This window comes from Schistocerca serialis, chromosome 9 (genome assembly GCF_023864345.2).
Source record: "Schistocerca serialis cubense isolate TAMUIC-IGC-003099 chromosome 9, iqSchSeri2.2, whole genome shotgun sequence".
NCBI classification, from domain to species: domain Eukaryota; kingdom Metazoa; phylum Arthropoda; class Insecta; order Orthoptera; family Acrididae; genus Schistocerca; species Schistocerca serialis.
Window position 1 is genome coordinate 310,863,954 of NC_064646.1, and position 72,089 is coordinate 310,936,042.

The 72,089-nt window shown below is 41.9% G+C and overlaps 2 protein-coding genes across 2 annotated transcripts; both read left to right on the top strand.

Annotated features, from left to right (window-relative positions):
- Window positions 1–27,448: 27,448 nt before the first annotated feature.
- Window positions 27,449–30,980, top strand: LOC126419570 (trypsin delta-like). Its single transcript, XM_050086758.1, has 2 exons — window positions 27,449–27,814; window positions 30,550–30,980. The coding sequence occupies exons 1-2, from the start codon at window positions 27,449–27,451 to the stop codon at window positions 30,946–30,948; spliced, it is 765 nt and encodes a 254-aa protein (XP_049942715.1). The 3' UTR covers window positions 30,949–30,980.
- A 10,415-nt stretch (window positions 30,981–41,395) lies between these two features.
- On the top strand, window positions 41,396–50,305 carry LOC126419571 (trypsin Blo t 3-like). The gene is made up of 3 exons (XM_050086759.1): window positions 41,396–41,431; window positions 49,747–49,853; window positions 50,095–50,305. Exons 1-3 carry the CDS (start codon window positions 41,396–41,398, stop codon window positions 50,303–50,305), a joined length of 354 nt encoding a protein of 117 aa, XP_049942716.1.
- Window positions 50,306–72,089: the final 21,784 nt, after the last annotated feature.

Consider the following 72,089-nt stretch of genomic DNA (forward strand, 5'->3'; position numbering starts at 1 on the left):
TCCTGACAAATCAATTTAATGTGGAGAGTTAATCAACTTTTAACTAGAGTGCTAATTCACTAAAGGCGGCTGATAGTTGACTAAAATATGGTTGCTAGACACTTCTTGTAGAAAACAATGAAAATAGCACTACCTGTCTCTGGACTGTATTGAAAACAAACACTAGCACTACTGGCACTATGGTTGCCTAAAGGGACTCTCTCTCACTGTATTCAAAACAAACACGAAATCTATGGAACACTATTACTAGCACTCGACAATTAAAGCTTCCTAAAAGCAAAAACACGCGGAAGAAGAAGTGACAAGTAAGAAAATATAGTTAATACGTAAATTAACGTAGCTCGCTGCACGGCAGACATGAAGCAGACGGCAGAAGAATGTAGAAAAACTGTTCAGATATAAAACAGATACAGCGCAAAAGCAATAATATAAATTGTGTCACTCATTAATAGCGTTGTGATATAATCGTGGAACTGTCAAACAAACTAACCACTGTGTCATCTGTTTTCTCTCAGAAAGTACTTTAAATTCAGAACGTCTTTTCAAGTAAAACATAATATTACAATCAGACTATCTTGAGTAGAAGTTATAACATCTGAGAGCATATCTACTGAAAATCCGACAAAGCTTTATTTGGAATTATGGTTAGAGAAACTTTCCTTTTTTATGAACTGAACATCATTTCGAATAGTAAATACATCCAGGCTAGGCAACAGTATACCTGTACACCGCTATAAGACTGCAAACATCCTACTAACAAATACTATTTGCCAACTGGTGTATATGTTTTATCGTCCATAGTTGGAATCATTTGCCAACGGTCTTGCTGCAGTTGTAACACCGATTCCTGTCCGATCACCGAAGGTAAGCACTGTCGTGCTGGATCACCATCCGGTCTGCCAAGTGCTATTGGCAAACGGGGTTCACTCAGCCCTTATCAGGCAAACTGAGGAACTGCTTGATTGAGAAGTAGTGGCTTCGGTCTCGTAAACTGACATAGGGCCAGGAGAGCGGTGTGCTGGCCACATGCCACTCCATATCCGCATCCCTGTGGGCTGAGGATGACACGGCGGTCGGTCATTACTGTTACATGGCCTATTCGACCGGAGTTTAGTTTTAGTTGGAATCATCAACTTCGTATTTCGATGGCGACTATTACGCAAATTGAAATTTGTACAGTTTCTTTCATTAATGTCTTAGTGAAAAAAAATTTGATAATATTTAACACGTAATGAAAATAATATATGCGAGTGGAATGAGGTAGAATCATACAGGCTAACTGCCACCACCAGATTCACGGCATATTCAACTACACAAACTGTGTGTTTGTTAACAAGTCTAATGAGACTGTACTGGAGGCATGTAATATGAAGCGATAATTATTAATAATTGAAGACCTCTTTACGATTATGTCTTTGGGTGTGAAGTAATTGAATTTATATGGCTTATTTATGTACTCTCCTCTTAGACATTTGCGGCACATATAGTGGACGTTTTAAAGGCACATTTGCAGGATGGGCGTTGACATATTGCAAAAACACAGATATAAGTTGAGAATATAAATAAAGATTTACTTATAATATTAAATTAGTATAAGCGGTTGTATCGATTGTGGAGTGACACTGCGGAAACATTAGACTGATTACGCAGTTCAGTTGTCTTCCCGAGAAGACGGCACCTTTTTTATTCTTGTAGCTGTCCAGATGGGATGCATATCTGCCATCACTGCAGATAATTATTTGGTACATCAAAAATGGTTCAAATGGCTCTGAGCACTATGGGACGTAACTTCTGAGGTCATCAGTCCCCTAGAACTTAGAACTACTTATACGTAACTAACCTAAGGATATCACACACATCCATGCCCGAGGCTGGATCCGAACCTGCGACCGTAGCGGTCACGCAGTCCGGACTGTAGCGCCTAGAACCGCTCGGCCACTCCGGGCGGCTACTCTGATCTCGTAATATTATTATTATCTACGATTATTTGTCTGGTGGCTGATATGCACAAACCAAACCGGAAAAGCCGGTAAACTAAAACTTGAAACATTTCCTAGTACGTCTGTGTCAGTAGAAAGAAAAGTCGAACGTAGTACATTTCTACCACACAGCGTCATCATCTCTATTCGTATCAAGCTCATAAAAGAGATAAAAATTTCGACACTCTTTAAAAAGTTACAATCGCGGGAACACACTCGCATCATAAACCACAAGTTAAAATTATCCCATTATCAAGAGCATCATATATGAAGAGGCAGAAGTAGTGTGAAAAATCTGGGGGGCCATGATACCCCACTAATATGACACGGAGGCCATCGTCCATATGTACGTCAGCAGTTTTAATGCTACGAGGGTAAGTCAATTATTATCCGCAAAGTAGTTATAAAATTTTATTTTAATCAAATAGGAAAATTACAAGAATATCATGTTTCGACATAGTCTCCTTGCATTAAAAGAAGGCTCTCGGTTGAGCTGCGAGCCAGGAATGCACCGCTTCTTTCACTGCTTCGCCCGAGGCAAATCGAGGCACCATAATGCCTGTTTGAGTGGGAGCGTTTCAGCAGTGTGGGCAGCAGTATGCGGACGGGCGTTGTCGTGCAACAACACAACACCTCTTGACAGCAACCCTCAGCGTTTGCTTCGAATTGCGGGCTTTAGCCTGGCAGTAAGCATCTCACTGTAACGTATACTGTTTATTGTTGTGCCCCTTTCCCCATAATATTCCCGTACTGGACCTTGTGCGTCCCAAAAAACGGTAAGCATCAGTTTTCCTGCGGCCGTTTGGGTCTTGAACTTTTCCTTGCACGGCGAATTTTGATGTTTCCATTCCATACTTTGCCGTTTACTCTCCGGCTCATAATGATGGATCCATGTTTCGTCACCAGTAATGATCCTGTCTAAGAAGTTGTCCCATTCGTTACCATAACGATACAAATGTTTTTTGCAGATGTCCAAGCGCGTTTGTTTATGCATCTGTGTGAGTTTTTTTTACGGACCCACCTTGCACAAACTTTATGAAACCCAAGACAGTTGTGGATGATTTCGTAGGCAGAACCGAGACTAATTTGCAGACGATGTGCCACTTCGTCAATAGTTAATAGTCCGTCTAAGAGAATCGTTTCACGTGAACGCTTCAATGGTTTCTTCATTTGTGGCGGTAAATGGTCGTCCGGCTCCTTCATCGTGCACAACACTTGTGCGACCATTTCGAAATTTTTCAATCCATTCGTAGACACTCGGTTGCGGCAAAACACTGTTCTCGTACTATACCGAAAGTCTTCGATGAATTTCGTCCTCTGATACGCCTTCCTAGCACAAAAAAGGATCACTGAATGTTGGTCTTCTTTGGTGCAAATAGACAGCGGAGCAGCCATGATTAACAGCACGGCAGCGATAACGAAACTAACCTCGCTGCTTGAAAATTGCAAAGATACAACAACAAATAAACAGAGCTTGCATTATCAGTGTAAAACGACAGTACTACCAAAATAAACAAAAATATTACTGAATTGCGGATAATAACTGACTTACCTACGTATATAAAGAGTGAGGACGGCCGCTCTTGTAGTCACAGCTTCCACAATGCAGCGCGCGGCCATCTTCCTCATGTTCCTGTTGAGCTCTGCTCTAGCTCTGCCCACTCCGGCCAGGCTGTGGAGCAGAGGACCGTCTGCCAACGTAGTCAACTAACCGTGACAACTGTCTTTCAGACTGCTACGGTCGCAGGTTCGAATCCTGCCTCGGGCATGGATGTGTGTGATGTCCTTAGGTTGGTTAGATTTAAGTAGTTCTATGTTCTAGGGGGCTGATGACCACAGATGTTAAGTCCCATTGTGCTCAGAGCCATTTGAACCATTTGTTACACAATTAGATATAAGAAAACAATATCCTCTGACAATTATTGGGGTTACTGCAATTTTTAAATGAAGTAATTTGGTGAAATACAGTACGAAATAATTGGTGAGAGGGAGATGTTTCCGTGGAACTACAACAGAGAAATTGTGGTAAGATTACCTAATTTGGCACTGGATGAAATAGGAAAGTGGTAGAGTGCTGGAGAGAATAGAAAGAATGTCGCATTAACGTCAGGCACCAATGGACGATGTGATCATTAGAAACACATTCGGGTCGAAGAAGAATCAAATACTATAAATGTGGCATGCCATGTCCCCGTAATATCCTTTCTTCCAGAAGTGCTAATCCTGCAGCATCGCAGGAAAGTTTCTTTAAAGTTTGGAAGGTAGGAGACGAGGTATTGGCGGATGTACGGCTGTGAGGACACAGTGTGGGTCGTGCTTGTGTAACTCAGGTGGTAGAACATTTGCCCGCGAAAGGCAAAGATCCAGAGTTCGAGTATCGATCCGGCTAACAGTTTCACTCTATCAGGAAGCTCACACTACGGTGCAGAATGAAAATTTCATTCTATGAAATATTGTACTTTAATATATTCTTCTACATTAAGTCCTACCAACATAGAGCACTCGTCGTATCATAAAACCAGTTTTGGATACCATCTCCGTATAAATCTGCCACCTGATTAGGAAACAGGGTCGTTTTGATACCTTCATAGTCGTTGTGGCGTTGATCACCCAGACGCTTCTTCAAATGGAGAAACAAGTAGCAGTCACTGGGTGCAAGATCAGGGCTATACGGAGGGTGATCAAGTTGTTCCCAACCAAATGATCCGATCATCTCTTGAACTCGAATTCCACGTGTGGACAGGTCTTGAAGCAAAACAATCCTTTTACACAGTATGTTGGAAATTTGTGGTAAGGTCTTATGGGACCAAACTGCTGTGGTCATCGCTCCCTAAGCCTACACACTACTTAATTTAAATTAAACTAACTTACGCTATGGACAACACACACATCCATGCCAGAGGGAGGACTCGAACTTCAGACGGGAAGAGCCGCAGGACCGTGAAATGGCGCCTCAGAACGAGCGGCTACCCCACGCGGCACCACCCCAGTTCTTTTGGGTGCCATGGAGCAGTTTATTTTAACGTCTCATAATAAACTGTAGAATTTATGGTCCATCATGAGGCACAAAATTCATAAGCAACACCCTCTTTCTGTTCTAAAAAAACAACAGTACACGTGATTTTTCGAGGTGAATTGTTCGCCTGAATTTCACTATCTTGGGTGACGTCGAATGCTGTTATTCCATGGATTGCTACTTTGACTCAGGTGCAACATAAGTCACGCTTCGTCGGTTTGGCTTAAAACCTCGTCACCTTCCTCACTCTACTGTTCAAATAACCGGCTAAATGTTAAATTTTTGGCATCTCAGAATACATCTTCGGTACCCAGCGGGTGCAGTACACTCAATAATTTAATTGTTCTAAAGCACACTTCTAGACACTTGAGAAAACTCATCACATAGTATCGAAATCGTAAGGACTACCCTCTCTCACTTTTCCAACACCTTTCTCCATTAAATCGTCGGTAATGACTGACGGTCGACTACTTAGTTTCTCATCACGTACGTTTGTACGACCATCTTTCAGATCTCAATAACTTCTGCAACATCCCATCGCTCATAAGATTTATTCGTACAGTTCGGTGATCTGACGGTGAATTTCAGGCGCTTTCGCACCTTTAGCATTAAGTAAAACAATCACAGCGCGTAGTTCACAGGCGGCGGGAACCTCAATCGGAGGGGGTATTTCAGACACCCACAAACAGACGTAAACATCCCGAATCACTCTGTAATGGCGTCTGTGACTTGCCTACAGAGTGGTGTACACGGCGTGCTTGCGCCTAATGCCGTCCGCAGCGCTGCAGCGGCGGAATTTCAAAAAGGTTCTTACTTTAAGAACAGAACTCGTACTTACATTCTGCTCCAACTGATTATTCGTCGATCCTCTGCAGGCCTTCCTACATTTTCCTACGGTCTTCTGGTTCAAAATGGTTCAAATGGCTCTAAGCACTATGGGACTTAACATCTGAAGTCATCAGTCACTTAGACTTAGAACTACTTAAACCTAACTAACCTAAGGACGTCACACACATCCATGCCCGAGGCAGGGTTCGAACCTGCGACCGTAGCAGCAGCGCGGGTCCGAACTGAAGAGTCTAGAAGCGCTCGGTCACAGCGACCGGACCAGTCATCTGGTGTTGCTACCATCTAAGAGGCAACTGCACCATTTGCAGAGAGCCACAAGGAACTTCCGACCTTATGCATTACATCATTTATGTATACTGCGAACAGTATGGCTTTATTGTATACCTTTAGCTAATTATAAGTTTTGTTCCGTTAACAACGACGTTTTGAGTTCTGTCTGGAAGATGGTGAGGAAAGTAGTCGCAGGTCTCTTCCGATATTTAGTAAGGGCGCATTTAGTTCACTGGACTGCAGAGTGGGGTTGTACCTAATGCCTACAGGAAGTCAAGCAACGCAGCATCAACCTGACACTGTTTCTACCGCATTTTTGTTCTCATGGGTGATAATAGCGATCTCAGTTTACTTTGATGTTTATCTGCTGAATCCACGCTGTTTTCACACAAGAGATTTTCATTCTTGAGCATAAAACATGTTCCACAATTGTGCACAATACCGACTTCAGTGATATCGAGCCACAATCGTGTCCATGTTCATGCCGAACCTTCCTTGTAAGAGGAATCACCTGAACTCCCTTGCAAAGCTAAATGCCGTTCGTTACACCACATATCTAGAATCAACTGTTCCTAGAAGGGGAGCGTGTTCTTTAGCACTGTCTCTACAGAATCCTACCAGTATCTCATCCCGTCCAGGTACTTCTCCCATATTGGGTAGCTGTAGTTAATTTTGTATTTCACAATCACTGGTCTCAGTATCTGTCATTTTGGCGTTGACACAAAGAAAGGTATTACGATCTTACGCCGTGAAACAACTTTATAACATCAGTTCATTTTGGCATTCTCTCCGTCATCTTCCATTTCGGTGTCATTATAGGCACCAAGCGACATAGTGGATGATTCACACCACTCACTGACTTTCCGTAAGACGGGAATTTCGTATTATTTTAATTAGGTCTGTCAGCATAATTATCTTTTCGAATTCATAGGAAGCGTTCTGAATTTCTCCCCTTCTATACATTTTATCTTGTTTGGCCTCTGGTTTCTCAACTAGTGTTTGACTTCAGTAGAGTGGTTAAAAAAGCCATTGCAATATGCGTGCTCATACTCTTATCGTGGGCACATTATTTCCTATATGGTTCATATGATGTATATATGATGTCCGAGGAGGAATGAGCAATATGCAGAAATATGACAGAAACAATCATTCGAAGTAAGTCGACTAAAAATGGACTTGAAAACGTATGACTTAAGCGCTATGAGCACTTCTTCTTCGATTCTGTGAAACAAATATCTTCTACGGCACTCACTTTGCTTTCCATATTTTTAGAAGTGGTATTGCGGATCAAAAGGAGAAATAAATATTCGGTGTACATGGACTCTAAAGTGTATACGTTAAGAGCTCTGAAACACATCTCATCTAGTAAACATTTTAAAGAACATAGTTATTATCATAGGAAATAGCGCTCTGTAATTATTATAAATAAACTGGAAGCATTCTTGATCGCATAAATTGTTTTAATGTCGTGACCAGTTTTGATCTTATTATAAGGTCACCTTCAGACCATAATTGGCTGCCGGAGGCGGTGGCGCATGGCAACCAGTACACCACCAGCCACAACCAAGAGGGTTGCCATGCGCCACCGCCTCCGGCAGCCATTTATGGTCTGAAGGTGACCTTACAATAAGATCAAAACTGGTCACCACATTAAAACAATTTATGCGATCAAGACTGCTTCCAGTTTATTTAAAACAGGTGCTTGTTTCGGTCCGTACTACCTCCTCCCAGAACATGGGAAGCGAAAAATCTTGCAGTACAACGGGTTTCGTTCACACTATAAGATAAAGACGTACTCATAGCTCTTAGTATATGCATTTTAGAGCACTTGTTTATAAGACTTTTATGCCGCAAATAACTGTTTCTGTTATATCCCTGAATAATGATTATTCTCCCTGGGACACATGGCAGATTCTGAAGAGGGACAATGTATTTCTGAAACCTTTACTAATTGTAGTTGTAAATGGTAGTTTTGTCTTGAATTTAAAGCAACGAACAACCGTTCATCCTCTGACGTCAAACTCCGTGTTCTAACTGAATGTTCAACGATATTTTCGTATATTTACATTAGCTCTCCACATCACAGGCTACACATGGCACAGCGTTCCATGTAGCACATGTGAACTGGTTACATCCGGTTTTCAGGTGTCTGGGTCTATACTTGGTACGAATGAACGAGCTGTGATCCTCGCCAGTGACAACTACGACCCCCCAGGTGGTACTGCCGTAACGGTGACTGGCTGAGGCGCCACGTAAACCAATGGACCGCCTGCCAGTAGTCTGCTCAGCGTGGACATCAGCATCGTGAACCGCAACACCTGCAAGAATCTGTTCTCAATCATCAACGCAGTGACCGCACATATGGTGTGCGCTGGCCAGGCCTGCAAGAGAGACTCCGATGGTCAAGGTGCGAGGTGCGAGGCCACACCCGGTGTCTTCGCCAACGTCGGCAACCTGCGTTCCTGGATCCGATCTGCATCTGACGTCTAAAGACTCTTGGCCCTCTGCCGTCCTTGGTTCCATCTAGTGGCATATGTAACGTGATTATACTGTTTGTCTGCAACACTCCGTCCTTTTAAATAAAGAGTCTGAGCAACGTAAACGTTTAATCGTTAATTTACTATTATATATTTATTAACTTTATTCCATAGCAAGTACTGAAGACTAGAAGTCATCTAAATAAACAAAACTATGACTGAAGTTCTCTGTTTCCACCAGGAGGAAATAAAAATTATGCTGGATAGAGAAATACTAGAACAGGTGCAAAATTTTAAGTATCTTGGAAAGAGGATAGACACCGACTGGAAGTGCAGCACAGAAATTAAAATAAGGATAGCAATGGCAAAAGAGGCGTTTTGTAAGAAAATGAGAATTTCCTGCAGCGGTCTGGACAGAGAACTCGGAAAGAGACTCATATAATGTCTTGTATGGAGTGTTCTTCTAAATGGCGCTGAAACATGGACTATGAGGAAAAAAGACAGAGAAAGGCTGGAGGCTTTTGAGATCTGGACATGGCGGAGGATGGAAAGAATAAGTTGGATGGACAGAGTAAAAAATGAAGAGGAACTGAGAAGAGTGGGAGAAAAAAGACAGGTACTAGATGTAATAAAGAGAAGAAAAAGAAATTGGATTGGGCATATATTATGAAAGAATGACGGACTGATAAAAACAGTTTTAGAAGGTTATGTAGAAGGGAAAAGGAAGCGAGGAAGGAAGAGATTCCAGATACTGGATGACATGATTGACGGTACAACATACACAGCCTTAAGAAGGAAGCAATGGATCGCAGAAAATGGAGAGGCAAAGGACCTGCTAATATAGCAGATAACTGATGATGATGACTGTTTCTGGTTGTAAGCCAGAGCTGTAATAATAAATGAATTGTCGTAGTGAAACATGGACTGTCGTAATGAGAAGGCATAGCTGCACTGTATAGCAATTAATTGTCGTAATGAAAAGAAAAGCCTTTCATACTGTAAAAGTTAGCAATCTGACTGCAAGAATTTTGAACAGTATAAACTGCCTGAATTATGAACTTTGACATGAAACGTACAGAAATTGGTTTGGCAAAATTGATCACAAAAACTGGCTCTGAATAACGTAAGTTGGCCCTGATTGAACAAATAAAAAAAGCATAATTTCTCCTTACCTCTTTTCTGCGCAACCTCTTTCACAAAACATTCATTGATAAACTGAGATTTTAAATTTCAAATGTAATCTTGCCATTGCTTCCCTACTCTAACACAGATTAACATATGTCAGCGTCCTCACTGTAACATACCTAAACATGGTCTGCTTCAGTCTAACACAACAAAACTTTTACTGCCTGACTCTATCAAAGATTAAGATTGACTCTTTCCACTGCGCCCTCCCGCACATCAGCGATGTTAGCTTAACTTCTGCGATACATCTTACAACATCGCCAACTAGCTCCACTGATGACGAAGAGATTGAAGAAATATATGATGAGATACATTATTCAGATAGTGAAGGGTGACGAAAATGTAGTAGTCATGGCGGACTGGAATTTGGTAGTAGGAAAAGGAAGAGAGGGAAAGGTAGTATGTGAATATGGGCTGGCGATAAGAAATGAAAGAGGAAACCGCATGGTAGAAATTTGCACAGAGCATAACTTAGTCATAGCTAACACTTGGTTCAATGCCTGTCGGTCCGACTGTGTACACAGTTCATGGAATACTGTGTACAAAGTCAGACCAACAGGCATTACATGCATTGTCCAAAAGAAGGATAGTGCATTGAGAATGGCTAGTTGCTAGCCGAAATCTAGATCTGCCAATAAATATTCCAAAGGACGACTGATAGCTGAAATATATTATTTACAAAACTACAGATTTGTCTCCTTAAATCAGGGTCCTATATTTATGCAGTGCAAATACACTGGTGCCCAAAATTAAAGCAATAAACGGAAATTTTGCAAGGTTGCTTTTATTTTGCTAGAGAACAACGTAAAAAGGTAATAGTAATGTAGAAACAATATGAAAAATATAGACTGTAAACAACTGCAACATGCATAACGGTAGACAAAAATGGTCTTCGTTTATTTCAACTTAATGGTTTTGCACACAAGTTCTGACAACTGGTTGATGTGCTCCGTATGGGGTGTTACCATCTTTGGCAGCAATACAGGCCTGAAAACGACTGGGCATGCAGTGAATGATGTCATAAATCTCATCTTGAGGCAATAACGCTTATTCTTGCTACGAAGCTGCCCGCAAGTCTTGGAGAATGGTTGATGGATGCTGACGTGATGCAACCCCTTTCCCTAGTGCATCCTAGAAATTCTCTATGGGATTCAAGTTGAGAGAGCGAGCAGGGCCACGGCATGAGTGCAACAGCTTCTGTTTTCAAGAAAACGTCACTTATCTGTGCTCTATGGGATTGAGCATTGTCGTCCATCAGTACAAAATCTGGGCGCACAGCACCTCACAACCACCTAACATGAGGACTCAGTATCGCGTCACAATATGAGACAGGAGTTCAACATTACCATTTCACCCGTACAATTTCATGGAGTTGTTCGAGTGGTCAACATAATTATTGACAACACCAGTAGCCATCCTATTCGATATCGGTCTCTTCACCACAACATTTGGGTCCCGAAATCGTGTTACACATTCCTTCCTGGTGTGAATGTACCGAGAATCACTCTCCACATCAAATCGAGACCATGCTGTGAAAAGAACCTTGGCCCATTATTCGACCGTCGAGGTGGTATGTTGACGATTCCACTCTACACCTTCCCTTCAGTAAAGACACGTTAGACGTAAACGAACAGCAGGTCTCTGACAATAAAGGCCACTCTGCCAAAGGCTTCTGTCATCGTTTGCCTCGATACAACACCTCCAGTGGGCAATGCCAAGTCAAAAAATGGTTGACATGGCTCTGAGCACTATGGGACTTAACATCTGAGGGCATCAGTCCCCTAGAATTCAGAACTGCTTAAACGTAACTAACTACGCCCGAGGCAGGATTCGATCCTGCGACAGTAGCGGTCGCGCGGTTCCGGACTGAAGCGCCTAGAACCGCTCGGTCACAACGGTCGGCGCTGCGAGGTCAGATGAGAGTTTCTGTCCAGTACAAAGGTGGTACCGTCGTACCCTTGCAGTCAAATAACGGTCTTCTCTTTCTGATGATCAGGTGGCCGGCTCTGCCTCGGTCGTCGGAACACAGTTCCGGTCTCTATAAACTGTCACCACAGCCGAGAAACACCACGATTCACATTAAGCCATCAGGACACATCAGTTTTCGACTGTCCTGCTTCCATTCTTCCCGCGAGGGATTAGCCGAGCGGTCTGAGGCGCTGCAGTCATGGACTGTGCGGCTGGTCCCGGCGGAAGTTCGAGTCCTCCCTCGGGCATGGGTGTGTGTGTTTGTCCTTAGGATAATTTAGGTTATGTAGTGTGTAAGCTTAGGGACTGATGGCCTTAGCAGTTAAGTCCTATAAAATTTCACACACATTTGAACACATTTTTCCATTCTTCCTATGGCCCTCCACCTTATGGGCTCTGGTAGGCGTCTTATCTGCCATACTGCGCCGTCTGTGACTGTGTTCACAGCGACTATGGATGTCGGACGACCCGTAAAACACTAGCACGTTTAACAGGTGCCCTGATGTCTTCGTTGGTGTGGTTGTCCACTGACCGAAATGCCATTTTCCATCCAGAACATGGTCGTACTGACAACTGTTGACAGTTTGTATGATTATATCGTGAATCAGACACATACAAAAATTCTATCTGGAATATAGAATAGTCCCTTCGCAACTGTAAATAAATGTTTGCACGAATCTTTTTCAAATTCGTCAAATATTAAAATAAATGCATTATCACGAAGCTTTAAGTAATTAATTTTCAATTTTGTGGTCACCACTATGGGAACTCGAACTCATTCTCTCGTTCACAATTAACATTGCTTAGTAATCGATGCTAAGTTTATAAAGCAAGCATGGCATGTAATAAGATACAGAAGATCGACAACTGTAAATACAGTAACTATTCAGAAAAGATGCCTTCATAGTCCGAGATGATTTCGTGCGCTTGTAGTGGCGAAGTGTATTGTGTTGTCACCGCAATATCGTTTTACAAACCAGCAATTTCATGCACTGAGTACCTTGACATTATTTAAATAACGAGAGCAAAGACATGAAATGACCGTCTTACAGAGGTAATATACACTGAAGACCCAAGGAAGCTGGTACACCTCCCTAATATCATGGAGGCCCCACGCGAGCACGCAGAGGTTCCGCAACATGAAATGGTGTGGACCCCACTAATGTCTGCAGTAGTGCTGGAAGAAACTGACACCATGAATCCTGCAAGGATACGTAAGAGTACGAGAGGATGGAGACCTTTCTGAACAGCACGTTGCAAGGCATTCCAGATATGCTCAATAATGTTCATATCTGGAGAGTTCGGTGGCCAGTGAAAGCTTTTAAATTCAGTAGAGTGTTCCCGGAGCCACTCTGTAGCAATTCTGGACTGGTGGAATGTCGCACTCATATACCATTGATGACTGCACGACACAAAGCTTTATCGCTCCCCTGGGCCCGTCAACACCGACACAGGACTGTTGATGACTTGAAACATGTTGTCTGGTCGGATGAGTCTCGTTTCAGGGCGCTGGTATTGCCCACGTCCGTCGGAATGCACAGTGGACATGAAGGGTTGCAGGTGATCAGCCAAGATGCTTACGTACGTGTCACCTGTTCGAGCAGTATCTGGATGTATCGGGTGTCCCATACCACTACAACTTCACACGCCGCAAACCACTGCCGGAGCCTCCACCAGCTTCAACAGTACCCTACTGACTTACAGGGTCCATAGATTCATGAGGTTTACTCCAACCCGTAAGCGTCCATCTGCTCGATACAATTTGAAACGAGACTCATCCGACCAGACAACATGTTTCAAGTCATCAACAGTCCAGTGTCGGTGTTGACGGGCCCAGGGGAGCGATAAAGCTTTGTGTCGTGCAGTCATCAATGGTATATGAGTCGGCCTTTGGCTCCGAAAGCCCATGTTGATGATATTTCGTTCAATGGTTGGCACGCTGACATGTTGATGGCCCGGCATTGAAATCTACAGCGGTTTTCAAAAGGTGTACACTTCTGTCACGTTGAAGTTGTCGTTCGTCCAGTTTTTGTAGGATCTTTTTCTGGTCCCAAAGATGTCGGAGATTTAATGTTTTACCAGATTCCTGATATTCACGGTACACTCGCGAAATGGTCGTAACGAAAGATCCCCACTTCATCGCTCCCTCATAGATGCTGTGTCCCATCGACCTTCCGACGACTATAGCACCACGTCGTTCAAACTCACTTAACTCTTGATAACCTGCCACTGCAGGAGCAGTAACCGATCTAACAATTGTGTCACTTACTGTCTTATACAGGCGTCGCCGAGTGCAGTGCCGCGTTCTGCCTGGTTACATATCGTAATCAAGTAAATTTCGGTCAAGTAGCCACGCAAACACTGCATCTTCGACTAATATTTCGGCTGTGTATCGTCTGGTTATCCTCAGAACGATTCGAGAGACTGACAACAAGGTGTCTATCGTGACCTTATAAGCTCCACTGCGGCTCTACTGCGTCCGCTGGTTACAGATGCTGGTCGGTGGCTAAGAGGCACCCCTACACACGCGCCACCTGTGGTGAAAGCGTTCAGACATTCGATTTGCTTATCGATGTATATTTGGCTGCGGTAACACCTTCACGACTTACCTGGTACTTAAGTACACCAAGGTCCGCAGCTCGTGGTCTCGCGGTAGTGTTCTCGCTTCCCGAGCACGGTGTCCCGAGTTCGATTCCCGGCGGGGTCAAGGATTTTTCCTGCCTCGAGATGACTGGGTGTTGTTGGGTCGTCTTCATCATCATCACGGTCGGAGGAAGGCAATGGCAAACCACCTCCACTAGGACCTTGCCTAGTACGGCGGTGCGGGTCATCCAGAGCGCTCCCCTACGCTCTGTCCAAGAGTATGGGACTTCATAATCATCATCATAAGCACACCAAGTGTGAGATTCCATCCCTTATGCAAATTAAAACCATCATCCGTACTTACTCAGTTGTAGGTTAATCAAATTCTTGTGACCTACTTGAAAACAGGTTCCCAAAATGAATAGGTGGATGCTAAAATCTTTATGTCACTGTAGCTCATGAAATGACCCGTATCTATACAAGGTTGTGGAAGAACACTGTATAGATACTGGTCATCTGATGGACTATAGTGACGTGATTATTTTAACATCGGCCTCTTCATTTTGGGATTCCATTTTCCAAGAAGTCATACATTTAGATTAACAGTTAACTTAATAAATAGAGACAATGGTTTTAACTTGCATAGGGCACGTAATCCGACTCTCGGTGTAATAGAAATGCAGAGAAGTGGCGCATGTGTAGGTGTACCTCCTTGGCACCGACCAGCATGTGTGACAGGCGTACGCAGTACCGCCGTGGTGGAGTATATAAGGCCATGCTTGGCAGATTGCCGTTAGCGTTGTGACTCACTCTGAGGATGGCCGGGCGATACGCGGCCGAAACAGTATTTTAAGGAGTAGTATTTGCTCGGACGTTCCCGAAATTTATCGACTTATTCTCTAAATAGTTTGTACATGTTGAGAGTTTTTATGATAACAGTTCGAGAAATCACTGAAAAATTGCAGGGACTGAAGCGCTTACAAGCGGTAGTCGTTGAAACTGAAACAAACCTACGTGAATTTTTATTACCGCTCTTCCAGCGGTAATTTTACACACACCAATCGTAAATCTAATTTTGAAAAGAATCTTGCTTATCCCAGTCTTGTCCATTAGTTCTTCTGCATGTGGAAGAGGAATAGAATCCACGACAGTTTACGGGCCTGCTGTTGCTTTATAGTCAGAACAAAAAACATTAACTACATCATGGCTTTTTCCGATGACCGGGTGGGGGCGGTGGTCATTGGTTCGCGCAGTGCACTCGCATTCGGGAGGGCGACGGTTCAAACACGCGTACCGCCATCCAGATTTAGGTATTCCATGATTTCCGTAAATTGCTTCAGGTAAATGCCGGGATTGTACCTTTGAAAGGGCATAGCCGATTTCCTTTCCCATTCTTTCCTAATCCTATCTTACGATCTGACTCTAATGTCCTCGTTGTCGACGGCACGTTAAACCACTGATCTCCTCTTTCTCTCCTCCACTTTTGCAATTCCTGAGCAACCTGCTCACGGACTGCAATGGCCGTCCACAAAAAAATCGTGGCTGGGTATTGTCCTTCACAGCTGCGTGTGCTTCAACGTCTCTAACCCCTCCTATCTCATGTTCATATGTTTCATTACTCTTACTACAGAGGTCACAAACAATAGTGTGAGATACAGAAACACACATTTGTAACGTACAGTACTGAATGCACAGGTTGAACAAATCGAACAACTCTAACTCAAAAAATTTTTCACTGTCTTTAAGAGCATAAAAAGAGACACACCGTTGTCATTCTCTGATAAGTTTTTGGCAGACTACACACGCCAAGGACATGAATTTCATGTAGATTGTAGGCAGTCAAAATACACTCCTGGAAATTGAAATAAGAACACCGTGAATTCATTGTCCCAGGAAGGGGAAACTTTATTGACACATTCCTGGGGTCAGATACATCACATGATCACACTGACAGAACCACAGGCACATAGACACAGGCAACAGAGCATGCACAATGTCGGCACTAGTACAGTGTATATCCACCTTTCGCAGCAATGCAGGCTGCTATTCTCCCATGGAGACGATCGTAGAGATGCTGGATGTAGTCCTGTGGAACGGCTTGCCATGCCATTTCCACCTGGCGCCTCAGTTGGACCAGCGTTCGTGCTGGACGTGCAGACCGCGTGAGACGACGCTTCATCCAGTCCCAAACATGCTCAATGGGGGACAGATCCGGAGATCTTGCTGGCCAGGGCAGTTGACTTACACCTTCTAGAGCACGTTGAGTGGCACGGGATACATGCGGACGTGCATTGTCCTGTTGGAACAGCAAGTTCCCTTGCCGGTCTAGGAATGGTAGAACGATGGGTTCGATGACGGTTTGGATGTATCGTGCACTATTCAGTGTCCCCTCGACGATCACCAGTGGTGTACGGCCAGTGTAGGAGATCGGTCCCCACACCATGATGCCAGGTGTTGGCCTTGTGTGCCTCGGTCGTATGCAGTCCTGATTGTGGCGCTCACCTGCACGGCGCCAAACACGCATACGACCATCATTGGCACCAAGGCAGAAGCGACTCTCATCGCTGAAGACGAAACGTCTCCATTCGTCCCTCCATTCACGCCTGTCGCGACACCACTGGAGGCGGGCTGCACGATGTTGGGGCGTGAGCGGAAGACGGCCTAACGGTGTGCGGGACCGTAGCCCAGCTTCATGGAGACGGTTGCGAATGGTCCTCGCCGATACCCCAGGAGCAACAGTGTCCCTAATTTGCTGGGAAGTGGCGGTGCGGTCCCCTACGGCACTGCGTAGGATACTACGGTCTTGGCGTGCATCCGCGCGTCGCTGCGGTCCGGTCCCAGATCGACGGGCACGTGCACCTTCCGCCGACCACTGGCGACAACATCGATGTACTGTGGAGACCTCACGCCCCACGTGTTGAGCAATTCGGCGGTGCGTCCACCCGGCCTCCCGCATGCCCACTATACGCCCTCGCTCAAAGTCCGTCAACTGCACATACGGTTCACGTCCACGCTGTCGCGGCATGCTACCAGTGTTAAAGACTGCGATGGAGCTCCGTATGCCACGGCAAACTGGCTGACACTGACGGCGGCGGTGCACAAATGCTGCGCAGCTAGCGCCATTCGACGGCCAACACCGCGGTTCCTGGTGTGTCCGCTGTGCCGTGCGTGTGATCATTGCTTGTACAGCCCTCTCGCAGTGTCCGGAGCAAGTATGGTGGGTCTGACACACCGGTGTCAATGTGTTCTTTTTTCCATTTCCAGGAGTGTAGAAATAGGCTACGTGGGCTACCAGTTCCGTCACACGAGTCTTTATTTATCAGGGGAACAGAAGCACCAGTGTCCAACTGGCTATTTCTTCCACTCGTAACTGAACAAACAGTTTGTTCGCCTGCCTTCATATTGCAGCGGGAGACTTCAGCGATTCGGAAGTGCGATGTTCGGATAGCGTGTGAGTGAGTGGCGAGGCCCTTTCGTTGCACACCTGTTGACAGAGTAGCTGTCACCGCGGTGGCTCTCACGTGACAGCGGCTGATGCCCTTACCTTGCTTTATGCATAAACACACTAAATGAATGTGGCAGGCGGGTCTACATCGAAGGCAATTTGCATTAGGACAAGAAAAGTATTTCCAAACCTGTTCAAGAAGCACAGCGGACATGATATCGTTACATAATTTTGTAGTACACGCCATTTACCACGAGAGTGACACTGTAGTTTTTACTTGTACCTCTTTTACTGTTTGTCTGAGTTTTATTTTGAAACACCTGAACACTATTTTTCACTAGAGACGGAGCGTGTGGTGCACTGTGAACGACTGAAATACATGGAGGCTCTGAAGAACCTCTGTTGAGTGCACAACTGTTTGAGATTCCGCAATAGACAGAACTCATTTTAAATCAGGGTGTAGCCGTTTGATCATTGAATTGCGAATGTGTGTGTCTGATACTTTTCATGTGATAGCATTCAGATATACGACACCACTACAGTTAATTCCACAGGAATACTTAAGCTTGAAATGCGTGGTTAGACTCCTGACTTTTGCTCTCCACTGTTTGACAGTCAGTGCAGGCTGTTGCTTCATACGAAAAAATTTTAACTGTGCAGTTTCTACGAATTTGACTACGACATGTTCATCCAGCAACTGAACAACATCGTCCTACGAGACTTTATTCGGAGCAGTTCCGGCACACTATACAGAGGCGATCAATGTCTGGACCAATGGTATTTAACAAGTAAGCTTTGCCCAGCGTCCCTGTTATTTTGTGGGCAGCAAAGCGTTCCTGCGATTGCCCCGTCGAGTCCGACCATCTTGCTTCCTGGCTGTGGTATGGGCGAAATCTGGGAGCAGCTAGCAGCGGAGTGCTGCTTGTTTGTTTAGTAAAGATGTTATCTCCTGAAACTGTCCAGTTTCGCCTAGAGATATTTCCTGGGGCTGTTCAGACGTAGTAAAATACTGTAAGACACACTATAACGCGAATGAAGAAACGTAGGGCAACAGAAATGAGAATAATTAGGTCAGCAGCAATCAGGAACAACACGTTTGCATCTCGCACACAGGTTCAAATGGTTCAAATGGGTCTGAGCACTATGGGACTCAACATCTTAGGTCATAAGTCCCCTAGAACTTAGAACTACTTAAACCTAACTAACCTAAGGACATCACACACACCCATGCCCGAGGCAGGATTCGAACCTGCGACCGTAGCAGCCTCGCGGTTCCGGACTGCAGCGCCAGAACCGCACGGCCACCGCGGCCGGCATCGCACACAGGGTAGACGGCAGACGAAAAAGACCGATCAGTATCGGCGGGACTTCTGGTTGCCATTTTTGAAGACCTAACGAAACTAAAATCGTCTGGTCATAACCGTGGGTCTTTTGATTGCTCTGGTAGATAGCTAATCGGAACTACAATATACTAAATATTTGTTCACTTAATAAATGATTAATAATTATATTATCCATTGACACATGAGAGTGTCGAATGGACACGATTGTCATTGAACGTTAAAGTATCAATTTATGCACAGAATTACAAATTCTTCCCTTTAAGTACAAGTTAAACATTTACAAAAGTACATCTCCAGCTGAGACTAGAATAGCTGGTGAGTGCTTCATCATAGCTTGTCTTAGATACAAATAGAGCAGAGTCCGAGCTTGTCTCTATACCGAACTACGTGCAATGGCACAGCGGTGCTGAGAGGGCTTATCTTCAGGGCCACTTCCCTTTTGCCGTTAGGACTGCAGCGAGAAATCGCTAATGACTTTCGTATCGGTGTGGCACCGCCATCTTTGGCTGATATCACAATATAACCTTGTACACACATCAACAGCTTCAAGTGGCAAGCGTCTTGCAAAGACCGAAATATTTGTCTAGTACACCAGTACCCAGTAATCCATCCAGGGAGGCCATTTTGTGGCGCACGGTGGCTCAGCGTGTTTTACGAGAGGGCTACTTGCCCTCTGTAACAAAAAAAAAAAAAAATTAAAAAAAAATCTGTGAAATATTCGACGAGAAACTTGGACAGGTGTCACGTATAAAAATTATCAGAAATGGCAGCCGAAGACTTCTGGTATAAGAATTCACCCTGGTTGTTTCAACTGACAACGGCCTTGTCAAAGAATGCGGAAGAGCGGACAGTGGTTCAGGGAACTCTCTTGCCTTTACATTTTGAATCTGCCCCTAAAAGGCGGAAAAATCAGCAATGATCCACGACATATGGATCCAGAAGGCCATGGAATGCACTGCATTAAAGACAAATAATGTGCATCCACAGGACGTGCGGTCTGAATTGAAAAACTGTCTTGATGATTTTCCCTTTGGTAAAAAATTACAGACTAGTCCCCCATTCAGATATCTGGGAGGGGACTGCCAAGGGCGATGTGACCACGAGAAAAAGGTTGAATTACCAATTAAAGGGTGAGGTTCTACGAGTTGGGGTGCGGAAAGTCAGAAGTTTGAATGTGGCAGGGAAACTAGAAAATCTGAAACGGCAAAGATTAAAGTTAAATCTAGAACTAGTGTGAGGTACTGAGCTCAAAGGGAAAGAAACAATAATTCCTGGTCAGATACGTTAAGGATATATCAATAGCAGCAGAAAATTGTATAATGGGGTAGGGTTCGTTATGTACAGGAACGTAGGTCAGAGAGTGAGTTATAGTGAACAGTTCAGTGCTAGGGCTGTTCTTTTCAGAATCGACATCAAACCAACTACAACAGATCTGGTATAATGCAGATGTTGAAAACAAGAGGTGAAGAGAGTAATAAAGTGGATGACAATAATGAACGATTAATTCAGTATACAAAGGGAGTGAAGATCTAACAGTCATGGAAGTAGTCATGGAGTAGAAGGAAGGCTGACTAGAGAATATGGGCTCGATAATGGAAATGAGAGAGGAAGAAGACTAATTGAGTTCTCTGTTAAACTCAGCAGCTAATAGCGAATGCTCTGTTCCAGAATCACAAGGAGAGGAGGTGTATTTGTTAAGTTCTGGAGAGGAGGGAAGAATTCGGATAGACTACATGATGTTCACGCACAGATTCCGTATTCAGATATAGGACTCTCAGCGTACCCAGGATCAGACATAGGCAGAGATTACTATATAGTAACGGTGTAGGGTAGGCTGAACTTAAAGGGACTAGCCAGGAGCAAGCAATGCGCAAAGACTTTCGATACTGAAGAACTAACGAATGCTTGAAGTTCTCTTAGACTATGGATAGTGCGATAACGAATAGCTCGGTAGACAGTACAGATGAAGAGGAATGGACATCTCTGAAATGACAGTGACAGAAGTTAGAAAAAAAGCAAAGGTACAGTTGCAAAGAAACCATCGATGACAGAAGAAATACCTTGATTTATCGACGTAAGATGGATGGAAAAAAATATGCAGGGAAATTCAGGAATAGGGGAAAACAAGTCACCCAGTAATGAAATAAATGGGCACTGCAGTGAAGCTAAGGCGAAATAAGTGGAAAGAGTACATTGAAGGCCTCTGTGAGTGAGAGGAATAGTCTGATAACGTGACGGGGAAGAGGTATGGGGTCCAGTATTGGAGTCAGAATTTAAAAGATCTTTAGCGGACTAAGATCAAATAACGAAGAAGGGGTGGGTAACTATTCGTCAAAGTCACTAAAATCATTGAAAGAAGTGTCAGCAAGACGGCGATTCACATTTGCGTCTAGAATGTATAAGATTGGCGATGTACTATCTGACTTTAATAAAGACATCATCCACTAACTTCCTAAGATAGAAAAAGCCGGTAAGTCCGAGAACTGTTGCACAATAATTTTAATTGCTCGTACACCCAAATTTATGGTAAGAATAATAAACAAAAGAATGGAAAATAAAATTGAGGATTTGTAACATGACAATCAGATTGGCTTTAGGAAAAGTAAGGGCACCAGAAGGGCAATATGAGGTTAGAGGTGGCACTGGAGGCAAGATTGAAGAAATATCTAGACACGTTCCTAGATAGGGCTTGTCAACGCGTAAGAAGCGTTCGACAATCACAAATGGTGCAATATTTACGAAATTCTGAGAAAACTAGGGGTTATTTAATATAATCGTATGGTGATTTTATACTATATACAGTTGATACAAGGCAAATGATTTTTACAATATACGTATGATATAAGACAACATTAAACCTTTAAGTCCGTGTTTTTCAACCAATTAATTAAGCTGGGTGTGAAAGTGAACCAGTCGTCAGGAATTACAAGATATGAATTAAGTTGGACAGCGTTGGACTAAATGTTCAATTGTCTGCTCTTCTTGATTACATTCACACATTGGTGAACCGATCCAGCCCCATTTGTACCTGAAGTAGCTACAACAACCATGTCCAGGCATTAACCTGTTGAGGCGGCACCAGAGGTTCCTCGGTAGGTCAAAACATTTTGGCTTCCTTGTGGGATCAAGGTGATGGGGTCTTGTTCCCAATGTTTTTGTTGTCGATTCATGCTTCCAGTTTTCATTTAGATCAAAACCATCAGCGATGAGTTGTCCTGCAGTAACACTTGCTGGTCTTCTTGATCGCAATCGTTGCTGTGGCGGATGACAGAATTCCTGGTGCAGTGGCAGAGAGGGTGATGCAGAGATTTTCTTGGCCTCCCTCAGTAGAGCTTGTTTCCGCCTTAAGTGAGGTGGAGGGAGGTGACTCAGTACAGGTAACCAGTGGCATGTGGTTGATTTGATGGAACCAGTAATACAGGGGTGATGTATAAGGAAAGACGGGTAATATAATGTACAAGAACCAAGAGGGAACAATAAGACTGGAACACAAAGAGTGAAGTGTTCGGATTGCCTTAGTGTTCAATGCATACAGCGATGAATCAATGACGCACATATAAGTAAGGTTCAAGAGTGGGATTATAACTCAAGGTGAAAGGATATCAACGATGAAATTTGCTGATGACACTGCTATCTTCAGTGAGAGGGATGAAGAATTACAGGAGTTGGGATGAAGAATATAGTGTGTACTGAATATGGATAGAGAATAAAACGAAGCAAGACGAAGAAATGAGAATTACCAGAAATGAGAACAGAGAGAAACTTGACATCAGAGTTGAAGATTAAAAGCAGACGAATCTCAGGAATTCCTCTACCTAGGTAGCAAAACAGCCCATGATGGACGGAGCAAGGAAGATGTAAAAAGTAGACAAGCACTGGCGAAAAGGGCTTTTCTGGACGAGACAAGTCTACGAATATCGAACAGAAGCCTTCACTTAAGAAAGAAATTTCTGAGACTGTCCGTTTCGAGTACAGCATTGTGTAGTAGTGAACCATGGACTGTGGGAAAGGTGGAACAGCAGAGAATCAAAGCACTTGAGTGTGATGCTACGGAAGAATGTTGAAAATTAGGTGGCCTGTTATGGTGTGAAATAGACCTCATCCACAGCAACGGAGAGAAAAGAAACATTTAGGCCATGTTAATAAGGGGAGCTGTAGAGGAAAAAAAAAAAAAAAAAAAAAAAAAAAAAAAAAAAAAAAAAAAAAAACCAGAGGAAGACAGAAACTGGAATACATCCATAGAATAAATGAGGACATTTGTAAAGGAAACTATACAGAGCTAACTAAATCATAGAGCAGGAACAGTTCTAAGAGAGTGGCCTCAAGTAACAGTTCTACATTTTTAAGACTACTAACCTGATTAACATCAGGCGATGAGCATTAGTGTCGTGGATTTGCGGTTAGGAGCCACGTCACATAGATTGTAATGAATAATTATGCATTTTGAAAGTCATATTAAGAGTTGGCTTCATGCTTCCTAATTCTAGTAGCTGCAAACACTGCTGTCATAAGCTCTCATCTATGTATTTCTTCCTGACAGAACAGGGCCCTTCAATGGTACTCATCTTGATCAGTCCTAGCTATCCTTAGGGACAGAGAATGAAATGTTAAGAAGGAAGTAATTGTAAAACGAAGAAAAGTAGCGTTCTTGAGAATTTTCCAAAACTACTGAGAGTGGTATCGTTATGTTCTAAATAAATCGAACTCTAGTTGAGAATTTCTCCAACATTATACAATGAAATTGATAGTTAATTTAAAAGATCAATGAACCTGAAAATTACACCTTAATACATAACGGTAGATAAACAGCTCACTGGTTTTCAACAAAATATTCACTCACCTGCTGTAGTGGTGCCATTTTCATATGACTGTAGTATGTCTGTGTCCCAGAGTCAACGGTTTTACTGTTTTGAAGCATATTGGCCTTGGGTTGCCTATGTGTTGTACAGTGGAGATCAATATTAACATTTACTTATAACGACATATACGAGGTATTTTGACAATGGTGAACTGATAGTGAGGTTAGTGTATCTGTAATTCTGCGTAGAACTGTTTTGCTAAAATTAGTCCATATTATTGACTGAGAATGGTCTCTTCATTGTGCTTGTAGTTAGCAGTAACTTGCATATGCATATGCGGGAAGTACGGTTGTAATGAGATTATCTTGAGCAGAAGTTATAATGTCTGAGGGAGCATCTACCGGAAAATCGCCAAAGTCTTACTTGGAATTTAAGGTGTATTCGACATCAAAGAAACTTTACTTCGTTATGTACTGAAACTCATTTCGTACAGTAAATGTATCCTGCCTAAATAGCAGTATATACCGTTGCAAGATTACACACATCCTACATCTACATTTGTATCTACATGAATATTCCGCAAATCACACACAAGTGCCTGGCACAGCCTTCATCGAACCACATTTACATCAATTCTCTATTATTTCAATCTGGAAGAGCGGGTTCTGATTTCCCTTATTTTATTACTACGATAGTTTGTCCCTATGTAGGTCAGTGCCAACAAAATATTTTCGCTTTCGGAGGAGGAAGTTGGAGGTTGAAGTCTCCTGCCGCAGCGAAAAACGACTTTTTTTATAATGATGTCCACCCCAAATCCTGTAGCATATCGGTGACACTCTCTCCTATTTCTCGATAATACAAAATGTGCCACATTTCTTTGAACTTTCTCGATGTGCTCCTTTAATCCTATCGGTTAAGAATCCCACACCTCGCAGCAGTACCTAAAAAAAAATACGGACAAGCGTTGTATAGGCAGTCTATTTAGTAGATCTTCTGCATCTTCTAAGTGTTCTACTGATAAAGTTCAGTCTTTGGTTCGTCTTCCCCACAATATTCTCTACGCGTTCTTACCAATTTAAGTTTGCCATAACCGTAATTTCTAGGTATTTAACCGAATTTAGGGGCTTTCGATTTAATTGGTTTATCGTGCAACCCCCTCCCGCCCCCACCCCCTCTCCACCATGTGGAGGACCTCACACTTCTTCTTTCCTGAGGGACAATTGCCAGTTTTCGAACTATATATATATATATATATATATATATATATATATATATATATATATATATATATATATATAATTCTAAATCGTTTTTCAATTCGCTTTGATCTTCTGATGACTTTAGCAGACGATAAACCATCTGCGAGCAACCTAAGACTGCTGCTACGATTGTCTCCTAAAGCGTTTATTTAGTGAAGGAACAGCAGAGGACCTAAATCATTACCTTCGGGAGCGCCAGGAGTAACTTTTGTTTTACTGGACGACTTTCCGTCAGTTATACGAATTGTGACGTCTCTGATAGGAAATCACGAATACAGTCATATACCTGAGGCGACATTCCACAGACATGCAATTTCATTGAACGCCGCATATGTAATAAAGTGTCAAATGTCTTCTGAAATCTATAACTACGGAAACAATCTGAAATCCCTTGTCAATATTATTCAGCAGTTCGTGTGAGTGAAGAGCTAGTTGTGTTCCACAAGAATTATGTTTTCGACATCTGTGTTGACTATGTGTGAAAAGATTGTTTTCTTCGAAGTAATTCATAATATTCTAACTCAATGTTCTATAACCCTACTGCATATCAATGTTAATGATATGGGCCTTTAATTTAGTGGTTTACTCCTACTACCTTTCTTTACCACCTCTCTCGAACATTGACGTGACGTGTGCAACTTCCCTATCATTGGGTACGGATCTTTCGTCGAGCGAGCGGTTGTATATGGTATGGAGCTAATGCATCAGCATACTCCGAAAGGAACCTAATTGGTATACAGTCTGGACCAGAAGACTTGATTTTATTTAGTGATTTAAGTTGTTTCACTACTTCGAGTATATTTACTTCTACATTACACATGTTGCCACCTGTTCTTGATTCTAATACTGGAATATTTTGTTCGTCTTCTTCAGTGAAGGAGCAACAGAAGGCGTCCGCTTTGGTAGCACTGTCGCCGATAGTATTTTATTGTTATCGCACAGGGAAGGCACTGACTTTTACTTGCAGCCAGCATACTTAACATACCACCAGAATCTCTTTGGTTTTCCTGCCAAGTTTTGAGACAAAGTTTCATTGTGGAAACTATTATAAGCATCTCGCATTGAAGTCTGCGTTATATTTCGAGCGTCTGTAAAAGATCGCCAATTTTGGAGATTCTGCTGTTGTTTAAATTTGCCGTTCTTTTTTCTTTGTTTCTGCAACAGTATTCGGACTAGTTTTATGCACCAAGTGGGATCAGCTCGATCGTTTGTAACTGTATTCGATAGAAATCTGTCCATTGCTGTCGATATTATTTCTTTGAACTTAAGCCTTATATCGTCTACACCTACACTGTTAATTTGGAAAGAGTTGAGGTTGTCTCTCAGGAAGGCGTCATGTGAATGTTTACGTATCTAATTTTTAGGATTGGTATACTTTTCGTTTAGTTATGGAGAATTTGGGGGTATAAACATTCAGTCTCGTATCGACAATCACTAATCACTGTATCCGTTCATTATTAGTTCAGGATTATTTCTTTGTAAAAAGTCAAGTGTGTTTACACATCCGTTTACTACTAATAATAAATATTTGTTTGCAGATTGGTGTATGTGTATTATCGTCCATAGGTTGAATTATCCACTTTAAATTACGATGCCGCCTCTAAGCCAAGGAGCAATTTCTTCAATTTCGGTTATTAATGTCTTAGCGGATAAAACAATATGTTTGATATTTAACAGACATTTATGTGCGGTTGGAATTGGGCAGAATCGTGTATGTTAAGTATCTTCACAAAATTCACACCACATTCAGTTACATGAAACATGTATTGCTAATACGTCCATTGACACTATATAGAAGAAACGAGAGATACAGTGCTCTGGATTAATTATTAAGAACTTCTTACTGAATCTGACTTTGATTATAAAGTAACTGAATTTATGTGGCATGGTTATGTACTCTTTTAATAGATATTTACCATACACTTAGTGGACTGGTAACAAATTACCGTTACGCTGCTACTAGTACAAATCAAGCAAAAGGTAGAACCCCCGTCCGAATCACCGTCGTAATATATATTCATATCAAGGAGTCAAGAAATAGATAAAAGTTATATCACTTCCACTGTGCGTCATTGAATAGTAAGATCACAGTTGCGAGAACACACACACTTCATTAGTCACATGTAATTATTTTGGACATGTAATTATTTTGGCCGTTATCAAGATCACGATGAAGCGTAAACAAGATATGACGTTCGCCGACTCCATCTACGTCTGCAGTTTTAATTGTATATAAAGGGCGAGGACGGACGCTCTGGCAGACACAGCTTCCACAATGCAGCGCCTGGCCATCTTCCTCGTGTGCCTGCTGAGCTCTGCTCTAGCTCTGCCCACTCCGGCCAGGCTGTGGAGCAAGGGTAATGGCCGCATCATTGGAGGATCCTCTGCCAACATAGCCAACTACCCGTGGCAACTGTCTTTCCAGTACGGCGGTTCGCACATCTGTGGTGCATCCATCATCAGTTCCAACTGGGCGCTGACGGCTGCTCACTGTGTGGACGGCATTAGCCTCTCTCTGGTCAGTTTCCGGGCCGGCACCTCAACCCGTGGAAGCGGCGGTTTCGTCACGAGCGCCAGCTCTGGCTACATGCACGCATCGTACAACGAAGATACCGTGGACTACGACGTCGCCGTTGTCCAGGTGTGTAGTATATGCCTCAATTAGATTTAATACAACATCTGAACATTGTCTAGGTCACCTGAGTTAAGATGTTGGTAGGTCCTCTCTCTATGCTGTACAACATGATGCCGCCACGTTTATCATAAAAATTGTTCTTGTTTTCATAGTTCTCCTGTTCTTTGACTACAATATCATTTCCTTCACCTATTGAAGCATTTTACATCAACAAGGTAGCCTGTCGCGCGAGTGTTTTGCAAATATGTGTAGCATTTACATGTCACGGACCTCCAGCCAACGAGTTCGATTGGTGGCAGTGGTCCGATAGTAGCACGCAGTACAGAGCTAGTAGATTTTAGAGAGTCCTAATCTTGCATATTAATTGTGTGCTACCGTAACACACTTGACACATAAACTCTGCATCAGCTAGTTTCTACAAGGGGACTGGGGTATGACTCAGAACATTGGTCATCAGGTATTATTAATCCCGGCTTCTGGCCGAGCGGTTCTAGGGCGCTTCACTCTTGAACAGCGCGAGCGCTACGGTCGCAGGTTCGAATCCTGCCTCGGTCATGGATCTGTGTGATGTCCATAGGTAAGTCAGATTTAAGTAGTTCTAAGTTCTAGGGGACTGATGACCTCAGATGTTAAGTCCCATACTGCTCATAGTCATTTGATCAATTTTTTTGAATTATTCATCACTACAGCACTTCTCATTACTTGTCAGTGGTGAGGAATATTTTGTTTTGTCCCTACGACTATAACAATGTACCTCAGATTCAAGTGACAGTTAATGCATTCTGGACGAAAGGTGTTCAATTTTCCAGTCGGTGAATTAGAGGTGCTTTATTTCTTTTTTCCACAAATTAAATGAGTGAAACCTGTAAGTGGCCTTGTGAAAAGACAACCGTTCAATACATTGTCTCCCTTTCTTAAGTCTCTGTTGTACTCAATTTCCTAGTCTCAACTGAAATTTGTATACTATTTCTGTAATGGAGCTTCTAGAAAGTAACGTGCATTAAGGAGGTTGTCTGTATATATAGTTACGCAAGCAGCAGAAAAACAAAGTTAGACTTACTAAATGATTAGCTCATCAGAACTTCTACGTGTGTCACAATTTTTTAAGCAAGACATTCTTTCTAAACGACGTATCTATAATGGGAAGCATCTAGCTCTACTTTAGTATAAACTCCACATGCCGCCTTATGGTTTCTAGTAGAGCGTTCTTGGGGAACTGATTTGTGGGAATGCGATTATAATGGAAGAAGTAGGAGAAACCGTTATGGCAATATATGGGCTTGGCAGTTGCAATTAGGACGAGAAAGGTTACCTGAGTTGTGCAATAAACTTCAGCTAATGATAGTGAATGCTACTTTCAGTTAGATTACTTCATGATCAGGCAGATAGAATGTATTCGATTCGAGGATGGTGAGGTGTTGTTGGCAGACAGCGAAAGTACTATAATCAGGACATGAAAAAAAATTGAATAAACACCTGTGAAGAATTCGGAAAGAAGATCAAGAAGAAAAAGACATATAAATGCTAATAAGTGGATTAGAAATAAGAACTAAAAAGCTATAATAGGAACACATAGACCAAATTAGCGCTTTGAAATATCTGGAAAGCACAATCACAGTAGACATGCGAATTAATAACGAGGTGAAAACGCATACAGCCGTTGCTAAGGAGGAATTTAAAAAGAACAAGAGCCTTCTATGCGGGTGTATGGACAGGGAACTGAAGAAGGGTCTAACGTGATGATTTAAATGGAGCATGACACTATAAGGAGCTAAGACATGGACACGGAGGAAAGAGAAATTTGGAGGAAGATGGAAAGGATACAATTAGTAGACAGAGTGAGAACTGACAATGTGGGAAGAGAGAAAAAAAATAACGATAAAAAGAAGAAGAAATACAATTGCCTTCGCGATATTTTCTCACGATTGGAGTTCATAGTAATGTAGTATTCAACTTCATAATCGCCGTTGACTATAGAAATTATTTTTTTCACTATTGCAGTTTCGCCTTTGGGCCATTTGCAAGTAGTACTACGAACAGTTTTGCTTCGTCTCATGTCAGACTTTAAAATTGATGTGTGCATAATGCCGCTGGATTAAAAAACTGACATGATGGTGAAGCAAAATAATTTGCGGTACCACTTAATAATGGCCCAAAGCCAGACACTTCAATCGTGAAATGAATAATTTCTGCAGTCAGTGGAGAATATGTGGTCCTTCATAAAATTGTCGTGGACATTGCTGAGAACGGGAAGTTTACTGTTGGATGTTATGGAAGAAACGATGAATAGAAGAAGAATAGGTTGCGGAAGGTACGAGATGATGGATATTACGACATTAGAAAACAATTATCAGAAAATGAAGAGGGTAACAACTGACAGAGCTAGAAGGAGAGCTCCTTTGAACACCTGTCCTTGGACAAAATACTGACGATGATGGCTGCATAACCCTGAATACTGAACATTCCTCCTAGGACATTCTCTAAATTTTGAAGTGGGACACTGTATTTGTGAAATAGTTAATGATTACATTCATATATGCCAACTGTGTAGTGGATTAATTTTGTGCTAAAACAGCGATCAGCCCTCCTTCCCCTGTCGTCAAATGCCATCTCCTGACAGAATGTTCTGATTACACTGAGAATGGTATTTTGACACACTCATATTCAGTTCCCACACGTTAAGTAACAGATGGCACGTCGCACGATGTCGCACATGTGAATTGTTTTATTCTGATTTTCAGGTGTCCGGATCTCTGCTGGGTTCGAACGCACAGGCAGTGGGCCTCGCCAGTGACAACTACGACCCACCAGGTGGTCTCGCAGTGACGGTGACTGGTTGGGGAGCCACGTACACCAATGGACCGTCCGCCAACAGTCTGCTCAAGGTGGACATCAGCATCTTGGACCGCAACACGTGCAGGAACACCTTCGCCAACATCAACACTGTAACCGACCGCATGGTGTGCGCCGGCCAGGCCGGAAGGAGCGTCTGCAGCGGAGACTCTGGTGGTCCCCTGGTCAGCGGAAGCACCCAGGTGGGCATCGTCTCCTGGGGCAGTTCAAGTTGCGAGGCCACCCCCGGTGTCTTCTCCAACGTCGGCAACCTGCGTTCTTGGATCCGATCTGCATCTGGCGTCTAAGGACTCAGGGCTCTCTACTGTCGTGGGTTCCATCGTTGGAATATGTAATCCGAACAAAATGTTTATGTGCAATTATTTGTCCTTTTAAATAAAGAATCTGAGAAACGCAAGCGTTTCCTTGTTTTATTTATTTTAGCGTAATTCTTTCGTTCTGTAGGAAGTATTGCCAACTGGAGACAACACACGGAAGACGAGGTACCCGAATTACTGACAATTGTCTATGGGAAACTTCTTCATCTACGCGTTGATAAAGGAATGGGAAATAAATAAATCTTTCGGCAAGTTTATAGTGCTGAGGTATTCTTTGTTTTGTGTTGTGCGACAACTGAATACAGGTATTAACGTCAGAAAGTAGCTAATCTTTCAGTTTCCCGCATTTGTAAGTATGCGTTTATGAATGTTTCTTGGCAGGCCGATAAAGGCAACTTCATTAGAGCGCCAATCTCGACATTTGTGCAGGGGGGCAGTACCATATGAGAAAACAAGGCATGCCTCATGGTCCATGTCGTATCCCATGTTCGTCAGTAAGCTTTATAGAGATAAAAGTGATAGTCAGATGAGGAGGACAATCAATCTGGTAGAGCGCCCCAACATTAAAACGATACAGCTGTCGTCGAAAGAAACAAATAACCGTAGTAAATTGTTCAAGAACTCTGGCAGCCGAACTGCCTTGTGATATGCCGAGTCACAACTATTTATCTGACTAGTGCCTCTGTACTGCCTCTGCAGCAATCACATCATCTGTAAAGACTAGCGAAACAGAGCATGTCTAAAGAGATTTTCGAGTTCAGTTTACCACCATGCACTCTGTAGTGCGTATCGCTGCGTATTTAGTATCGGTTAATGTGTGTTCCTAATTAAAATGTTCCTGCTTGATAATTATTAAGGAACAATTGACAGTTGCTAGGGAACAACTGATAATTGCTACGAAACATAAAATTAGTATGGAGCTCCCGATCATACATAGTAAAGAGAAATGTTGAGAGCGGGACGTGTTAACAGCAGGAAAGTTTGTGCACAAACACTCTGTATGCAGTCGACAGCGCATGCGATATCGTGTTTCGCTATGGTTACTGAAGAACCGGTTAGTCCGATATACCATGTGGTGTGGCATCTTGTCTACAAACCATCATCTGTGACCCATCGCTCGTGCGCCGACTATAAAACCACATTGAAACTCACTTAAATCTTCGAAAGGTCGATTGTAGTAACAGTAACAGATCTAACAACTCTGCCAGACTCTTGCTGCCGTACATAAGCGTTGCCCAAGCGCAGCGCCGTATTCTGTCCGTTTACATATCTCAGTATTTCAATACGTGTGACGGTTTCTTTGTCGCGTCAGTGCTTGTATAAATATATAAGCATCATCCCTAAAATCATGGAAACTGTAAAACAATAATGATAGTCAGAATAAAAGAAAAGTAAATATAAATGTAGGACAGGTAGATGTAAATGTAAGAAAAGTTGTAAAAAAATTCCATCTTATTGTAAAAATATTGTTTATATAACAGAATATCATTTGTTAATGAATTTTATATATGTAATCACCTGACGAAACTACAGTCCTTCGGTCATAACTGTGGTTTTTCAGTTGTTCTGGGAGATGCCTTATGACAATCATAATATGTGAAACATTAGTTCACTTTATTATATGGATATAAAATGAGTTAGGTAACATTATACAGTCCATCGACACAGGAGAGTTTCGAATATGTACAACAGTCTTTGAATAAATACAGCATCATTTGATTCTGAAAAATATAAACTCTTCTCTTTAAGTACAATTTCGACATTTACGAAAGAAAAGTTCCACCTGAGACTTGCGTAGAAGTGGTGTCCTTTCTAGATTATGTTAACTGCTTCATTGGAGGTCACAAATTGGGTCAGAGTGAGTCCAACCCTTGCTCTGTGTCGACCGCTGTTCGATGGCCCTGTGGTGGTGAGGGAGACGACGTGTATTCTGGAGCGCCCTCTACTCGTCGTTGTAGAAATTAATGTCTGTGGTATCTACTTTCCCTGAAAATTAAGATTTGCACTGCTATCTTTCAACTTTGAACAAGCAGTCTGAATTAGCTAAAAGTTCAGCAGGCTTACAACCTGCAGTGAGAATATCACCCAACTGTGAAGATTTTTATCTATTTGCGGTGTAATGCGTAATCAATTAAATTTCGGTGATGCAGCCAGCAAACAATACATTTTCGAGTAATATTTTGGCTGAGTAACGTCTGGCTATCCTCAGAATAAGTCGAGAGACTGACAGCGTGGCTATCTTGACCTTAAACGCTCCACTGCGGCTCTACAGCGTTCGCTGGTTACAGATGCTGGTCGGTGGCTAAGAGGCACTCCTACACACGCGCCACCTGTGGTGAAAGCGTTCAGATATTGGATTTGCTTATCGATGTATATTCGGCGGCGGTAACACCTTGACGACTTACCTGGAACTTAAGTACACGAAGAGTGCGATTCCATCCCTTATGTAAATTAAAAACATCATCCCTATGTATTGAGTTGTAGGTTAATCTTATGTCTGTGACATAGTGGAAAAGAAGTTTCCAAAAGGAAGAGGTGGATGATAAAATCTTCATGTCACTGTACTTTATGAAATGACCCGTATCTATACAAGGTTGAGGCAGAACACTGTATACATACGGTTCAGGTGCTGAACTATAGTGCGTGAATATTTAAACATCGACCTCTTCCTTTTGGGAATCTATTTTCCAAGAAGGCAAAGAATTAGTTTAACAGTCAACTTAATAAATAAAAAAAATGATTTTAATTTGCATAAGGCAGGTAATCCCACATCTACATCTACATCTACATGATTACTCTGCAATTCGCATTTAAGTGCTTGGCAGAGGGTTCATCGAACCACAATCATACTATCTCCCTACCATTCCACTCTCGAACAGCGTGCGGGAAAAACGAACACCTAAACCTTTCTGTTCGAGCTCTGATTTCTCGTATTTTATTTTTATTGATCTTCCTACCTATGTAGGCTGGGCTCAACAAAATATTATCGCATTCGGAAGAGAAAGTTGGTGACTGTAATTTCGTAGATAGATCTCGCCGCGACGAAAAACGTCCTTGCTTTAATGACTTCCATCCCAACTCGCGTATCATATCTGCCACACTCTCTCCCCTATTACGCGATAATACAAACCGAGCCCCTTTTTGCACCCTTTCGATGTCCTCGGTCAATCCCACCTGGTAAGGATCCGACACCGCGCAGCAATATTCTAACAGAGGACGAACGAGTGTTGTGTAAGCCGTCTCTTTAGTGGACTTGTTGCATCTTCTAAGTGTCCTGCCAATGAAACGCAACCTTTGTCTCGCCTTCCCCACAATATTATCTATGTGGTCTTTCCAACTGAAGTTGTTCGTAATTTTTACACCCAGGTACTTAGTTGAATTGACAGCCTTGAGAATTGTACTATTTATCGAGTAATCGAATTCCAACGGATTTCTTTTGGAACTCATGTGGATCACCTCACACTTTTCGTTATTTAGCGTCAACTGCCACCTGCCACACCATACAGCAATCTTTTCTAAATCGCTTTGCAACTGATACTGGTCTTCGGATGACCTTACTAGACGGTAAATTACAGCATCATCTGCGAACAATCTAAGAGAACTGCTCAGATTGTCACCCAGGTCATTTATATTGATCAGGAACAGCAGAGGTCCCAGGACGCTTCCCTGGGGAACACCTGATATCACTTCAGTTTTACTCGATGATTTGCCGTCTATTACTACGAACTAAGACCTTCCTGACAGGAAATCACGAATCCAGTCGCACAACTGAGACGATACCCCATAGGCCCGCAGCTTGATTATAAGTCGCTCGTGAGGAACGGTGTCAAAAGCTTTCCGGAAATCTAGAAATACGGAATCAACTTGAGATCCCCAGTCGATAGCGGCCATTAATTCGTGCGAATAAAGAGCTAGCTGCGTTGCACAAGAACGATGTTTCCTGAAACCATGCTGATTACGTATCAATAGATCGTTCCCCTCGAGATGATTCATAATTTTTGAATACAGTATATGCTCCAAAACCCTACTGCAAACCGACGTCAATGATATAGATCTGTAGTTCTATGGATTACTCCTACTACCCTTCTTAAACACTGGTGCGACCTGCGCAATTTTCCAATCTGTAGGTACAGATCTACCGGTGAGCGAGCGGTTGTATATGATTGCTAAGTAGGGAGCTATTGCATCAGCGTAATCTGAAAGAAACCTAATCGGTATACAATCAGGACCTGAAGACTTGCCCGTATCAAGCAATTTGAGTTGCTTCGCAACCCCTAAGGTATCTACTTCTAAGAAACTCATGCTAGCAGCTGTTCGTGTGTCAAATTCTGGAATATTCCATTCGTCTTCCCTGCGTTCAATAACTCCGCTTTAGCGGAACAATCGTCGGTAACAGTACCATCGGCACTGCGCAGCGAAGGTATTGACTGCGTCTTGCCGCTTGTGTACTTTACATACGACCAGAATTTCTTCGGATTTACTACCAAATTTCGAGACAATGTTGCGTTGTGGAACCTATTAAAGGCATCTCGCAGTGAAGTCCGTGCCAAATTTCGCGCGTCTTTAAATTTTAGCCAGTCTTCGGGATTTCGGGTTCTTCTGAACTTCGCATGCTTTTTCCGTTGCCTCTGCAACAGCGTTCGGACCTGTTTTGTGTACCATGGGGGACCAGTTCCATCTCTTACCAATTTATGAGGTATGAATCTCTCACATGTTGTTGCTACTATATCTATGAATTTGAGCCACATCTCGTCTACATTTGCATAGTGAGTTCGGAAGGAATGGAGATTCTCTCTTAGGAAAGCTTCTAGTGACATTTTATTCGCTTTTTTAAATAAAATTATTTTGCGTTTGTTTCTGGTGGATTTGGAAGAAACGGAGCCGGCCACGGTGGCCGTGCGGTTCTGGCGCTGCAGTCCGGAACCGCGGGACTGCTACGGTCGCAGGTTCGAGTCATGCCTCGGGCATGGGTGTATGTGATGTCCTTAGGTTAGTTAGGTTTAAGTAGTTCTAAGTTCTATGGGACATATGACCTAAGATGTTGCGTCCCATAATGCTCAGAGCCATTTGGAAGGAACGGTATTAAGCCTAGCTACAATGACCTTGTGATCACTAATCCCTGTATCAGTCATGATGCTCTCAATTAGCTCTGGATTGTTTGTGGCTCTTCAGAATGACATGGTACGAGTTGTGGTCATTGTTTGCAATTCATTGGGTTTCACAGTGCACTCACATTCGGGAAGACGACGGTTCAAACACGCATACCGCCATCCAAATTTAGGTTTTCCATGATTTCCCTAAATTCCTTCAGGCAAATGCCAAGATGGTACCTTTGAAAGGGCATAGCCGATTTCCTTTTCCATTCTTTTCTAATCTTATCTTACGCTCTAATGCCCTCGTTGTGTACGGGACGTTAAACCACTAATATCCTCTTTCTCTCCTCCATTTTTGCAATTCCTGAGCAACCAATTCACAGCTTGCAACGGGGCTGGCCGTGCACAAAAAATTCGTGGCTGCGCATTGTCCATCGCAGCTGCGTGTGCTTCATAGTCTCCAGCCCTTCCTATCTCCGGTTCAGATATTTCATTACTCTCTGATACGTTTCTGGCAAACTACACACGCCAAGGACTTGAATTTCATGCAGATAGTAGGCAGTCAAAATAGAAATAGGCTACGTGGGCTAGCAGTTCTGTCACACGTGTCTTTAGTTATCTGGGAAACAGAAGCACCAGTGTCCCACTGGCTATTTTTTCCACTCGTAACTGAACAAAAAGCCGCCGTGGGTCTCACGTGACAGCGGCTGATACCCGGACCTTGCTTACTACGCGAACACACTAACTGAATGTGGCAGGCGCGTCCACATCGAAGGTAATTTGCATTAGGACAAGAACAGTATTTCCAAACCTGTTCAAAAAGCACTGCGGACATGATTTCGTCACATAAATTTGTAGGAAACGCCATTTACCACAAGAGTGACACCGTAGTTTTCACTTGTACCGCTTCTACTGCTTGTTTTACTTTTATTTTGAAACACCTGAACACTGTTTTTCACTAGAGACAGATCGTGTGGTGCACTCTGAACGACTGAAATAAATGGAGGCTCTAAAGAATCTCTGTTGAGTACACAACTGTTTGAGAGTCCACAACAGACAGAACTGATTTAATATCAGGGAGTAGCCCTTTGAACATAGCATCGAGAATGAGTGTGTCTGATACTCTTCGTGTGATAGCATTCAGATATATGACCCCACTGCTGTTAATTCCACAAGACAATTTAAGCTTGAAATGTGTGGTTAGATTCCTGATTTCTGCTCTCCACTGTTTGACTGTCCGGGCAGACTGTTGCCTCATACGAAAAAATTCCGGAGCAGTACACAGAGGCGATCCGCGACTGGACCAATGGTGGGCAACAGGTAGCTTTGCCCTGCGTCGTTGTTATTTTGTAGGCAGCAATGTGGGCCTGCGATTGCCCCGTTGAGTCCGACCATCCTGCGTCCTGGCTGTGGTATGGGCGAAATCTAAGAGCAGCTACCAGCGGGGTGCTGCTTGTTTAGTAAAGATGTTATCTGGCTGTCAGTGAGCAGCAGGCAATCAACCTGATGATCCTGAAAGTGTCCAGTACCGCTTAAAGCTATTCCTGTGGTTGCTCAGACATAGTGAAGTATTCTAAGACACACTGTAACCCGAATGAAGAAACGTAAGGCAACAGAAATGAGAAAAATTAGGGCAGCAGCAATCAGGAACAATACATATACATCTCACACACAGGGAAGACGGCAGGCGAAAAAAGCGATCAGGTTAGGCGGGACTTCTCGTTGCCATTTTTTAAGACGTGACGTAACTACAATCGTCTGATCATAACCGTGGGTCCTTCGATTGCTCTGGTAGACAGTTGAGCGAAACTACAACATATGAAATATATGTTAACTTTAGTGCATGAATGATAATTATACAATCCATTGACACATGAGAGTTTCGAATGTGCACTATTGTCTTTGATTTGTAAAGTATCAATTTATGCGCACAATTAGAAAGTTTTCTCTTGAAGTACAAGTGCAACATTTACAGAAGTACATCAACACCTAAGACTCGAATAGCACTGTCGTCCTAACTCGATAATTATGAGTGCTTCATCACAGCTCGTTTTAGATAGAAGCAGAGCTGAGTCCAAGCTTGTCTTTGTGCCGTGCAATGGCGCGACGATGTTGAGAGGGCTTATCTTCAGGGCCACCTGCCATCTACCATTAGAACTGCACGGAGACATCGCTTTTGACTGTCGTATCGGTGTGGCATCGCGATCTTCGGTTGATAACACAATGTAACCTTGTACACACATTAACAGCTTCAAGTGTCTGACTTGCAAAGACCGAAATATCTATGTATTAGACCAGTACTCTGTAATCCATCCAGGGACAACTCTTTGTGGCGCGCGGGAGCTCAGCATGTTTAGCGAGAGGGCAAGTTGCCCTCCGTAATTAAAAAAAATCTGCGTGAAATATTCGACGAGCAACTTGGACAGGTGTTACGTAACGAACGCCCAGAGAAAAATAAAGGAGAGGGTACCACCTTTGAGTATCAATCAGAACCTCTTGGGTCCACTGTTGGAAAACGTCTGCTGCTTCAATTTTGTATAAAAATTATCAGCAATGGCAGCCGAAGACTTCTGGTGTAAGGGTTCACCCCCGTTCTGACGACGGCCTTGTTAAAGAGGGAGGAGGAGCGGACAGTGGTTCAGGGCACTCTCTTTCGTTTACATTTAGAATCTGCCCCTAAAAGGCGAAAAAATCAGTAATGATCCACGGCATAGGGACACAGAAGCCCATGGAATATTTCTCATTAAAGACAAATAATGGGTATCCACAGGACGTGTGACCTGATTTGAAAAAGCGTCTTTATGATTTTCCCTTTGGTAAAAAATTCCAGACTAGTCTCCCATTATGATATCTAGCAGCGGCCTGCCAGGGGCGATGTGACCATGAGAAAGAGGTTGGAATACCAATGAACGGGTAATGTTTTAGAAGTCGGTGTGTAGGAAGTCAGAAGTTTGAATGTGGTAGGGCAGCCAGAAAATCTGAAAAGGGAAAGGTTAACGCTCAATCTAGATATAGAGGGTGGGAATGAAGGGGAAAAACATTTATTTCTGGTTGAATAAGGATATATCAACAACAGCAGAAAATTATGTAATGGGGTAGTGTTCGTTATGCACAGGAAGGTAGGTCAGAATGAGTTATAGTGAACAGTGCTAGGGCGGTTCTCGTCATAATCATGAAACCAACAACAACAGATCTGGTATAAATCCAGATGCTGAAAACAAGAGATGAAGAGAGAAAGAAAGTTTATTGGGATAATGAATGGGTAATTCAGTACACAAAGGGAGTGAAAATCTAACAGTCATGGGAGACACGCATGCTGTTATAGAGGAAGTGGGAGAAGAAAGGTTTACGAGAGAATATGGGCTCGATAATGGAAATGAGAGTGGAGGAAGACTAATATTCAGGTAAATTCATCATTACAGGAATAGAAGCCACTCCGTAATGAAATAAATGGGCAGTGTACTGAAGCTAAGGCGAAATAAGTGGAAAGAGTACATTGAAAGCCCCTTTGAGTGAGAGGAATAATCTGATAACGTGATGGGAAAGAGACATGGGGTCCGGTAATAGAGTCAGAATTTAAAAGAGCTTCAGATCAAGTAATGAAGAAGGGGTAGGTAACTGTCCGTCAAAGTCACTAAAATCACTGAAAGCAGTGTCAGCAAGATGACCATTCAGATTTGCTTTTATAATGTATAAGATTGGCGATGTACTATCCGGCTTTAGTAAAGACATCATCCACAAAATTCCGAAGATAGAAAAAGCCGATAAGTCCGAGAACTGTCACACAATCAATTTAATTGTTGGTACACTCAAATTTCTGACAACGATCATAATAAACAAAAGAATGGAAAAGAAAACTGAGTATGTGTAGGATGACAATCAGATTGGCTTTAGGAAAGGTAAGGGAACCAGAAGGTCAACATGAGGTTGCAGGTGGCACTGGAGCCAAGACTGGGAAAATATCTAGACACGTTCCTAGGTAGGGTTTTTCAACGCGGAAGAAGCGTTCGACAATCACAAATGGTGCAAGATTTACGAAATTCTGAGAAAAATAGGGGTTGGGTGTAGGGAAAGAAGGGTAATATAATGTACAAGAAACAAAACAGAACAATAAGACAGGAAGACAAAGAGTGTTCAGATTACCTTACTGTTTGATCTATACATATATAAACCAATGGCTGACATATAAGTACGTTTCAAGTGTGGAATTAGAACTCAAGGAGAAAGGATATTACTCATAAGATTTGCTGATGGCACTGCTGTCTCAGTGAGAGGTAGGAAGAATTATAATAGTTGGAATGAAGAACATAATGAGTACAGAATATGGATTGAGAATAAAATGAAGAAAGACGAACGAAATGAGAAATAGTAGAAATGAGAAGAGCGAGAAACTTGACATCTGAGTTAAGCGTTAAAGGCAGACGAACCTCAGGAATTCTTCTATCTAGGTATCAAAACAGCCCATGATGGACGGAGCAAGAAGGATGTAAAAAGTAGAGAAGCACTGGAAAAAAGGTCATTCCTGCGCAAGTCAAGTCTACTAGTATCGAACACAAGCCTTCATCTAAGGAACAAATTTCTGAGACTTTGAGTTTGGAGGGCAGCATTGTGTGGTAGTGAAATATGGACTGTGGGAAGGGCGGAACAGAAGAGATTCGAAGCATTTGAGTGTGATGCTACGGAAAATTAGGTGGACTGATATGGTGAGAAATAGACCTCCTCCACAGCATCCGAGGGAAAAGAAACATTTGGCCCACATCAGTAGGGGGAGCTGCTGAGGGTAAAAAGAACGGAGGAAGACAGAATTTAGAATACATCCATATAATAATTGAGGTCTAAATTGCGAGAGCTGCTCTGAGGTGAAGAGGTTGGTTCAGCAGAGGAATTCGTAGCGGGCCGCATAAAACCTATTTCAGAACTGATAAAATAAATAGAAATAGTTCAGTGAATGCGTCTGCTGCACTTACTTTGCTCCACAGAGTACACCCTTGTCAATGTTGTTCACATCCCTGAACTCGGGTTAAAATAGTTCATTTGGTAGATATGTAATATTCAGTTATGTGCAATATGCATACGAATCTCCTTTCACGGAGAACGCCGGCTGGCGTGGCCGTGTGGGTCTAGGCGCTTCAGTCTGGAACCGCGTGACCGCTCCGGTCGCAGTTTCGAATCCTGCCTCGGGCATGGATGTGTGTGATGTCCTTAGGTTAGTTAGGTTTAAGTAGTTCTAAGTTCTAGGGGACTGATGACCTCAGATGTTAAGTCCCATAGTGCTCAGAGCCATTTTCACGGAGAATAAAATTATTGTGTCCAAACTAGTCATAATGGGTTTTAAGGTCAGAGTATTGTTGCGGGAATTGGTAAGTAAACATATTGAATCAAGATGTGAATAAGTTTCTTGAAGGCATAAACATTTTCTGAGAGTTAGTGCTATGTCGATCCTCGTTCTGATTTACACAATTTCGTAACTCCCCGGGGGAAGATAAATAATGGTTGCAAAATACGTGAAATTTGCCTTCCAAAACTTAAGCCGGCGGAAGTGGCTGTGCGGTTATAGGCGCTGCAGTCTGGAACCGCGGGGCGCTACGGTCGCAGGTTCGAATCCTGCCTCGGGCATGGATGTGTGTGATGTCCTTAGGTTAGCTAGGTTTAACTAGATCTAAGTCCTAGAGGAGTAATGACCTCAGAAGTTGAGTCCCATAGTGCTCAGAGCCATTTGAACCAAAACTTAATTTTACTGAAATTCCCTCCGTTTTGGACGTTGTTCTTGCAGTTAGATTATTTTGGATTTTACAGGAAGGATTTCAATTGCAAAAGAAGTGTGATCAAAGACGAAAATCTTACTTAAGATGTAATGATAATGGAGAGATTTGTTGCAGCATGCCAGCTATCGAACTGAGAGGACTGCATATCTCTATACCTGACTCAAGAACGGCAGTTACGTCCTGGATGGAACAAAGTAAGCCAACATTTGTAAAGAAAAGTACACACAGATAACTAAATGACAGAGGAGGAACAGTTCTAAGATAGAAATCTCAAATAACAATTGTATATTATTAAAACAATTAACCTTTTTAACATCAGTCGACGAGCATTACTGTCGTGGATTTACGATTAAGAACCAAGTATCATACATTCTAAAGTTTAATTATTTCCTTTTAGAGTCATACTACGAGTTGGATTCATCCTTTAACTAGTCTCCCAAATTCTCGTAGTTTCAGACGCTTCTTTCATATGCCCTCATAGATGCATTTTTTCCTAACAGGACGGGGCCCTTCTGTGGTACTTATCTTAATCAGTAGTATTTATTCTTAGGGACACAGAATGCAAAGTTAAATAGAAAGTGAGTGTAAAACAAAGAAAACAGCGTGATTAAGAATTTTCAACATATATATAGAACTCCATTTGAGAATTTCTCCTACATTATACAATGAAATTTACAGATTAAATTAAAAGATTAACTTAATTAACCTGAAAATTCAGCCTTAAGGCATAGCGGCTGATGAACAGCTAACTCATGTTCGACATAATACTCATGCACCTGCTGCAGTGGTGTATTTGGCTGTGGTATGACTGTGTCCCAAAGGCAACGGTTTTGGTGTTTTGTACCATATTCGCCTTGCACTGCCGATGAGTTGTAAAGTGGAGGTCAATTTTAACATTCACTAATAATCAGCACAAAGAGAACATTTTGACAACCGTGATTTTATAGTGACGGTAGTCTATCTGTAATTCTCTGTATAACTGTTCTGCTAAGATAGGTCTGTGTTAGAGACTGGCAATGGTCTCATCAGTGTGCGTGTTATTAGCAGTAACTTATATATGCAAAGGCCTAACGTATGTTTACAATGAGTTTATATTGAGTAGAAATTACAATGTCTGAAGGCGTATCTACCGGAAATCCGCCAAAGGTTTATTTGGAATTAAAGTTTTATTCGACATAAAAGAAACTTAACTTCGTTATGAATCGAAACTCATTTCTAACGGAAATGCATCCAGTCGTAAACAGCACAATACATCGTTGTAAGATTACACACGTCCTATATCTACATTTGCATCTACATGAATATTCTGCCTGGCAGAGGGTTCATCGAACCACCTTTACAACAGTTCTCTATTGTTCCAATCTGGAAGAGCGGGTTCTGATTTCCCTTATTTTATTACGGTGATCGTTTCCCCGTAAGTAGGTCAGCGTCAACAAAACATTTTCGCTTTCGAAGGAGAAAGTTGGAGGTTGAACTTTCCCGCCGCAACGATAAACGCCTTTTTTTAATGATGTCCGCCCCAAATCCTGTAGCATGTCGGTGACAATGTCTCCCCTATTTCTCTATAATACAAAACGTGCCACATTTCTTTGAACTTTCTCGATGTGCTCCGTTAATCCTATCTGTTAAGGATCCCACACCGCGCAGTAGTACGCCAAAAGATTACGGACAAGTGTTGTGTAGGCAATCTATTTAGTGGATCTGCTGCATCTTCTAATAAAGCACAGACTTTGCTTCGACTACCCCACAATATTTTCTACGAGTTCTTACCAGTTTAAGTTTGTCATAACCGTAATTTCTAGGTATGTAGCTGAATTTATGGCCATTAGATTTAATTCGTTTATCGTGACCCCCCCCCTCCCCTCCATGTGGAGGACCGCACACGTCTCATTGTTGGCAAACTGCCAATTTTCGCACAATACAGATATCTTTTCTAACCCGTTTTGCATTTTGTTTTGATTTTCTGATGACTTTGGTAGACGATAAACGGCAACAACATCTGCGAGTAACCTAAGACTGCTGCTTACAATGTCCATATTAAGGTCCATGAATAATGTATTGCTAATAAGTCCAACAGGACACTATTTTGAAGGAACGGAAGATACAGTGCTGTGTGTTAATTATTAAGAGCTACTTACAGAATGTGACTGATTATAAAGTAACTGAAGTTATCTGGCGTAGTTATGTACTCTCTTAATAGACATTTATCATACACTTAGTGGACAAATTACCGTATGCTACAAGAACCAATCAAGCAGAACGTAGAACATCTCTCCCAATCACCGTCATCATCTATATTCGTTTCAAGGACTCATCAAATAGATAAAATATCACTCCTGCTGTGCGTGACTGAATAATATGACCACAATTGTGAGAGAATAATCACTTCATAAGTCGAACGTAATTATTTTGGCCGTTATCAGGATAATGATGCCGCACAAACGATATATGAAGATCGTCGACCCCATCCATGTCTGCAGTTTTAATGGTATATAAAGGGCGAGGGCGGACATTCTGGCAGTCACAACTTCCACATTGCAGCGCCTGGCCATCTTCCTTGTGTGCCTGCTGAGCTCTGCTAGCCGGGCGCGGTGGCCGTGCGGTTCTAGGCGCTGCAGTCCGGTACAGTGGGACTGCTACGGTCGCAAGTTCGAATCCTGCCTCGGGCTTGGATGTGTGTGATGTCCTTAGGTTAGATAGGTTTAAGTATTTGTAAGTTCTAGGGGACTGATGACCTCAGAAGTTACGTCCCATATGGCTCAGAGCCATTTGAACCATTTTGAGCTCTGCTCTAGCTCTGCCCACTCCGGCCAGGCTGTGGAGCAAGGGTAATGGCCGCATCATTGGAGGATCCTCTGCCAACATAGCCAACTACCCGTGGCAACTGTCTTTCCAGTACGGCGGTTCGCACATCTGTGGAGCATCCATCATCAGTTCCAACTGGGCGCTGACGGCTGCTCACTGTGTGGACGGCATGAGCCTCTCTCTGATCAGTTTCCGGGCCGGCACCTCAACGCATGGAAGCGGCGGTTTCGTCAGAAGCGCCAGCTCTGGCTACATGCACGCATCGTACAATGAAAATACCGTGGACTACGATGTTGCCGTTGTCCAGGTGTGTGGTAAATGCCTCAATTAGATTTAATACAACATCTGAACATTGTCTAGGTCACCTGAGTTAAGATGTTGGCAGGTCCTCTCTCTTTGGTGTCACGCATGATGCCGCCACGTTTCTCATAAAAATTCTTTTTGTTGATATAGTTCTTCTGTTCTTTGACTACAACATCATTTCCTCCCCTTATTGAAGCCTGTCGCGTGAGCGTTTTGTAAATATGAGTAGCATGTACATGTGACGGACCTCAAGCCAACGAGTCCGATTGGTGGCGGTGGTCCGATAGTAGCACGCAATACAGAGAAGGGTGAAATTTGAGGGAATGACCAGGAAGAATCATTGCGCAAGGCAGTGGGATACGGAAGTACTAAGAATTGAAGAGATAAGCTTGAAGATCTCAGGTGCTATAGACACTGAGATAACGAATAGCTCAGTAGGCAGTTCAGTTGTAGAGGAATGGACATCTGTATAAAGGGCAATCATAGACGTTGGAATATAAAACAAGGATCCAAGAATGGTAACTGCGAAAAAACCATCGGTAATAGATGAAATGCTTCATTTGATTTCTTGATTCCGAAACAGCCTTGGGCAACGTAAAATGTTGAATGATGTTCGAAATTCTGAGAAATATTTGGGTACGCCGTAGGGAAAGACGGTTCGCATACAATATGTACAAGAACAAAGAGGGAATAATAAGACAGGAAGATTAAGAACGAACTGAGCGGATTCGAAAGGGTATAAGACAGGGATGCACTATTTCGCACCTACTGTTCAGTACATAAATCGAAGAAGCAATGATGGGAACAAAATAAAGCTTCATGAATGGAATTAAAATTCAGGGTAAAAGGATACCAATTACAAGATTGGCTGAATACATTGCTGTCTCCAGTGAAAATGAAGAAGTATGGAATCTGTGTAATCAAACGAACAATCCAATGAGTACAGAGTGCATACTGAGAGTAAATCGCAGAAAGACGAAAGTATTGAGACTTAACAGAAAATAAAACAGTCAGAAACGTAATATCACAATTGGGGACTTCGAAGTAGTTCTGTAGCCTAGGTAGCAAAATAACCCATGGGGAACGGATCAAGGAGAATATTAAAGGCAGAGTTGCACTGCAAAATTGGCATTCAGGCGAAGAAAAGTCTACTAGTATCAAATATAGGCCTTAATCAGAGGATGAAATTTCGGAGAATGGACGTTTGGAGCACAGCCTTGTATGGTAGTGAAACGTGGACTGTGGGAAAACCGGAACAGAAGAGAATCAAAGCATTTGACATGTGGTGCTACAGAAGAATGTTGAGAATTAGGTGGGCTGATCAGGTAATTAATGAGGAGGTTTATCTGCAGAATCGACAAGGAAAGGAATACATGGAATTCATTGACAAGAAGACGGGACAGAATGATAAGACTTTGTTAAGAAATCCGGGAATAGCTTCCATGGCACTAGAGAGACCAGTAGAGGGTAAAAGCTGTAGAAGACGGCGAATGGAATACATCCAATAAAGAATTGAGGACGTACGTTACAATTGCTACTCTGAGATGAAGAGGCTGGCGCGCTGGAGGAAATAGTGTGTGTGTGGGGGGGGGGGCGGAGAGGGGGGGAGGGGAGACATCAATCCAGTCGGAAGACTGACAACTTTCTGTCTGTTTTGCCTGTTGAAGCACCAGCCGTCATTCCTTTGCAATTTCCAGCAGTCTTCCTGAAATGGCCCTATTTAGTTCATTAACAACAATGCAAAATTGAACCGTTGGAAATTCCAGGGTTGTCGTGCGGGGCGGGGGGTGGGGGGAGGTTGTTGTTTATGCCCACGACTAAAAAATAGAAGGGGAACCTAATTTCGTTAATTATTATGAACCTTTATTAACATCATGCTTTTTAAATATGTACAGTTTTCCAAGTCCATAAGTAGCGTCCAGAACCTGAAAATATCCTGTAGCGCAGTCTTACGAATACAACCGTTTTTTCTGTAACGTGTACATCGTATGGAGAGGTCCTTTATGACCGCTACAAAAAATTTAAAAATAATAAATTCGTTAATTGACGCTGACTTTGATTCTTAACACATTATTTAAAGATGTACATATGTGTAAGAAGGGTCCTGAACACTAAAATGATCCGAAAACTCAAACCCGCTACTCAGACTTAAATTTTTGGTTTACGTTTAACAAATATTGAACAGTTTTTGAATGTATTATAAGAAATAGTTAAAAACAACAAATATTTTTCAAGAATTTGAAATATAAAGTACATGACTAAATAACAATATTTTCGAAAGTTGGGGATAAAGCACTCTACTCTCTTGGTATTGCGATCGTTAAAGAATGCATTTTTATGCCAATGTTTACTAGAGAATTGTTTTCGTGCGTACTACCTCCTCCCCCCAAAAAATTCAAAATAGCTCATAATGTATACATTTTGTAGCCTATGTTCACTAGACTTTTTTTGCTGTCATTGATCTTTTATGCTATACCCTCTCCTACTGAATTAGAAGAGAAGACGTGAGTCATAGAAGAAGAGAAAGGATACTGTTTTTGGAAGAGAAAGTGCGAGGGTCCTTAAGAGAGATGAAGAATCATAAAGGAAGTGGAATTGGTGAATTACTGGCAGAGTTGTTTAAGAGCCGAGGGAATAGTGTTGTGAAGGAGTTATCTGGTCTATGTAATAAGATATATGAAATAGACGAATTGCCACATGACTCTCTCGAAGAGCCGAGGGAATAGTGTTGTGAAAGAGTTATCTGGTCTATGTAATAGCCGAGGGAATAGTGTTGTGAAAGAGTTATCCGGTCTATGTAATAAGATATATGAAATAGACGAATTGCCACATGACTCTCTCGAAAGGTATGACACTGTTTGTGAAGAAAGGAAATATCAAGAAATATTACGATTTTAGAGCCGTTAATTTCATTTCCCAGTAAGCAATGGTTCAACTAAGGGTGATGAATGGAAGAATTCACGGAAGACTGGAAAAAGGTTTGCAAAGAAACACTACGGCTTTAGAAGAGGGAACGATACAAGAGTTGTAATTGAGAACTATAGGTGAGTGATACTTTCAAAGTGGAAGAGATGTTTATACTGTTTCCGTTGACTTGGTGAAAGCCTTTGATAGCGTACTATGGAATAAATTGGTGTACATTCTATGGAAGGGATAGTCGACTGTAAGGATAAATGATAGATTAAGAATATTTACCTACAATACAAAATACGTCTACAGATTGGAAATGAGATGTGTGTGTGTATGAAATCTTATGGGACTTAAGAGCTAAGGTCATCAGTCCCTAAGCTTGCACACTACTTAATCTAAATTATCCTAAGGACAAACACACACACCCATGCCCGAGGGAGGACTCGAACCTCCGCCGGGACCAGCCGCAGAGTCCATGACTGCAGCGCCCTAGACCGCTCGGCTAATACCGCGCGGCGGAAATGAGATGACATACTAACGCAAAATTTGAATGGGAGTGAGTCAAGCCTGCTGTATGTCCACAATACTGTTTTCTCCACAACAATGTTTAACATTTGTATGGCGCCTATTATTCAGAAATGTTTGAGACAAAAAAAGACCACTGTTAGTTGGTGGGGGAGGATAGAATGTAATCGATTTGAAGATGATGAGGCGTTAATGTCAGACAGCGAAAGTAGTATGATTGAAACGAAATAAATGAGATCCGTAAAGAATTCGGAATGAGGATTACGAAGGGAATGACAAAATGCATGGTGATAAGAACTAAAAAGCTATAATAGGGACATATAGACCAAGTTAGCGCTTTCAAATATCTGGAAAGCATAATCACAGAAGATATGCGATTTAATAATGAGGCGAAAACGCATACGACCGTTGCTAAGGAGGAATTAAAAAATAACCACAGGCTCCTATGCGGGTGTATGGACAAGGAACTGAAGAAGGTACTGACGAAGTACTTTATTTCGAGCATGGCATTATATGGAGCCAAGAGACGGACACGGAGGAAAGAGAAATTTGGATAAGATAGAAAGGATAAAATGAGTAGACAAAGTGAGAACTGAGAATGTGGAAAGAGAGAAAAAAATTTTAAGGATATTAACGAAGAAGAAACATAGTTGGCTGTGGGATAACTTCTCATGATCAGGGTTCATAGTCATGTAGATTTCTTTTAAATGACGTCATATTCGCCGTAGGATTTAAAAACTGACGTGATGATGAAGCAAAATAATTTGCAGTATCACTTAAGAATGGCCCAAAGCTCGAAACTAGAATCGTGAAATAAATAATTTCTGCAGTCAGCAGCAAATATGATATCCTTCATAAAATTATCTTAGGCTCGGCTGAGAAGAGATAGTTTACTGATGGACATTATGGCAGAAACAATCAATGGAAGAAGAAGAATAGGATGCAGATGGTACAAGATGGAGGATAGTACCAGAATAGAAAACAATTATGGGAAAACGAAGAGTGTAACAAATGACAGAGTTGCTAGGAGAGCTCATTTGAACACCTGTCGTTGGGCAAAATACTGACGATGATGATTTCATAACCGTGAATACTGAACATTCCTCCTTAGACATTCTCTAACTTTTGAAGAGGGACAGTGTATCTGTGAAACAGTTAATGATTACACTCATATATGCTAAATGTGTCCTGGATTAACTTTGTGTTAAAACAGCAATTAACCCTTCCTCCCCTGTCGTGAAATGCCGTCTTCAGAATACACTGAGAATGGTATTTTAATATACTCATATTCATTTCCCACATGTTATGTTACAGAACCCACATCGCTCGATGTAGCACACGTGCATTGTTTCTTTCCTGATTTTCAGGTATCCGGATCTCTGCTGGTTTCGAACGCACAGGCAGTGGGCCTCGCCAGTGACAACTACGACCCACCAGGTGGTCTCGGAGTGACGGTGACTGGCTGGGAAGCCACGTACACCGATGGACCGTGCCGGCCGATGTGGCCGTGTGCTTCTAAGCGCGTCAGTTTGGAACCGCGTGACCGCTACGGTCGCAGGTTCGAATCCTGCCTCGGGCATGGATGTGTGTGATGTCCTTAGGTTAGTTAGGTTTAAGTAGTACGAAGTTCTAGGGGACTGATGACCTCAGTAGTTAAGTCCCATAGTGCTCAGAGCCATTTGAACCATTTGAACCGATGGACCGTCCGCCAACAGTCTGCTCAAGGTGGACATCTTGGACCGCAACACGTGCAGGAACACCTTCGCCAACATCAACACTGTGACCGACCGCATGGTGTGCGCCGGCCAGGCCGGCAAGAGCGTCTGCATCGGTGACTGGTGGTCCCCTGGTCAGCGGAAGCAACCAGGTGGGCATCGTCGCCTGGGGCAGTTCAAGGTGCGAGGCCACCCCCGGTGTCTTCTCTAACGTCGGCAATCTGCGTTCCTGGATCCGATCTGCATCTGGCGTCTAAGGACTGGACTCTCTACTGTCCTGAGTTCCATCACTGGTATATGTAACGCGAACAAAATGTTTGTATGCAATTCTTTGCCCTTTTAAATAAAGAATCTGAGCAACGTAAGCGTTTCGTTGTTTATTTTATTTTCTGGTATTTCTTTCGATCCGTAGGAAGTATTGCAGACTGAGGGCAGCACTCTGAAGACGAGATTCGAATTACAGACAACTGTCTGTGGAAAACTTTATCTACGCTTTAAAAAATGAACGGGAAGTTAATTACTCTTTCTGCAAGTTAATAGTGCTGAGGTATTATTTATTTTGTGCTGTGTGACAGCTGAATACAGGTAAGTCAGAAAGTAGCTGATCTTTCAAAAATGGTTCAAATGGCTCTGAGCATTGTGGGATTCAACATGAGTCATTAGTCCCCTAGAACTTAGAACTACTTAAACCTAACTAACCTAAGGACATCACACACATCCATGATCGAGGTAGGATTCGAACATGCGACAGTAGTGGTCGCGCGGTTCCAGACTGAAGCGCCTAGAACCGCTCGCCCACACCGGCCGGCAGCTAATCTTTCAGTTTCCAGCATTTGTAAGTATGCGTTTATGAATGTCTCTGGCTGCCTGATAAGGGCAACTCCATTAGGTCGCCAATCCAGATATTTGTGCAGTACCATATGAGAAATCCAGGCATGCCTCATGGTACATGTCGTTTCTCATCTTCGTCAGTAAGCTGTATCGAGATAAAAGTAGAAATCACATGAGGAGGTACATTCTACCGACATTAAATGGAAACAGTTGTCGTCAAAAGAATCAAATAACCGGACAAAATTATCCAAGTACTCTGCTTGCGATATGCCGAACCACAACAATTTATCTGAATAGTGTGCTAGTTCTGGACTTACAGCCATCACAACACGCGCAAAGACTAGCGAAAGCGCACAGATTTCTGAGTTCGATTTATGACCACGCACCCTGTGTATCGCTGTTTATTTAGGAGCTGACAATGTCTGTTAAGCCAGAAAAAATTCTCTTTTTAATTAAAATGTTACTGCTAGATAATCATTAAGGAACGATTGATAGCTGCCAATGAACAACTGATAATTGCTACGGAACACAACAATTAGTATGGGACCCCCGATCAAACATAGTAAAAGGAAATGTTGAATGCGGGACGTGATAACTGCAGCAAAACTTCTACACGAACTCTCGATATGCAGTCAACAGTGCATGCAGTATGGTGTTTGACTATGGTTATTGAAGAACCGATTAGTGCGACATTCTATATGGGGTGGCATTACGTCTACGAGACATCATTTGTGCCTACGTTCGAACAGTTGGGTGGCTCAAAGACGTTTAATGCGTCTCGTCTGTGGTCGAAGTGGGAAGATGCATAAAAGTTTCAACTCGCGATTAAAAACGGTCGGCTGAAGGTAGAAACGCTATGCGTAAGCATGTTGGTGTTCGTGCACGGACCACCACAGCGCCAAGGGGTTAATACGAAGTTCTAAATGTGAAAAAGAAATTACGAAATGCGTTCAAAAAATTCCGAAACATCGGTAATTTTGCGCCAGTCATGTCTTGGAGCGAAATGCGGTTGACGTCCCTGCACACGCCTTTGTTTACTGTGTAACTGCCGATGCTTTTTAGTTACCACTCAGTGAGTATTTAGTAGACTTGTGTCACGCAGTTTGAGAACTTCGGAATGGCAGAGATAGAGGAGCTAGTCTTCTGCATTAAATTTTTGCGTGCAACTCAAGGAAACCTTTACCGACACACACCAAAAGTTACAGCTAGCTTGTGTTTAAGCCGTACTCGGTGTTGCGAATGGTTCACAAGGTTTAAAAATGGCCAGACAAAAGAGAAAGATAACTCTCGTTCAGGACGCCCTTCGACATCTATCGACAACGCTGATGTCTGAAATTTCTACTAAATTGTGCGTGCTAATCGAAGACTGACTGTCCGAGAGATTGCAGAAGAATGTAACATTTCAGTAGGATTATGCAATGAAATCCCGACACAGCATCTTGAAATGCATCGAGTTGCCACCGAGTTCGTCCCAAGCCCCATGAGTCGAGACCAGAAGGACCTACGCCTCACAATCTGTGATGAGCTTTCGAAGAGCGCAAATGAGAACGAGATGTTCCTTGAGAGAACCATAACTGGTGATGGGACGTGGGTCTACGGTTATGTTGTTGGGACCAAGGTTCAAATCCCACTGAAAGGACGAGGATTTGAAACGATAGACGAGACAAAAGAAAATTCACAGACAGTGCTTCACGCGATCGAACAGGAGGCTTACCAAGACTGCTACCGGGATATGGAAACGACTTTGGGAGCGGTGTAGTAATTGAACCATCAATTAGGGCGGTTCACAAACAACAACTCAAATACACATGTTACTTCGAAACGTTATCGTGGAAGTAGGGGTCAGGAGGTGCTGGTGAAATAACACACACTGCTAAAGATACCTTTTTATTTTAAAAGACTTTCACAATAATAAATTTATGTCTGGCTTTATCTAGAAAAAATAATTTCAAAAACAATTTCCAATAGCTGACAAATTTTCTTCATGAAAAGGAGATTGCAAGGTATGACGTTAACAACTTCCCAATAATAAGACTTTAAACATGACATATATAAAGACAACAATTTAAAAAAAAACTCTTTTAGCTGGCAAATTTTCTCTATGTAAAGGATATTGCAAGGTATGACGTTAACAACTTCGAAATAATGAGATTTTAAACTTATATATATATGAGTGAACAATACCTTAAAGAAAACCTTTAAGTAGCTAGTTTGTACTAAAGTTAAAATAGTTGTCTCTTGCCACTTAAATAACGTATATTACACCAATCAGTTGTTACAAGATAAATGTGAATAATCCCGCACACAAACCTTCACATTAAAGGCAGTTCCCAAAAAAAAAATTCCTTAGCTCGGTGAGGGAGTGACTCGTGTAAAGGAGCCCAAATCACAATAGGCGGAACAGTTATTGGTGGTCTACAGGGCCACAGCAAATCAGCCCCAAAACTTCCATTACAAGCCACCACCTTCCCGAGTTACCCAAAACCAAAAGCTGTAGCAAGGGCGGTGCCTGCATAGACTCCGAACCACAGAGACACGCGACACCTATCCTAAATCACCCAATAGCGGTGTGAATGAAATGGCCCGACCAAGAAGCAATTACCACATTCCCGCGGACAGGCAAACGAAAGCTGTGGTGGGAAGACCCAACAAACCACTGGTGAAGAAACTCATACACTTCACTAGAATCTGAAAAATCCCTGTTACATAAAAACAGTACTCAACTTCTCACACTCCACCACAGCGCCGGGAACACATTGCACTTCCTTATGCTAGTCAGAGCCAACCGCTGCTAGTGGTTTGTGTGTGTGTGTGTGTATGTGTGAAATCTTATGGGACTGCTAAGGTCATCAGTACCTAAGCTTACACACTACTTAACCTAAATTATCCTAAGGACAAACAGACACACCCATGCCCGAGGGAGGACTCGAACCTCCACCGGAACCAGCCGCACAGTCCATGACTGCAGCGCCCCAGACCCTCGGCTAATCCCTCGCGGCGCCAGTGGTTTCAACGGCCGATAAGAAGACATACGGTCCCACGCGCTGATCTCCTCCACCACGGCTTCTAAGCTTCATAAGACACGTACATGCGGGTAAGGCAGACTTAGCCCCTGACTGCCAAGAGGCCGGCCAAAGCACGTGGCGAACAGTTGACGACCCCCAACAGCAGGGCCCCGCTCGCGCCACCACCTCTCTCGGTCACAGCCCAGTACGTACTCCTCGATCGTCATGCGACCGTACCCTTGCTCCACCTCCCGCCAGAGGGCGGTAGCGATCCAAAAAGCGCTCCAAACCGAAAGCGCCACCGCAAACACTAGACGCGAAGCGAAAGCACTCCGCCTGGCGCGCTTTTCGAAGAGCCGGACACAACTACGGCTGTGTAATAGTGGAGGAGAGTATTTCGAAGGAGACCATACACAAAAAGTAAACGGTTAGAACAGTAAAATCTTGTGGACAGAGTTCTGGAATTATTTGAACAGACCTCGTACATCTAACTCCTCGGTAGATCGTTACATACGAAACCACTACCGGCACACGTGTGTCAGCCAGAACAATTCCGCGGTGATTAAATCTGCAGTTGTGTGAATGCATTGTGTCTGTTGTTTCGAATACCACGAAGAATCTGCATCCGTGATACAAGTTATGTAAGTTCATGATGGAGAAAGGAAAGGAAAGGGAAAGGACTATTGATGTCAGCTGCATTGTGACTTCGTGCTGAATCAGCGGTGACGAGTGAAGATGTGTGCCCGACCGGGATTCGACCCTGGGGTCTCCTGCCTACTGAGCACACGCGTTAACCACTGCAGCACCAGATATGGTGTTCCGCGCATCTGTGCGAACTACCCCGGAACACCTCCCGGACGACCCACATTCCCACTTTGAGCCACCTGATCACAGTCCCTCTCCGTGTCCTCCATGCTCAGTAAATTGAGATTTTCGCAGGAGGTCGTACATAAATGTGCATCTGCACAGAAATAGTGGATTCAATACCCATCGATGCACCAATAGTCTCTTCCCTTTTCTTTCCTTTCTTCCTCGTGCACGTTCAAATTACGTAAAATGTACCACAGCGCGGATTCTGAGTGGTGTCTGTTTTTTGGACATGTGCTGCAGAACAGACAACACGCAGTAACATAATTGATTGGCCTCCATGGGTAGTGTATCCACCGCCTTCAGTGCGCATGCACGATCACCTCCGAACACCTGCTGGAACATCCAACTAGTGAGCATGGAAAGCATGGACAGGAACAGAGGACTGGTGGCACTAGGTGTGAATGTGGTTCGGTCGACAGGAGTGCATAGACAGTCTGCGCAACTGCAGTAAACGCTGTGCCTGGGTGGCGAGGTGATTAACGCAACTTCCCAGAAAGTGAGAGATTCCCGATTCGAATCACACATTTTCACTCTTTGCCGCTGATTCCGCATAAAGTCCCGATGTAGCTGACATCAATAGTATCTTTTCTTTCCTTTCCTTTCTCCCATCTCCACCTTCAATTTACATAGTGTGAACCAGACAGGTTTGTATGCTCGGAAGCCTGTGAAATGCATTCCACTTCAAACAGTGCGTCATCGACAAAGTGTTCGTTGCTGTACGGAGTATGTTGGTTCGGGTCGACAACAGTGGTCCAGAGTTATGTTCTCTAACGAAACCCGGTTCACTGTACCAAGTGGCTCTGGCCACTAGTTTAGTATGGAAAGAGAGAGGGGAACACGATGTACACCACATAATACACATGAACGTCACCGGTGTGACGTACACGTCACGGTGTGAGCAGTCACCATGCACAATGGCTGATCACCGCTGTAAATCTTTGCGTGTGTGGGACCGTTTCAGCATGGCAGTACCGCACGGAGATTATGTGCGTCCGTTTAGTTGTGTGGCAGGTCCGACTTTATGGACGACTATGCTCCCCCAAGAGTGTTAAGACGTCGGACACAATGGAAGGAGAATTGCACACTCCCAGGACCGAAACCCTAAAAAACATGCGTGGGATGCTCTTGGCATTAGTGTTTCAACGAACAATTCCTCCCTGAACCGTGCAAGAACTACAAGCCGCCTTGACATAGGAGCGGGACAATTACCCCGATGTGCTACTCAACAGTTTGGCAGCCAGCATGAATAACAGGTGCAAAATCAAAATAAGTGCCCGAGGAGGCATATTACTTGTCCGATTTTGACCTTTAAACTGTGATACGATATAGCAGCGCCAGTGTTATTGTAAATTACAATGTAGTGTTCCTTTGGACATGCATGCCTATCCAAAGGAACTGAATTGTGATGAAAAGTTTCTTTGGAATGGATACATGTCCAAAACAACTTTGCATCGTAATTCAGAATAACACAAACACCGATACATCATATTTATCCGCCGACACCTGGCAAGTAGCTTTCAAGTAAAGTGTCCCACCTGTATGGGAATATACTTGATGGGTGTACGAGCACAGGTTGTCGACGCATGATTGACGACATATGGTAGTTTGGGTGTGGCCGTGAGTCGTGCTTGGAATGCTAAATGGTAAGATTTCCAATTGCGATAAGCGGAAAATCCGCGTTAGAATCCCGATCCTGCACAAAATTTCTATGTAATTATTCCATTCTACAGCTGTTGGTTATCCATATTCGCAAGTGCGAATACATTGAATGTGCGTTATGTTGTGAGTCTGACCTGTGTAGAACATGAACGTTATTTATGTTTGTTTTCCGACGTAGTGAAATGTGTACTATTTTTCGTTTTAAATATGACACTCCATCTCTATTACGTTGTTGTGTTGTGGTCTTCAGTCCTGAGACTGGTTTGATGCAGCTCTCCATGCTACTCTGTTCTGTGCAAGCCTCTTCATTTCCCAGTACCTACTGCAACCTACATTCTTCTGAATCTGCTTAGTGTATTCATCTCTTGGTCTCCCTCTACGATTTTTACCCTCCACGCTGCCCTCCAGTACTAAATTGGTGATCCCTTGATGCCTCAGAACATGTCCTAGCAACCGATCCCTTCTTGAAGTCAAGTACTGTCACAAACGCCTCTTCTCCCCAATTCTATTCAATATCTCTTCATTAGTTATGTGATCTACCCATCTAATCTTCAACATTCTTCTGTAGCACAACATTTCGAAAGTTTCTATTCTTTTCTTGTCCAAACTATTTATCGTCCATGTTTCACTTCCATACAAGGCTACACTCCATCTCTATTACGTTTGAATGCTATTTCATGTCGTCCATCATTACCTGTGCATACTCCTGCCCAACAATGTCTCGTGTTCTTTATCAACTGTCAAGCGTATATAAGATCCCATATCCAGTTTTTTTTCCACTCTTCTATAAGTAAAGTTTAAAATGTGCAACATGGGGAAGTTGACCAAAGAGTCCGCTAGTGACATTTAGCCACAGACATACATTACCAGACTGGCAAAGGCACGTTCTTTTCTGACGCCTGACGTTCGGTGATGTAAGATGGCAGCTTCAGGAAGTTTGTGTATGGTACCACTGCGATTTTTCCGAACGAAATGGCGTTTCAAGCTTTGCGAGATAGTCTGAAATAATTCTGCTGTTTAGCAAATATTTGTGTACTAGTTGAGTTTATCATATACATTGTACACTAATGTTAAGAGAAGAAATCAATATGCATATACAGACGTTTATAGCAGATTGTATTTTTCGTAAGAACATTCAAATGAATAAACACTTGTTATCAACGACAAAAAGCACGTTCGACTTACAAGAGCACTTTCATATCGAGTATACTTTCGAAGAAAAGCCAAGTTGGCGAAATGTGGCTAAAGACAAGTCATTGGGTTGTGTCTGTTAATACTATTTTAAATAAGCCCGTAAAATAATCGCAACTATTTAAACACTGCCGGTATTTCTGGTACGAGAAATTGTAATGTAATTATTTAGGCTTAAATACGAAATACGTAAGTTGTTTCTAGTTTTGCATGAGACATGTTCCTTTCCTTGTATCTTCCGTCTGCTGTACGAAAAATTACAGCCAAAGACGACGTGTGCATTGACCACTATTTCAAAGCTCTCAATGTAACAAGATATATCAGTTTATCCCTATTTCGTACAAATCTTTTATGAATAAAGAAACAGCTGCTTACACGTCCTTCGCGCTCGCCGCCATATTGCGATTCTAAAGTGTTGCCTTTAGTAACACCAATGTTACTCTACACGGAATTGCCATAGGGTTGCCATATCTAGCTGTTACCTAGTCGGGGCACCCTGGATACGCGTCTAGAAATGAAGTAAAACCTTTACTTGATATAATTACTTTTTATTTAGAACACAATTATATGGAACTTGTTGCGGCAAAAGTAGTTTCCCATATTATTTCACCATTTTCAGCAAGTCTTTTTCCCTCTTACATACTTAAAACTCCACGCAAGTCACATTGTAGTTAAACTGGCACTGTAAGATAAAAGGTGCTTGTATCATCGATACAAGGTTCACGACACGCAACGCCATCCGTGGACCTTGTCAACATGAACTTCTTGACATAAATAAAACAAACTGAGGCTGCATTTACATATCGCGCAAACAGGCAGCGTTACTTCAGTACCTGAGCCAAGCTCGGAAAAATATTTTGCAAAATTGGGACAAAATTGGGTCGTGTCAGGATGTTGAGACAAGAAGGTCCATATCGATGATGGTCCCGATATATAGGGACGGACGGCAACCCTATATTGCCATTCTAGTAATGTATTGTCTGTGCATTTAACTTACTGTAATGTGTCCGCATTTATAACAGTGTTTACTGCAGATCTGAATGTACCATGGCCTATAGCTTAACTAAAATTTTTTTTTTATTTATACATTATTTAAAACATGGTTCAGTTGTTCGGATGATTGCAGCTATTATTTTTTTCTTTTCTTGCAGTCATACGGGCCATGACCTGATTTCTGTACGACAACAAGAACCCTAGCAATAAAACTCTTTGAACATCGTTTCGGACTTGAGAAGTTAACTCTTCGTGTCTGAACAAAATCTAGTGGAATGCGATAGTGCATGAAAATTTCATTGCTGCCGTCGGATTATATGACATTAGGTGATGGAACGCTGTTTTGTTATGCTTTTTGTCATGCGTGTTACTAGGCCCGTTCTTGTCATGTACGACGTCACTAGGGCATCAAATTATTTAAAAAGCAAGCACTGCGAGGTTGTGAAAAGAAACATTTTTGTATGGCACATTGATATTGTGCTTGGTTTCACAATAGTCTTTCGATTTATTAAAACATAACTGAAATTTCTATACACCCTGTTGAACGGACTCAATACTTGTACTGTTGATAAGTGTTATGAGATTTCTATGCCTTTTTTGTATAAATCTTTTTAAGGCGGAAAAGCAGTTTTCATATTTTTCTGTGTTAATACGATCTGGTAGGACGGGGATGTTATTTCTATTGTTTTCTACGTTATGTTCATTCAGAAGCCCAACATTTTAAAAGGGTAATTAAGAGAAATCAAGTGCAGATTTTTTTATATAGTGTAAGATATCGGCTGGTAGATCAACATTCGCAAAGAGTAGTAAAGAGCGGTCACGTTGTGTATTTTCTACCAGTTTGAGTACGTTAACTAGTTGACCACTTATTTGTTCTGAAGCATTTTTATAGTCTACTGGCGTGTGCTACAAGATCAGCAGCCAGTTCATCAAATTCTGAGAATAGTTTCTCTGATACCTATTGGGCAATCACTACTTCATTACTAGACACACTCAGGCTTACGTTAATTAAGTTCGAAATCTTACTAGTCAGCGTGTCTTGTTGTTCCTTCAAATCCCTATTTCGTTTGAATAATTTGTCAGCATCAGTTGAAATGTCATGATGCTATTGTTGCACATTAGACACTGTCAATGGTAAATCAGAAAATTGTGATGTTACACATTCCAGTTGATAGTTTAATAGTGATTTCAAATGAAGCTAGCCAACTTTGTGTTTATATTATTCATGTTGGCTACCATTTTTTGCACTTTTTTCCGCATAGTGAATTCACTGGAATTTTGAGCTGCCAGAAACGCGATGTCAAGTGATGGTTGCATTTGCCATCTGTGCATAACATGTAGTAGGTTGAACATGTGGCTTAGCTGTATTATTTTCAGCTGATCTTCTCATTCCGCACGCCACAGTATTAAGAGTGTTATCAACTATATTGTTTTCTACTTTGCTGTTTTCTTCGTCTGAAAGTACGGGTAGGTTAGTAAGATTTGTTTTGTCTATTATTTCTTTATTTCCGGTCTTCACCATAATATTTTGAAATCAGTAATTTGCAGTGTAGCATTCTCTTTTATTTTGAATAACATTAATTTGCAGCGGAAAATATTAATACTGCCGTTACAAGATGACCACAACACAGCTGACTTTTATTTCAATAATGGAACGCGCGATTACGCGCGAGATGAGTAAAAGTCGTCCATCTTAGAACAGCTACAATACGTACTATTGTCTTCGCTACTGTTTATTGTAAATCAATAATGTGAAAATATCTACCACAGAAAGAATAATGTACGGCGGAATTTGAAAATTAAAAGAGTAAGAACAGTAGCCTAACATTTAATACATTAAGCACTGAAGCGGAATAGTAACTTTTCTGTTACCTGAAACATTTCTGTACTGCTTCGGCAGCTATTTAATTTAAATAACTTTTCCAGACTGCTTAATACCATATTATTTTAACGTCAGATCTGCTCATTCACATCCATTCTCCAGGTTTATTTGTTTGTCATGTTGATGTTACAGTACTTTCAACAGTTCGTCGATCATGAAAAGAAATACTGATAATTAATACCTTGAAACAATTACAGTTTTAACGTAACATGTACTTACCGTTTTTTCTCAATCGTGCTGCTGCGGTCGCCAGTGTGGGTTGACCACTGCCTATGAAGACGTAGAGGAAGTAAATAATAAAGCCTGTAGTTCCTTTCACCCCTCCTGGGTGTACGAATTTAATTTTCTAGAAAAACTTCACTCGACGAAGAATATCGTTCACATAGAGAGCCGATGCTGATCACTTTGATTTCACTCAGACTTAAAGTGAAAGGATTCATTAAGAATATGCCTAACGCAATCGATCAATCGCCTTATGCTGTGCAAATTAAAATGGAAGTCGGACCTGGTGTCCGTGGAAGCACAGAAAGAGTACACAAGATGGCAGTGAGGGAGGCCGGGCACCATTGATCTCCCCTGGGGCAATGTTTACGGTCAGTATATTATATTAAAATGATCTCACAGGTCTTAGCCATATTTCATCTAAGGGAAAACAAAGTGTCGTGAACTTTCAGGTAAAGCATTGTAAGGCATGACACGACCCATTTTGAACAGAGTTGTATAAAATATTTTATACGCGTGTAACCTTCCCACAAAAATAAAAAATATGAATAATATTCACATTTAGTGTAACCTCAAAACAGAAAAATTCCTAAACCTTTCAACAGTAAAAAATATAATTCTATAATTCACATTCAGTGTAACTGCACAAAGAATAAATTGCGTAACCTATCAATAATAAAATGTCACTAATCTCTCAATAAAAAATTTTGTCGCTCACTTATAACCTTTCAATAATGACTGTGAATTTAAACTGGTAAATTTGGGACGTCAGCAGTGCTGCGTCATGGCCCTGAAAGATCATTCTGAAAAAAACTGAAAATTCTTACCTCAATAAGGTCGCCGGATAACGCATATATATCTGCTCCTATAAGAAAATTTTCTGGCACAGCCGAGTGCAATGCTGGCCGATAAATTTGTCATGTATAAAAAGAACAACTGATTTTTCTTTGCAATAATCGGGACGACCATGAATTGGAGAAATTAGTAAATTCTTTAAATTGAAATAAATGATTGTCAAAAGTTACTTTTTATGAGGAAGATTATTATTAAGAGATTCTTTTTAAAACATTTACATGGAACTTGATATAACAATACTACATATGCGCGAGGCTGCTTTTATCTTATGCTACAACGCTGAGGCTCTGCCATCGCTCCATCACGACCGGCCCAGCCAACACGATACACCAGACTGCTCGCTAGCAACTACTCACTCCTACTGCAGTCAACACTGCTCTCTGGTCTGAGACTCTCTTATACCTTACATATCGCAGGCAGCGCGTGAGCAATACATCGAAATTACATCTGCTCGAGTGCGCTAAAAACAAATTCCTTAATCTTGGACCTCTTATACGCGTTGGTAATGAGTTATGTTAAATTATATCGTACGAGAATTGACTGAAAAGTAATGCCTCCACCCTCGTAACTCTTGAACAGCAGGCAGAATTGGTATACGGTAGGTGCTGGCTTGTTCCGTAGCCTCTTCTCTACAGCTCCAGCTGGCGGAAAGCCTTAGCACTGAACGGTTGTGTTGTTACAATGTAAAGTATGGAACCCTACGAAGACGGTCGGTCAGTGCGATTTACGCAACGTGCAATCACTGAATTCTTGATAGCAGAAGGTGTCACCCCAAAGGAGATTCAAGCAGTTTATGGTGATTGTGTTGATGTGAGTGCTGTGTGTCGTTGGGCGAGTAAGTTGAAGGATGTTGAGGCTGGAACATCTGACCTGAGTGACAAACAAAGAGTTGGACGTCCTGTGACAGCAATCACCGAGTTTCACAAGCAAAATGTTGAAAGATTGATTCAGGACAATCGTTGTATCACTCAGAGGGAAACTGCAAGCACAATCGGCATTTCACAAGAAGGTGTCGGTCACATTATTGGTTTGCTTGACTATTGGAAGATTTGTGCACGGTGGGTACACCGGATGCTGACTCCTGAAATTAAAGCGCAAAGACTTGAAATGTTCCAGGAACTCCTCTCGCGTTATGAGGATGAAGGTTAGGATCTGCAGGAACATCATTATGCTTCTGATGAAGACGTTGAGAGAACTGTGAGACTGTGGTTGCGGAAACAGATTGTCAACTACTTCCGTGACGTATTCAGAAAAATGTTCGTCGTTGGCAGAAATGTGTCCAATTGGCTGATGATTATGTGGAAAAGTGAATATTCTTAATTAAAGATCACATTCTAAGGATTATTTCTGCGTTTGATTTATCAAAATATTCCCATCCAAATCCAATTAACTAAGGAGGAGGCACTACTTTTCATTCAACCCTAGTAAATTTTTGTGCCACATATTCTGTATTAATGCCGATACTAATGCAGCCTTGTCAAGAGTGCTGAGATATCTGTGCACTTACATTCGAGTCAGACAAGGTTAGCATTCAGTTTTCGTGAAAGGTAACCGGCAATACAGAGTTAAAAAAGCCCTTCCTTAGGACGTGATGTAGGAATAGAAGGAAGGACGCAACAGACGAATTCTCCTCCGAAGAAAGTTTGCTCGACTACAGATAACGAGGAAATTGTAGCGAGTCTGACCAGGCTAGCATATATAAGTACATGATTAATACCTGTGAGTAAAGCACATATAATCATCGCTCAAGCAGGCATAGCACTGAAACTTGGACTATGGAAAATAATCTTAAGTAGTACATTAAATGCTGCTGCTGTCAGTCAAACCTCAAAGTAAGTAATAACGACAGCAACTGATAAACGTACACCTATCCGACAAGCGAGAAAAAAATCTGTGCCATCTTAATACACACCTCATATGAAATTAGGTTCCCAACAATGTACTGTATGAAGACACACATTCCATCCCATGGGTTACACAAACGATGGCAAGATATGAAATAAATGAAAGGTTAACTGGAGCGTCAACGTAAAGGATGTAGTCATAGCGTATCCATGAACACACACTAGGTGTAAGACCAAGTAAGGAAGCATAAAATGACTATACAAAAAAATTTTTTTGGAAGCTGGCTTTACGAAACGGACATACAACGTAAACGAATATTCGAAAAATATTAAAAGAAATTGTTACACAAACGTGAATCTTGAATAGACGTTTCGTGAGACTACTAACTTGTCGACTAGGTATTAAGAATACTTATAACTCAGACTGCAAAGATTCAGCATCGCCTGAAGAGTGAACACTGATAATAAGATTCACGAAATGTATATTGGAGACTCAGAAACAATATTTATTTTCCTATGTATTCGTTTACAGTCGAACAAGCAGGGAATATAATAGTACTAGATTATTTTGATTATGACTTCCTTTTATCTCGATAATTATACTCCCTTGTATAGGTGTAGGATTTATTTTTCTGAGTGCAGAAATGCACCTCAGATCAAAGCGTTACTGAACGTCCAAAGCCTAAGGCAATATAATTCTATCACACTCTTCTCGTGCGGAGGGAGGATATCACAAAAATTATGAAACTGATTAAATGTTAGAATTTCGTAGAATGGCAATATGTCACAGTAAGATTAACATTTGTAGAGGGAAATTATATTGAGGTACAGTAAACTGTATATTCTGAAGCAACTGAATTACACAACGACATGCAAATACTGAATCCTGTACCTTGTTCACTAAGTAGAATCAAGTAGTACACTAACAAGAGAAATGCTAAGTAACAAACGGAGTAGCGTTCTTGTGACGTGAGATCTGTCGCTCGAGAGTTTGTCTCTGTCCGTTTTCATGGAGGAATTTGATGGTCTTTAACTAAAAGTTTGGCTAATTTTCGGTCATATACATTGAGTAATGGTCTTGTAGTAGAGATAATTCTCTAATCTGTCTTCTATGTAAGTACGACTCATTCTAATCCTAGTTATAGTAAGATACAAATCTTTCACCCAGACTTTGAAAACTATTAATAAATTGGAAAGCTGATAAACTTGCATTCTAACAATCCATGAAAAAAACACCTACTCGACAAAGAAGAGTAAACGTCGATAACTTGGAAGTGGGTTATACGAACATGTAAGGCAGTGTGAAAGACAATATATGACACACACGTAACTGAACTTTTACGTGAATGAACACGAAACGAATAACGTCGGGTTAGGTTGTTTAGACAATGACTCATGAATGTGTTGGAGTGAAGAAAAGGTGCTTTGCACGTGATCACGATTCCTGGCCGAATGATGAAAACACTGGGACGAAGAGAGACAACATTTCTGCCCTGTAAAAGAATGTGCATTTACCTCCTGGAGAGCTACGATTGCTTATTCCTGGGAGTTTGACACCAAAGAAAAGCCGATCTATTTTAAGGCACTGGACCCCTAAAAACGCGTCTCCAACACAACCTTCGATGATAAATTAGAACACGTGAATACGGCGTCGCGTAGAGTGAGCACTTCTAAAACGAGATCCGCGCTTCCAACAGTTAAAGGGGTAGAAGGGGAACTACGTCGTGGGAGTCGAGCTATTGAGTATTCAAATACATGCTTGACTGCAAACTGACCAAAATAAAGTGAACACTATAAAATGATTAGAAACTCCACATACTCGTGTGAACCGATAGATACGTGGCTCAGAAGACGATAGTGGGTCACTTCAGAGTAACGTACTAAAAGACTTCATTGCGTTTCAAAACTCTACATATACCCCAGGTACATTCCATGTCTGTATTTAATTTAAGTCAAATAAAAATGAACATTACTCATAATATCTAGAGTAGAAAAGGGAAGTTCAGTTAGTATTGTCATGAAAATCTATTTAATGTTTGATGTTCATTTATGTACGTGTGTACGTATTTAATTCTTGTCAGTGCCACGCTGGTACAGCTTCTCTCCCTCTCTCTTTTTTTCTTTTTTCTTTTTTAAGAAACTAGTGTTATACGTTGCTTGTTGCTGCAAACTGGAGTAACAAATAGATGACATACACCAGCCAGCGACTTACGACCGCTCGACATCATCAGCGCCCTTATGCTAACGCAAAGCGTTTGATTTCTCCCTGTGCTAATGATAAAACTAATAATTCTCCCAAACGTAAGTAGTTAATTGCTAAAGCAAAGAAATCTTACTAATGTATATGAAATATTTTAATCCCACGGCAGTGTGATATAATGAAAAGACTCTCATCTTAAAACTATTTAATGAATTGCAAATGTCTTGTAAATCTCCCTGATGTAATTTAGAAATTTGTATGTTATAATTTCTCATGTATGTATGTTAATATTGTAGTCGGCCTTCACTTCCTTGCGCGAGCAGCGAGGAGAAGCATTGCTATTTCGCACTGTCTTTGTTGTTTCAGCTATCAACGTGTTAGCATCAACAGATTGGTCTCTCTTTAACTATGAGTATAGTGAATAAGTTTAACGTTTATATAGTCTATTTATTTCAAAGCCAGACCAAATCCTTGGATATTAATGCTATGTAATCATCAGATTTTCATTTACAGTAATTACATGAAAGGAAACGCCAAATTTCTGACGTGCGACGACCCCACCATTGTAGTGATATGATATGGTAATTTATCAAATCATTTTCCTTTAAGGTTCGGTAAAGGACTTGCAGTTTTACGAAAACGAAGGCAGACTTCCAATTTAATTTGTACAGTGTAGAGCAATTGGTTGATCGCGTTAGGCACATTCTTTTCAAAATTACGGAAGTCCACGTCTTTAACTCAGTGAAGCCCTTCCACTATAAGCCTCAGGTAAGTTATCGTAATCAGCATCGGCATTTTTTATGGGTAGTGTTCTTCGTGGAGCGAAGCTTTTCCGGAAAATTGAGTTGGCTGACTCCTGAGGAGGCGAAAGTAAATTCAAGGCTTATTCTCTACTTCCTTTATCTTCATTCCACCTTCACAGGTAGCGGTCAATTCATACAGTGGGTTAAGTTCAACAGCCTCCTCCAGGGGGGAAAGCGATTTAATTTCGCTTTAACTGGTTGCCAAACATTTAGAAAGTCATACAATTGGTCAGAACAATTTCGTAAATGGTACTGAGTTTCAAAAACTTTCAAGAGCTGATAACTGGTGTGGGACAGCAAACAAAATTGTTACCTTCAAAAACTGGTGTTGGTGAAGATTGCGATAATAAGAACAATGATGGTGGTGATAAAGACAAACTCAGTAGATGAATATCTCGGATCTCCAGTGATCAGAGACACTCCATCGCTGAAACCATAGTTTCATTATGTATTGTATGCTGCCACTACGAATGTGGCCGGACACGTCGTTTTCGATAGAGCGCATCTGATATGGAGTGCTGCAGCCTTCATTTTCTCCACTTGTACATCCCCAACCAACGTCTTTCATGACAAGTTGTAAATCGCAGATGCGGGCAGTTCTTTTCAAATGCAGCTCTTAGAAATGGAAGCACAAACTAGATGGCAGTTCGTTATGCAGCCTAGGATGCTTTATAAAAATACGTAACTGTAACAAAATAACCAGGGGAGTTGATTCTGTGGTTCAGTCGACTGCTTTACAATGACGCCTGTGGTATAACAAATTGCTTCTTGAATGTTGTAATCTGACTGATTAATCCTATTTGACAGCACGCGCTTCGATTACTCATTGTAGTATCCAAACAGATCCAGAGGCATCATAACTATTCACCGACAATACTTCGGACATCTCTTTTTTTCACTTCATGATTAACAACAGACAATTACTCCAGATCAAATCTTGATAAGTTAATCATTCTGTTTTGATAGAGAATGCTATATATACTTCCCCACAGTATCATTATTCTGTCTCCACACATTGTTGTAACCAAGTCTTTGTCTCAACATAATGCGTATCTATAACAGTTGTGAAATGCTATAAAAACAACTAACCTTTAACACAAAGATTCGTTTGCGAACGATAAATCAGCACGAAATATTAAAAGCATCAAAGTGTGTACTGAACAGAATTTCAACAACGAGATGCCATCGTGTTGGCAGTGGATGATGTAGAAAACTGATCAGTCGTACACAGTATGATTTACTCCATGACATAGGACCAGGCAAGGCGGTACAGTGATAAGACAGTAGTTTTGAATTAGAAAAACTGTCACAAGGATATGAATGCAGGTACATTCGAAGACTGGTTCATTACTCATTTACTACCAAACCTCAGTTCTGGTAGTGTTTTTCTAATGGACAATGCGCCGTACCGTTCTGTACAATTAAATAAGACACCATAGGCTTCTGCAAAGAGAGAGGAAATAGTCAGCTGGTTGAAAGATAATAAAATAAGCTTTGAACAGAATACAGAATATGCGGAAAGCCGAACTTCTGGAATTAGTGAAACGATACAAGCTTCAAAAGACGCATTATGTGATTGATTCATTAGCCGAGAAACACTGCCACAAAGTTTTCATCATCTTCCACAGTACCACTGCCATTACAACGCAATTGAACTCATCTGGGCTCAAATAAAAGCAGATGTAGCGGAGCGAAACAACATCTTAACGTTGCGAGACACAGAAAGGCTGGTAAATGATGCTATCACACAAATAACGCCAGGAAACTGGAAGAACGTCGTGAACCACGTGTGGAAAGAAATCGCAAGGTCAAACATAGAAGACGGTGTAAGAGAAGAATCCGTTCATAATACTTTAATTTCTTTATCAGGCAATGAGGACAGCAGCAGCGAAGATAGCAGACTATATGGTCGTGACGAGAGATGATAAATCAGATGATTATATTGGGATTTCCATTCTCCTGCACGAAAAATAGACGTAACGTCCTTATTCGATATTTTACACGTAACACTGGTGCAATTTGCTTTATCTTGTTAATGTTGAAAATCTGATTGTGTGTAAATTTTATTTTGGCTGGAACCATAGTCCTGGTAATTTTTTTGATGATGTTACCGCAATTTGACGGTAGTAATTTTAATTTTATTGTTATACGATCTAGACTTCGGTCATAGGCCATTTTCAATTACAGTAACTTATTTGTATGTCAAAAGACATCAAGTGGTCTGAAATACAGCGAAATCTGTACCGTATAACAATAAAATAAAAATTGTAGCAGTGAAATTCCTCAACATCATTAAAGTAAATACTTATATGTTTGCTTGTGTAAGGCGACGAACGCTGGAAGCGCATGTAAGAAAATATTCTATCAAGGAACACATCGGTCAGAAGAATGCTGCCCCTACAGGAATGCTGCAATGAATTACGCGGCATTGTTAGTTTCTGAAGGAGCCCAGTGTTTCCGCAGCCCGAAGGGTGGGACGGGAAGGTCTGTCACCTCGCTCCCCCGCTGCAGCCCCGCCGCCCGTCCGTGTCGAATACTGGTAACTGCGATGCCAGCTGTCAGAACTCTTCTCTCGACCTACGGAGTATAGTTTGTGCTCTGTCTCTTTTCACTTCATCGCTGACCGGAACGTAAACTCTTAACTTCTCTTTCTTCCATCCCAAATATTTCATAATTCTCCACAGTGCCAGTTGCAAGTTTAAAATTACGGTTCACGTACGTGTGATAATTATTAATCTGTATCTGGGATTCAACAAACCATTGTAACAATTATGTGGGAAAATATCTCTAGGAACAGTTTAGTTTGTGGTATTTTTAAAGCTTTAAGTGATGCTAAATGAATGGTTTAGGGGATACATAAATGTAATGTACCTTAAGTGGCATGCATGGTAGTAGTGATATGCCACAATTTCTTTCCTTTTGTATGAGATATGGTTCACAAATATGACTAGGGAATCTATGTAGATTTCCAGAAACACAAAAGGTTTCCCCATCTGCCCCAAAAAAGATCGAAGTCAGCTCTACACCCTCTCCCTCTAACAGAGATGTTCTGGGACAGTCAAAGAATTTTCCCTCAGCTCATCTCCCCATCCTCCCCCCCCCCCCGCCAAACCCCCCCCCCCAAGTCACTCTCAAACCACTTACGCTCCCCCCCCCCCCACCAACCCTTAATCCAGATGGTCGATTAGTCTTCATACTACTCTGCTCTAAGTGAAATTGGCAGCAAATTCAAACAAAGCAATACAGTAGAACTAGCCCACTTGTGCTATTTAAATTGGTGGGAAATCCCAAAAGTCCAGAGTGGTCTACTTGTACTAAATGGAAATGACAGGACATGCGGAAACTCGTAGATGATCCAATTTAAGGCGGCGGGAAGTTTCTACGGTTTATGACAGGACACTGTAACACAATTAACCTACTAGATTTTTATAAACAATACCCACTACTGTCTGATCTAAGTGGAGAGTTTTAAACAGTATGTCAGAGATATATTTATTTATTGCTAAAGAAGGAACGTTTATCAGTGTTGAAAGTGGGCATATACAATGTATCAATGACCTATTTTGTACTTGCAAGTGGACCATCTCCACACATTGAAAAATGAACTTCACCTGTAAAAGCAATTCTTCCAATTAACTAATCTACGAGTACTGCCTATTCCATGTCAGTGACATTGACCAAAGGGATATTTCCACAAAATCCACTGACAATGCATGGAATCTGGAGTACTACTGCCGACAGATATTTGCATTTACGCCAGATGTAACTGAGTAGTGGTGTAGTTCACTTATCCACTTCATTTCTTCGTTTCTCAGACTTTAAGGTCATTTAAGAGGGCAGATTAATAATCATAGCTATTAGGAGAAGTATGTTTTTAGGTTTGTTAGTACCTCCAAGTTCAAGTGGTAAGAGCAAGTCATTAATACTTATTTTCCCCTGGGGAACACGTTAGGTAATGATGTATGAATGCATATAGCCCAAACGGTTAGTCAGTACTGACAGCAATAGTCTACTTAGTGGTGTAGTTATGACAGTGAAGAAAACATTAAGTCATAAAGTCTGTGACATGTTTTTGGAAATCTGTTCAACATATCATAAAGTTTGTGACATGTCTGTGGGAAGTTTGTTCGACACTTTGTAAAGTTTGTGACGTGTTTGTGGGAAGTCTGTTCGACACAGAAGAAAAAACATCTGAAAATTGAAATTACATTACTCGGCAAAATTACATCCTTTTTAAGTCATAAAGTTTGTGATATGTTTGTGGAAAGTGTGTTCAACATATCATAAAGTTTGTGACATGTCTGTGGGAAGTTTGTTCGGCACTTTGTAAAGTATGTGACGTGTTTGTGGGAAGTCTGTTCGACACAGAGGAAAAAACATCTAAAAATTGAAATTACATTACTCGGCAAAATTACATCCTTTTTACTATCTGAGTCACAAACAATGAGATTTATACAGCAAGTACTATACAACCTCACTAAAAAAATATAACGGCAATCATCAAATTACATTCACTTGTGTTAATAAGCCATAGAAACATTACAAAAGGGAAATATCTAACTAGCCTTTACAACATATCTGTGTACGTACATTTTGGAATTACTCAAACGTTACGAATCATCAGCCAACTCATTTACACAAAAGCACTGGAGAGATTAAAGTCACACAAATTAAACTTATTTACCGTACTTGCGATAGGACTTCTGCTTCCACATTTGTATTTCCAATTATTCATGTTCTCGTAATTCCTATGTTATAATCTAACAGTTGGTGGCCTTACAGAGCGCACCACAAACACTGCCTACTCTATTCTATTTCGCTCACAAACCGCTACCCGTATTCCAAAAGGTCGTTCAAATTCTTGGCCATGCGGCCAAAAGACGAAAGTGTCGTCCCCAATTTCCAAGATCACTTTGCAAGCGATACATACTGTCATGGCAGCAGATATCGGTTAGATATTGCTTTTGTTTACAGCTTTGGTAACAGAACCCTTTGTAATAGTGAACCCCGTCAGCAGTGCCAACAGATGTGTGAAATAAAGCCGGTGCAGTCTCGACTTGTACTATACTTCAATGGCGAAGTTAATTCCGAGATACTGTGGACAGCAAACTTCTCTTGGGAATATAATTTTTTGTCGAGTCACGATTTTGGGAATTATGTGGACTGTCATGGGGAGACATGTGTGAAACTTGATAAAAGAAAGGCCAACGTTGATTTCCCCCTCGAATGATATTCTACGAAATGTCACAAATGATATACGATCACGGAAAACAAATGGTTCGATAGATGTAAATTGACGATAGAGCAGAGTATTATTTTAATCACTAGTATGTTAAAGAAAATATCTTAGGGGTCACTGCTGCAGAAACTGGGTTACATACAAATACTGTTTGTTATTTCTATGGTTTTTGTCATGAGGTGTCTTATGTGACTGTGGTGGACTGTACATATTCCAGTATCTGAATCGGCTACTGTCAAAAAGGACTGTTACCGACCGCGTACACAACAAACAGAATTGTCGATGATGTGCCTCTGGATGAAGATTAACGTATGTGAAACTACAGTCCTCTTTTGTCGTTGTTGTTCCAATGGTATAAAGTCTTCCAGAAACAAATGAGCAGTAATAAATTACAACTGGCT

Excerpts from the sequence above, each read along its gene's own strand:
- LOC126419570 (XM_050086758.1), top strand. The coding sequence starts at position 27,449 with ATGCAGCGCCTGGCCATCTTCCTCGTGTGCCTGCTGAGCTCTGCTCTA. Across the intron at positions 27,815-30,549 it reads ACGACGTCGCCGTTGTCCAG|GTGTCCGGATCTCTGCTGGG; the intron begins GTGTGTAGTATA and ends TCTGATTTTCAG.
- LOC126419571 (XM_050086759.1), top strand. The coding sequence starts at position 41,396 with ATGGGTTTTAAGGTCAGAGTATTGTTGCGGGAATTG. Across the intron at positions 41,432-49,746 it reads GAGTATTGTTGCGGGAATTG|GTATCCGGATCTCTGCTGGT; the intron begins GTAAGTAAACAT and ends CCTGATTTTCAG. Across the intron at positions 49,854-50,094 it reads GTGACTGGCTGGGAAGCCAC|TCTGCTCAAGGTGGACATCT; the intron begins GTACACCGATGG and ends GTCCGCCAACAG.